At 37.0% G+C, this 72089-nt stretch overlaps 3 protein-coding genes and 1 long non-coding RNA gene across 6 annotated transcripts; 1 reads left to right on the forward strand and 3 right to left on the reverse strand.

Annotated features, from left to right (window-relative positions):
• The first annotated feature begins 7535 nt into the window (after window positions 1-7535).
• LOC140880416 (protein STRUBBELIG-RECEPTOR FAMILY 6-like) lies at window positions 7536-12263 on the forward strand. The gene is made up of 15 exons (XM_073284837.1): window positions 7536-7772; window positions 8556-8688; window positions 8792-8863; window positions 8947-9012; window positions 9086-9157; window positions 9256-9327; window positions 9507-9578; window positions 9654-9719; window positions 9840-9902; window positions 9992-10592; window positions 10728-10993; window positions 11065-11200; window positions 11409-11527; window positions 11646-11802; window positions 11896-12263. Exons 1-15 carry the CDS (start codon window positions 7664-7666, stop codon window positions 12025-12027), a joined length of 2136 nt encoding a protein of 711 aa, XP_073140938.1. The 5' UTR covers window positions 7536-7663; the 3' UTR covers window positions 12028-12263.
• Window positions 12264-25023: 12760 nt separating this feature from the next.
• On the reverse strand, window positions 25024-27496 carry LOC140885447 (O-fucosyltransferase 31-like). Of its 2 annotated transcripts, XM_073292405.1 has the most exons (7): window positions 27362-27496; window positions 26657-26719; window positions 26486-26570; window positions 26183-26253; window positions 25867-25913; window positions 25288-25383; window positions 25024-25169 (listed from the first exon to the last, which is right to left on the reverse strand). In XM_073292405.1, the coding sequence occupies exons 2-7, from the start codon at window positions 26696-26698 to the stop codon at window positions 25127-25129; spliced, it is 384 nt and encodes a 127-aa protein (XP_073148506.1). In that variant the 5' UTR covers window positions 26699-26719; window positions 27362-27496; the 3' UTR covers window positions 25024-25126. The 2 variants fall into 2 exon arrangements, 1 of the variants encoding a protein (XP_073148506.1); XR_012150946.1 differs by lacking the exons at window positions 25024-25169; window positions 25867-25913; window positions 27362-27496 and having other exon boundaries at window positions 25289-25383; window positions 26183-26325; window positions 26657-26721.
• Window positions 27497-27843: 347 nt separating this feature from the next.
• LOC140885375 (uncharacterized) lies at window positions 27844-30247 on the reverse strand. Of its 2 annotated transcripts, XR_012150897.1 has the most exons (4): window positions 29606-30247; window positions 29337-29505; window positions 28817-28962; window positions 27844-27921 (listed from the first exon to the last, which is right to left on the reverse strand). It is a non-coding gene; the product is annotated as an uncharacterized lncRNA (long non-coding RNA). The 2 variants fall into 2 exon arrangements; XR_012150896.1 differs by having other exon boundaries at window positions 29337-30247.
• A 3012-nt stretch (window positions 30248-33259) lies between these two features.
• Window positions 33260-37312, reverse strand: LOC140878766 (uncharacterized). Its single transcript, XM_073282384.1, has 6 exons — window positions 36214-37312; window positions 35660-36114; window positions 34558-34813; window positions 34082-34410; window positions 33513-33958; window positions 33260-33422 (listed from the first exon to the last, which is right to left on the reverse strand). Exons 1-6 carry the CDS (start codon window positions 37310-37312, stop codon window positions 33260-33262), a joined length of 2748 nt encoding a protein of 915 aa, XP_073138485.1.
• Window positions 37313-72089: the final 34777 nt, after the last annotated feature.

Here is a 72089-nt window from a genome sequence, read left to right on the forward strand (position 1 = left end):
TCCCAATAAGTTCCATGTTCTGAAAACCATCATTTTCCAGATATGTTTTCTCCTATTCAGCTTGGTCCACAACATTATCATATACCACCAGCTGCTGCAGTCCCTCATGCATCGAACTAACAACTCGATTTTTGCCATTATCCTGAAAATCCGAGTTTTCCACTTGGGATTCTTCTACCATTTCCAGAATTTCATCAGATATGAAGATACCATTCACCCATCACTACAAGAAAAAAGGAAAAAGACAACGGATAGGAGGGGTTAAAACCGTTATAATTGTTGGTGTTGTAAGAAACATGTCCAACAACAACAGTTTATATTTGTTGTCTTTGGAGACATATCACAACGGTTTTGCAACAGTTTATATCTGTTGTCTTTGAAGAATACGACAATGGTTTTGCAACAGTTTAAATCCGTTGTCTTTTGAGGCTTACGACAACAGTTTTGCAACAGGTTAAATCCGTTGTCGTTTCTCAAATAAAAAACAAAAAAAATTAATATACAAATTTTCAATATTATAAATCAATCAAAATTTAAAATTTTTAAAATAAAATTTAATATACAATTTTCCAGTATTACAAAACATCATATCAAAGCAACAAACTTTACAAGGGAATCCTGAAACTTCGCACGTCATTCTTTGCTAAACACAAGACACTTCACCTTAAAAGCATCGAAAAGATTTCTTAGGAATCTGCTTGGTTGCACGGTATGTATTATGGTAACACTTAGTCGTGTCGCGCCCAAATTAATCCAACTCAGATTAACTAAATAAACATGTAGTAGCGAGAGTAGGGATCGTTCCCACGAGGAAAGTGAAATTTATTTGTGTTCTTAAAAATACTGGAAATAAATAAAAGGGGATTTTTTGGATTTAAAAAACTACTAAGCAAGAATTAAAATAAGAAAGATCAATAAATAACGAGACTTGTTATCGGTCGACTACACCCTTGAAATCATTCACTCGATCATCGATTCTCTAAAAATAATTAATTCACATCGAATATTCATCATTGGAAATTTAATTCCTGTTTCACTTTAATTTTAGTTAACTAGACAACAACAGTCTAAGTTAACCCTTACCCCATAAACTAATCCAATACCAGCGATCAGATTTAAATCCACGGTAGCATTCAAACTAGTAAAACTGATAAAGCTAGACAACCCATACACAAGTGGATGAATTTAGCCTAGTCAATTATTATTCCTACGATTTAACAAATTCAACAGCAGAAAATATTAATCATAGTTACTTCGCAAATCAGAGGTTTCAAACAATTACGGATTTGAATTCTAATTTAGCATTCGACTGTATAATGAAATCCTAAGATGGCCAATCTAAAAATCTCATACACAAGTATATCAATCAATTCAGAATAATTCTTGATACTTGATAAAATTCAAACAATGAAAATCTGAATCTCACAAGATAAATAAATTCAAGGGTTCGTCTTCCTCAACCAAGAATAAAAACAAGAAGAATTAAAATCTAAGAACAAGAAAGATAAACCTAGCCGCCAGATGTTTTCTCTGTGTTCTTCAGCCGTCTCCCCTCTCTTCCCCCTCAATATCTCTCTAAAATTCGAGATATATCTTTTAATTAAGGCTAGAGTCCTTAATAATAAAAATTCCTAAATTACAGATTTTTTCCCGAACAGCATGTCTCGCTCGATCGGCAAGATGTTGCGGATCGAGCGAGCAACTTTTCCGAACCTACTGTTTTCAAATTTTTTTGGCCGCTCGATCCGCAAGATGTTGCGGATCGAGCGAGCAACTTTTCTCCCAGCGAGCAGCGATTTTGTAAAATTCATATCCCGGAGATCTAGCCGTCGGATTGAGCTGAAATTTGGACAGCTGCTTTAAAACATCTTGAACTTTATTCTGGACAGTGGAGATTGGATTTGGACTTCTATAAAATTAAATATGATTTTCTGATCATTGCTGCTCCGTAATTCATTCTCGCGCAATAGCTTTTCCATATTTTCCTCGACAAAACGCTACGTCCTATACAATAAACATGGGAGAATGTAATGTAGACACGATGTATGAAATATGAACACAATGCTTAATTAAAACACATAAACGCATGCAAAATAACAACACAATGATATTAAAATATGCAACACAAACATGCCCATCAAATACCCCCACACTTAATCCTTGCTCGCCCTCGAGCAAGTCATGCAAAAACAAAATGAAACAACAACAAACACATAAGTAAGGACGAATCACTCACATAATAACCTCAGAAAAAACCACTTTCATCTAAAAATAAGTTCATAGCGACTCTCAATCATCAATGATGAACCTTCAGTCGAATGCGAACGTGTGTGTGTGCCATGTTATCCCAGTTACATGCAACTTCAAAACAACAAAGTTTCAAGACTGTTCGCCGACCTATAACAATTCAGTGCAAGCTTCACCATCAAGAACTCTCCTCCCAACAATCCTTCAACACAACACAACTTCCTTGAGAATAATTACGCACATCCGGATTTTGCACCCGGTATTGCTTTAGCCCCAATAATTACCTGCATACTTAGCTATAACTAAGACAGGATTATAATTTCAATCCCCTCGTCTATAGCCCGGATGGAGCATCAACCCCATTTTATCCGCATACTTAGCCTTGAATTTGATCTTTTAGGATTAGGATTTCAATCCTTTTCAGGCCCGGATGGAGTTGTAAATTTTTTTTTTCTAGGTGCGCCCAAGATCGTTTATGCCATATCAAAGAAATCATCAAGATTCAAAAACTATCAAGTTCCACAAACACCTATTGTCGTGCAATGGTCCAACAGACATCCACAATATCTAATACATCGCTACACTTTACTGGTTAAATATGCGTGCTTAAGAATATTCAACAAACAACCTACGGTTTCTCAAATCTGATCAAGAGTTAAATTTTTTTTCAAAAATCATCATTTTTCAACTATCTCATCATAGGCTAACAATCATCATCCTACTCATGTAACACGACAAACACTAACAAACTAACAAATGATACGGAACGAACTATATGCATATACTCAACAAACGAATGCAAACAAAATGACAAACCATCGAATGAACTCCCCCCACACTTAACCAAAGCATTGCCCTCAATGCTCTAGTACTAACGACACAAACACAAATAACAAAATGATAACGAGATGCAAAATTAAAACAAAACTCCCCTGGTTCAAGTGTTGGCGTTGTCGTCCTCTTTGGCCTTAGGCTGAATAATGGGAGACTCATATTGAAAATTGGTCTGCAGATGGGGCGGCTAGGCTCCTGAAAACAAAGAAAATAAAACAAAAAAAAACAAAACAAAACAAAACAAAAACAAAAAAAATGAAATAAAGGAAAAAGACACTGGGTTGCCTCCCAGCCAGCGCCTGATTTTCAGTCATCGGCTTGACTCTTAGAAGCACTGCTCAAAGAGCGGCTGACGCCCAAAATAAGTGTCATATGACACTACAAATGGGTCTTGGTTCCATAAGCCTTCAAGCTTGGCCAGATATAAACAGTTAAAGCTCGTCACCGCAGCAACACTCCATAGCGGCTGGTAAACATGAGAAGAGAACACCTCTGTGGGCTCTTGGAAACCAAAATCTTTCGAAACTGGTACTCCATCATACATTGTTTCTTCCAGTACATCTTCCGGCTGATGTTCAACAAGAAGAGAAGACTCAAACACCTCTAAATCTTCAGTAGGAATTGATTCGCTCTCCCAATCCTGGTTCTCTGAATAATCATCATCAAACCAAATTGGGTTGGTCACTGCTTGAGTATCTTGCTTCACTTCCTGTTCTCCGTGTCCCTGGGGAATTGATCTCTTGAGATTCTCTATGTGCTCCGCAAGGTCGCATCTAGACTTTTTCAGATCTTCTATAGATTCCACAATCGATGCCACAAGCTTGCTCATGATATCCTCTAGCAGATGTAAGATCAACTGCAAACAACTTCCCTCCTCCTTTTGAAGCTCAAATGGTTGGTCTGTAAAATTCGGGTATTGAGAGTGTGAATACCAGTAATAGTCAAACTCGGCCATATCATCCAACAGGTGTCTCATGGTATCATCATCTCGGCAAAATATTGAAATACGGGCCGTGAAAGCTCCATCAATTACCCATCTTCTTGTCACTGCATCCAAACCATCAAAAAAATATGTAAGGAGAGAATATTTAGAAAAATCATGATACCGGAAGAGGGTTGCTAAATCCTTGAATCTCTTCCATGCTGCGTAGAAAGGCTCTCCGTGTTGCTGGGTAAAACTTGTGAATACTTGTAGATTTGACATCTCAAAGTATTACACCGCAAGAATCCTCCTTCGCCTATGCAAAATTCTTTCTATCTCTGAGTCGTATGGAAATTCTTCTAATTCCGAAGATTCACCTGCACGCACAAACAAACCAGAGTAGCACTAGGAGGAATAATAATAAAAAACAAAAAAACAAAAACAAAAACACAAATAAATTAAACGCCTTTCCCCGGCAACGGCGCCAAAATTTGGTAACACTTAGTCGTGTCGCGCCCAAATTAACCCAACTCAGATTAACTAAATAAATATGTAGTAGCGAGAGTAGGGATCGTTCCCACGAAAAAAGTGAAATTTATTTGTGTTCTTAAAAATACTGGAAATAAATAAAAGGGGATTTTTTGGATTTAAAAAACTACTAAGCAAGAATTAAAATAAGAAAGATCAATAAATAACGAGACTTGGTATCGGTCGACTACACCCTTGAAATCATTCACTCGATCATCGATTCTCTAAAAATAATTAATTCACATCGAATATTCATCATTGAAAATTTAATTCATGTTTCACCTTAATTTTAGTTAACTAGACAACAGTAGTCTAAGTTAACCCTTACCCCATAAACTAACCCAATACCAGCGATCAGATTTAAATCCACGGTAGCATTCAAATTAGTAAAACTGATAAAGCTAGACAACCCATACACAAGCGGATGAATTTAGCCTAGTCAATTATTATTCCTACGATTTAACAAATTCAACAGCAGAAAATATTAATCATAGTTACTTCGCAAATCAGAGGATTCAAACAATTACGGATTTGAATTCTAATTTAGCATTTGACTGTATAATGAAATCCTAAAATGGCCAATCTAAAAATCTCATACACAAGCATATCAATCAATTCAGAATAATTCTTGATACTTGATAAAAATCAAACAATAAAAATCTGAATCTCACAAGATAAATAAATTCAAGGGTTCGTCTTCCTCAACCAAGAATAAAAACAAGAAGAATTAAAATCTAAGAACAAGAAAGATAAAACCTAGCCGCCAGATGTTTTCTCTGTGTTCTTCAGCCATCTCCCCTCTCTTCCCCCTCAATATCTCTCTAAAATTCGAGATATATCTTTTAATTAAGGCTAGAGTCCTTAATAATAAAAATTCCTAAATTACAGATTTTTTCCCGAACAGCATGTCTCGCTCGATCGGCAAGATGTTGCGGATCGAGCGAGCAACTTTTCCGAACCTACTGTTTTCAAATTTTTTTGGCCGCTCGATCCGCAAGATGTTGCGGATCGAGCGAGCAACTTTTCTCCCAGCGAGCAGCGATTTTGTAAAATTCATATCCGGAGATCTAGCCGTCGGATTGAGATGAAATTTAGACAACTGCTTTAAAACATCTTGAACTTTATTCTGGACGGTGAAGATCGGATTTGGACTTCTAAAAAATTAAATATAATTTTCTGATCATTGCTGCTCCGTAATTCATTTTCGCGCAATAGCTTTTCCATATTTTCCTCGACAAAACGCTACGTCCTATACAATAAACATGGGAGAATGTAATGTAGACACGATGTATGAAATATGAACACAATTCTTAATTAAAACACATAAATGCATGCAAAATAACAACACAATGATATTAAAATATGCAACACAAACATGCCCATCATATTAGCCACATCCGTTTCCTTGAATATCTCATCTTTACGTGTAGCTTCAACCGTTGCTCTCTTCTCTTCTGCCTGTTTGTGTATTAGTGCCACCTTTTTTTTCACACTTTCTGCATAATATGACTTCTTCTCCAGTTTTTCTTGTAGATTACAAGCCTGGCTCAACATTTGATATTTATAACTTTCAAACTTTGTTCTGGATTTCATGTAAACCAAAAGTGATGATCATGAATATCTTTATAGCCAAAATATTTACCTTAGAACACACGAGAATTTGAAGATGCAAACAGGCAAATAGAAGTTGAGTGTTTTTACCTAAAGTTTTCTTAGTTGGGCGTCAAAAGATGCCTTCTTGGTGTTCTCCCATGAAGCTATATTTGCTACCTTCTTTTGAGCCATGTTCCATCACACTAAATTGTGATCACAATCTCAAACAATTCCAAGTTCATACAAAAAAAAAAAAATTACATAAATCTCTCAAATTCAAGAATTCGTCCCATCGAAATCCATTCTCCTCCACATTTCATAGCTGAAACACGAGTTCTTACAATTGTTCACAAGAAATTCAGAAGTGATATGCGCAAAAATCAAAGCCTTAATTGTTCTCCACTTTGCCTTTTTCATTTTCCTCCCAAGCCTTGATGTACGCCAACTTCTTGTCACCTTCGAGTTTCGCAAGAGCAATATCTGCAAAATATTTCAGACACGAGTCATTCCCATTTTCATCAACACAAATTCAATTGTTCCTTCAATAAATCAAATCATGTACACACCTCTATCAAGGGATTCTTTCGAGCTTTTCTTTGCAACAGGTTCTGGAACATCTGCACCCAAATTCGGACATAAAGTCCCACATTAAATCTAAACACAATCCATAAAATTTCACATATAACTTTTCAAATCATTCGTGTCAAACTCTAGTTTACAAACTCCGACTTTTTAGTTATGAGAAAGAACAAAGAAACAACAATATATTATTAGATAAATAATTAAAGTACTGCTGAAATATTGTGGGGTATGTTTTGGGGGTTGACCATGCTGCTCACTTCTTCAGGTTCCTGTTGCTCGTGCACATCCCTCGATTTAACTTTCGCATGAGCCAATAAACATCTGACTCATGTGAAATAGATTCCCTTCGGGATCAACCATTTTCTATAAATAATTAAAGTAGAGTAATTTGCGTTGTAGACTGATCTTTTACCATGATTCTTACTTAACTTTAGTTATTTTGAGTTAGAGATTATATACTTTCAAAAAAAAAGTTAGAGATTATAAAAATAAATTATCTATATCTGAAGAGAATATTGGATACTACAGTCTACTGTTACGACCTTGATTGATGGAAACCAAATATATAAAATAGTGAGAGAGAGAGGAACTCAATGACTTTGGATTCTTTCTCGTAATCGATCGTACAATTACAAGCTTTTCTTTAAGAAAAAATGGGTCCACAAAAGGATGGTTCTTACAAGCTATAATTTCTTAATATTATAGTATTAAAATATATATCATACTCCATATTTCATCATAAATAAATTCCACCTCCTCTACCATAAAAAATAATACCAATACCAATACTAATAATAATAATAATAATAATAATAATAATAAAGCTGTGAATGGTCTGTCTCTGTGACTTTTTTGAGAACTGATAAAGTTGAAATCTTTTTGTTCCAAAACTCGGACAGGCTTTTGGGTTTCCTTTCTTGAGGTGTGGAGTGAACTAAGAATCAAGAAAAGAGAGCGATGAGAAGAAGAAAGGTGGAGGAGGGGGCCATGGCGGCGGCGGCGCTGTTCATTGGCATTCTACTTTTTGGACTGAGCTGCTCCAATGCAGCTACAGATCCATACGATGGTCAGCACATTTTTTTGAAGCTTTTCATGTGTATGGGTTTGCATATTGCGTCGACATACATGAATCAAAGCATATGTTTTCACTTTCTGCGTGTGTATTTGTGTGTAAGTGTGGAGGATGTTGATGGTTTCTAGATATCTTGGAATGTCTCTTTTGTTCATGCTTGAGAGGTTATAGTTACTGGTTTCTTGATTTTTCTCCTTTCAATGATTTGTAATGATTAAGTATTTGTCTGATTTGATCTGATAATGAAACAAGCTAAATATTGTTGCTCTTTTGCTTTTCATGTTGTTCAAGATTTCGCCATTGATTTAGTTGTATATTAATCATGCCCAAATTTTTTTAATGCAAATATGTGTAGTTCAAAACTTGATTCTATTGGGTAAATGTATATCTCTATTTATATATGAACAACTTAAGAGACGGGCTTACGATGATGTCCTGCAAAAAATGATTGTCGGTGGCCTTAATTTATATTTATATAATAATTTTGAAGAAGCTAATATTTGATCATTCTCATTCTCATGCTGAATTCAGTTGATAATTTTTTTGAGGTTTTAAAGTGATTACCTTAGGTCGTGGTTATTTAACTTATTTTATAACTGTTTCTGTTATTGCCATTAACTAGCCAATGGTAACACTGCACTATATTGGCTGTGCAACAGTTAATTTTAAACTATTATATATTTTTAGACTTGATGTGAAAAAATCTCAGAAGTAATTCATGGTCTATTGCATAACTTGTTATGATTTGATGAATTGACTATATATGTATATGCACAGTCTCTGCTCTCAATACCATGTATGGTGGTTTGCGTTCACCGCAGCAACTCACGAAATGGAGCTTGAATGGAGGAGATCCTTGTGGAGATTCCTGGAATGGGGTTAAATGCTCCGGAACTAGAGTCACCGAAATGTGATTTTATTATTAGCCCCTAATTTTTGAAGGATTTTTTTTATTATTCTTTAAAATACTTGCCATTTCCTGATGCCCATTTTTGGTGTATGTATTTCATCAGAAAGTTATCAGGGCTTGGGCTATCTGGGGAACTGGGATACCAGTTACAAAGTTTGACATCAGTTACTATTTTGTAAGGCCGAGACTTTCTTGAGTTTGTTAAGTTATATTATTAATTTAGCTTTCTTGACAATAATTTCTGATGGCATTTTGTAGTGATGTCAGTAACAATAATCTCGGAAGCAGCTTTCCTTATTTTCTTCCTCCAAATGCGGAACAATTGTATGATCCATTCCAGTGTAATATATCGTTCTTGGTGTTGTGTTTCAATCTCATCTTGTTACTCATAATGCAGAAACCTCGCAGGCTGCCACCTAAACGGTCGTCTTTCGTATTATATCTCTCAAATGACTTCCCTAAAATACATGTTAGTCATGCCTAGATTTCAAAATTCTTCCTCAGAAAATTTGAAATGTCTCAACTTTTTGCATTCTGATTGATTATGAAGGTTCTGTGCAATTGCAGTGATGTAAGTCACAATCAACTCCAGCAGGAAGTGAGTGTAGACTTCAGCAAGCTTTCTGCTCTCTCCACATTGTAAGACCAATCACTTCGTTCCAAGAATTGTTTCTTTTCTCCCAATTTTTTAGCTGGCATATTTTGATTTTTGCCAAGTTATCTAATTTTATGGGTCATCTCAGTCTGTGAACTAGGATATGAGGGTTTTTTCCTTCTGTTGGCTGAATTCTATCTTATAAATAATGTCTATGCTTCAGGGATCTTTCTTTTAATGCCTTTACAGGCGATCTTCCTCAGAGTTTCCAAGCACTGACAAGCATCACTGATATGTATGTACAATGTGCATTGTCATATAGTTCTCTGTTTCTTTTTCAATATGAATCCTCATCAACGAACTTAAACAGGTATTTGCAAGACAATCAGTTTAATGGAACCATTGACGTCCTTTCAAATCTTCCACTTGAGAACTTGTGAGTTCTATTGGAGTTTACCATTTGTACACCCACAATTCTACTCGAATCATGGAGTCTTTTAGTGAACAATGAAAACAAGAGATTCAATGTCAAGTTTATTTATTTTTATCTGCTTAGGAATGTTGAAAATAATCATTTTAGTGGATGGATACCAGAGCAGTTGAAAGGCATAAACTTGCAGTAAGCATCTCATAATTCATATACTTTGATATGTATCATGTTCCTGTGAAGAGCGCGGTAATATGTGCTCTTTGTGCTTCATTTAACAGTTCAAAGGGTAACTCTTGGAACTCTGGCCCTGCACCTCCTCCTCCACCTGGTACTCCTCCAGCCAGCAGGCCCAATAGAAACCACAATTCTGGAGGCACTGGTGGGTCATCTGATGCTGGTAGCAAATCTGGTATAGGTGCTGGTGCCATTGCTGGAATTGTTGTATCGGTTTTGATTGTTGGAGCAATTGTAGCGTTCTTCATCATAAGAAGAAGGTCCAGAAGGTCATCCATGGACGTTGAGAAACTTGATCGCCCTTTCAGTCCCCTTGCTTCACAGGAAGCTCAAGGTACCACTACCGTCCAGTCGGCAGAGATGAAACCTGTCCAAACTTCATCCACAGTCAGCATGAAAATTTTTGAGACTCCTGTGGTGATAAACCTCAGACCTCCTCCTGCTGATCGTTCTAAATCATTTGATGAATCTGATGCCACGGCAAAGCCCATTGTTCCGACGAAGAAAGTCAGTACATCATCAATAAATTCTAAATTGTATTCAGTAGCTGACTTGCAAATAGCTACTGGCAGTTTCAGTGTGGAAAATCTTATTGGCGAGGGATCTGTTGGGCGTGTTTATCAAGCTCAATTGGATGATGAAAAGGTGCACCTCATTCTTTAATCTTTTTAACTTAGGCCTATCATGTGATTTTCATTTTTCATTTCGCGAGAACTCTGAATATATTCACATAGTACTATAGAGTTGATACAGAACTAATATGCGCATGGTTATAAACAGGTAGTTGCTGTGAAAAAAATAAATTCATCTGCTTTGCCCAATTCCAAAGATTTTCTGGAAATTGTGTTGGATATTTCGAGGTTGCATCATCCTAATGTAACTGAATTGGTGGGGTATTGCTCTGAACATGGACAACACCTCCTCGTTTACGAGTTTTATAGAAATGGTTCTCTACATGAATTTCTTCATCTTTCCGATGAATATGTTAAGCCATTATCATGGAACAATCGTGTCAAGATTTCGTTAGGGACTGCAAGAGCACTTGAGTAAGTTAAATAATCAGTTTTATAATGTCAACAACGTGTTTTATCGTGTCACTTACGAAGGTCCTCTGCAGGTACCTACATGAAGTTTGTTCACCATCGCTCGTTCATAAAAATTTCAAATCGTCAAACATATTACTTGATGCAGAGCTCAATCCTCACCTTTCAGATTGTGGATTAGCGGCAAACTTTATTTTTGAACCAGATCAGGTATATTTGATTTAGGCTTTGACAACACTCATCTATGATGCTATTCGAAGTAATCTGTGATCAATGATAAAGCCGCTTATAAGACTGTCTAGCAGGGCTCTACTCGAACTATGTTTTAGTAGTTCAGATACTGGATCATGAGCTTATAATGTATCTCATATTTTTAGCAAATATTAATTTTTTTTATCTTGAAACTTGGCATTTGCAGGCATCTGGTTACCTTGCCCCTGAGGTTTCCTTATCTGGTCAGTATACAATAAAGAGCGATGTATATAGTTTTGGGGTCGTGATGTTAGAACTTGTTACGGGACGCAAACCCTTTGATAGGTATGTCAAAACTCTCAAGTAACATGAGAACATAATGGTAGTGCGAGCCTCAACGCAGGCAGTGTTTCCAAAAATATGTCAATATATTATACATTGGTGTCTCTTTTTTCCGATGCAGCACGAGGCCGAGATCTGAGCAATCATTAGCTCGATGGGCAACACCCCTGCTCCATGATATTGATGCTCTCTCTAAGATGGTTGATCCGGCTTTGAAAGGGCTTTTCCCTGTCAAATCTCTCTCACGTTTTGCAGACGCAATTGCTCTCTGTGTCCAGGTACTTATTTATTGTATACATCCTTTCGAATTTCCGTGATCACTTGCAGTATTTTCCCAATTATTCTGATGTGTTAATTACTGTTGTGGGCAGCCTGAACCGGAGTTCAGGCCTCCAATGTCGGAAGTGGTTGAAGCGTTGGTTCGGCTAGTACAACGATCAAACATGAGCAAGAGAACTTTCGGAAACGAAGGGACCCCTCGCGGTGAAACTGAGGACAGTTGATTGATCTGCCATCTTTATTTTTCACCATGGCCTTCCACTTCATACATGTATCCTCCTGCACTGTCTTGTATTATATGGTTCATTCCCAAACTTTACGGCACCGCCAAAAACCACCCAGATTGTCTCTTGTTACAGTTAATGTGAAACTCTGTAGCCCATTTACACCCAACTTGATACCATGTCACCATTCATCATTCAAGTCAATCAATCTATATATATGTATTTATTTACATGCATACGTATAAAAAGTGTATTCTGGGTGGTGTTTTTTCCCCACAACACCAAAATGATTTTTCTTTTTTCTTTTTTCTTTTTTTTTTTCCCAGGTTCATATTCTTGCTTACGCGAGTTTTCAAGATTTAAATTTGGTTGTTTCAAAAAAAAAAAAAGATTTAAATTTGTTGTGTTGCGTTTTGTAATCCTTCTACTATTGTACGTTCGACAGGAAAAGAATTTACTAATTTCTATGTTCTAGTAAAAAGGTTTTTATGAGTGAATTTTCTATTTACATGTCGTTTGCACACAAAAAATGGCAAATGACGGAATGAGTATGTTGCGGGGTGTGCCAAGCACATTGAGTGTCAAAAACAATAAAATAAATCAATAAATCAAAGGTGAATTGGTATTCAGTTCCTAAATCAAAAATTAAATTAAGAATCAGTCCTTTGTCAGAAATAATTTGTTTGCACTCCCTAGGTTCACATTATTTTTTTCGGATAAAATTGAGTACAAAACATTAAAAATATGGTACAATTATATGATATTTGAGCACTAATTGTTCAAGATCAAGTACAAAAAATAAGATTTTGAATATAAAATCTAAACATCTTTATTAATGTAAACTTGCAACATATGTTTGAGTACTCAAAAATCATATATTTGTACCAGATCTAACACATTGGGTACTCAAATATCATATATGTGTACCATATTTTTAATGTTTTGTATCGATTTCTATCCAAATAAGATAAATGTTTTATTAATATCATTATTTTTTAGTATTCGAAAATCATATATTAGTACTAGATTTGAAACAGTTGATACTCAAATATCATGTACTTGTACCATATTTTTCATGTTTTGTACCGAATTTTATCCGAAACAAAACATGTGGGCCCAGGAGTTTAAACAAAGTTTTTTTCTGACAGGGACTGGTCATTAATTTTTGTTTAAGTTTGAGGACTGAATTATATAATTAACCGATAAATCAAAGTTCTAATTATGAGACTCGGTTCAATCTTCGGTTTCAGTCTCTCTGGTTAAGCACTGATGAATGATAAATTAACTACAGAAGCTGTTAGAAATAAAACTTGGACCTAACTCACCTCAAAAGCCCAACACACCCCTCTCCTCTCAGGAATGAAACGACTGGAGCGTGGAGATATTAACGGGTGGCCAACTATGGGACGGGTGAGGCCAACTATGGGCCGTCCAACACATAACGGGAATCCGAGCTTTGATACCATGTTAGAAATAAGACTTGGACCTAACTCAACTCAAAAGCTAGCTCAAGAGGTGAGGATTGCCCTTGTCTATATAAAAAGGGCCAGGTTATTTATCCAACCTATGTGGGACACAAATTAATACACCAACAGAAGCGTGAATATATGGAATTTAACGTTCATAACAGCAACCGAAATTAACTTTCTACCTAGGAAACAAATATGAATGAAATTTACAAATGAGAATGCGAAAATATATTAATGGAGACTTGAAGAAACTAAAAGAAAAACATAAAGCTAAGGACATGTACTGTAATCTGAAAAACGAAAATGAAAACAACTTGAAATTGCGAGAAAAGTGCGGTAAATTTGAGAGTCTGTGATTGATGATCCCTTTCTCTACCATAATCTTTGCAGTTGTTTCTCGCCGCTTTTCCAAGTTTCAGTGGCCACTCTTCTCCATTTTTCCCACGTTTTAGCCCATTAAGTGCTTCACCTTACTTCTTCATTGGGTTGCCTTCTTCTACTTTTACCATTTGGGCCGCGAGAATTGGACCAAACATTTGCCCCTGCAGATTGTTAGCCCAATGGTTTGACAAGTCTAGGTTTTCGTTTATTTGTGGGGTCTTAGTGTAAGGCCCGTATTAATTATATTTTATTTGAAATTAATTAGAGATAATTATTTTAATGAAAGAATTTAAAATAATTAAGTCAAATAGTTTAATCGCATGTTTAAAAATATGTATTAGAAAATATTTGATTTATGACGAGATTAAAATAAATATTTAAATTTAACATCACACGACTGTTGAAAATAAATCAGCTGGGTCGAATTTTAACACAAAATAGTAAAAGATGACACCAATAGCACAACACATACTATATTTGGAAAACAATTATCATCTTCATCACTATTTATCCCTCCTATCTCCCGATTTTTCTTCTCTCTCCCTGCTACTTCTCTTCTTACCATCACCACCGCTTCTTGGCTTCGTCAGCCTCCACCGGTCGTCGAAACTCAAAAATAAATATACGTTTGAAAAACTCTCAACGTAATATTTCTAATAGTACCACTTTTGCGAAGTTTCAGTGCAACCCCTGGCAAACCCGTTGTGCTTCGCCGCCGTACGTTGCCGAAAAACTGAATCGTGTGAGGGGTTTTGTTCTCCATGTCACAAGCTTCGTTTTGATATTAAATCTTGCAGAAAATTTGTGACCCTGACCGCTTAAAATTCGGTTTAAAAATAATACTAGCAAGCGTACTAGATCAAGTAATAGTAAGTGGACAGAGAGTCCAAGTGTCGAACCCACAGAGACTGAATTTTATGATTACTAAAATATAATTATTTGAACTTAATCTAGACTAAGCAATAAAAGTTGATTTAATAGATTTTACTAGTAATTTAATTATGAATAAAATAAATTAAAATAAGAACGTAGCAAGAACTCAGGTAATAAATTCAATAGAGAAAGATTCGATCAAGGCGCACGCAGGTACCGAACACATTATGCAAACAAGTAGTAAATCTATGATCCATATTTAATCTTAAATCATGGAGAATTCTCTTAATTTATTTAACAGTCTATTTCTAGAACAGTTAAACCTATTCAAATATTGACAGATTAATTATTTTTAATTAATTCTAATCAAATTCAAATGCATTGAGAATTGTGAAAATTCAGTTTTCACCTAAAGCCACACAATAAAATCGAATACTATTTCTAGTCGATTTAACTTTGTGTTAATTGTTGGAATGATAAAAAATAATTTCTAATCTTTCAACTTAGAATCAATTAACATGCAAGCAAATAATTGACCAGATTATTTACGAGAACAAAATATAAATCCAACAATCAATAATCTTCATAAAAATCTGAAAAATCCCAAATCAACATCCAAATATTCAACAACAATCTGTTCGGCCCAATCTCGCGGCCTCGATCGAAGAAAACGACTACTCAAAACTAAACATAATTCCCAACAAAAAGTACGAATCAAAAATAAAAATTCAAAGAAAGGAAGAAGATGGGAGAATCTTCACTCCAAACGTGTTGTAGCCACCCTCTCTGTGTTTCTGGAACTCCGAACCCTTAATTTGATGGAAGATTTTCTATTTATATGCCCAAGATCTTCAAATAATAAGTTTCCTTCCCGCACAAAGAGTCTTTCCAGAATAGAACTCCGTACGCGTTTGCGCTCGCGCACTAAGAAGTGAAATGCACACACATGCAATAAATCATGAATAAAACTTATAAAACAATATAAATGCATGCAAAATAAATATAAAAACAAAACCAAAACATGCACACAAAATGTCGTTAGCAATTCCCCCATACTTGAGTCTTTCTCGCCCTCGAGCAAGACAGACAATGCAACAAACACACAATGAACAACAAAAGTAGGAAAAATTCATGGGAAGTAACAGCCTCAGAGAAGTTCATGCACAACCACAATCATTAATGCTCTCAACTTTTCATAATACACCCTCGGTTTAGCGTGAACGTATGTGTGTGCGATGTCATTCCAGTTACATGCAACTAATTAGAAAGAATACTTTTCAAGATTGCTTAGCGTCCTATGACATATCAGTGCAAGTTTCACTCTTAAGTGTCTATTTCTCTCAACTACCTCTAACAAAAGACAACTCCCTTGAGATAATCAATTACACGCCTCCGGATTTTACATCTGATTTTGATTTAGCCCCAATAATTACCTGCATCTTAGCTATAACTTTTATAGGATCAGGATTTCAATTCTCTCGTCTATAGCCCGGATGGAGCATCAACCCATATCATCCGCAAAATTAGCCATGGATTGGTGATTAGGATTTCAATCCCTTTCCAAGCCCGGATGAAGTTGAATTTTTCAAAAAAAAAAATGTATCAATTTTTTTTAAAAAAAACTTTTGGTGTGCCCAAGATCATAAATGCAATATTAGAGGATCATCATAATTCACAGGACACAATTAAGATCCACAAAACACCTACTGTTTTGCAATGATCAAACAGGCAGAAACAATTCACTGGTCTAACATAAGTGCTTAAAAATATTCACGGGTCAACCTACAAATTCTCATGTCAAGTCAAGAGCAACATTTTCACAAAATTCAAATTTCAACTTCAACATCATCATCGGCTCCCATTCATCATCCTAATCAACACCAATGCAAGATAAAACTAAAACACCAGAATGCAAAAACTAAAACAACAAAATGCAAGCACGAGAATAAGCAACACAAAATGCAATGAATTAAAAGCTAGACTACCCCCCCCCCCCCTACTTAACCCAAATCATGGCCCTCAATGCACAAAATAACAACACAATGATAACATAAACATGCTACGAAACTAAATGCAATACGAAAAAGGAAAAACGAAAGTCCCCTGGGTTACTCCTCCTCTTCCTCGGCCTCTGGTGGGGCGGCACACTACAACAAAAAATGTCAATGACAACGCTTTTTCCGCTTTGTCTATGTGGCTGAAAAAGCGTTGTTAAATCCAGTGTTGTAAAAAAAAAACCCGCTCAACGACAACGCTTTTTCCGCGTTGTCTTTTTAGAAAAGACAACGTTTTTTTCTCAACGGCAACGCTTTTTCCGGGGATAATTCCTAAATATATCCTTATAGTTTCGTTATCGAGCCAATTATATCCCTTTTGTTTTTTGTATCCTAAAAATATCCCTTATTAATTAAAAAGTGTCTCAAACATGTCCTTGAAACTAAATAATACCTATTCTGCTTTTTATTTACCAATTTATTAATAATAAGCTTTAGCCCATCATGCTTCCGTAAGTAAATTAAAGCGAATTACCTCTTTGACCACACTGTTGCCGGGTTATGTCCACCGGGTTTTACAGGTTGCTCCTCACAACCGAACCACGCGATCGCAACCGATGGTTCCTGACATAGACTCCTTCAGCAGCAGCTAGCACAACCTTATTTTGTTTCCTACCTTAAGGCGTATAGTAAAAACTTAATTTTTAAATAAAAATAACATGATAGGGAAGAGATTCGGAAATTTATTCAGACAACATATTATTACATAAATCAACCTCCTTTGAAGAGGAGGAGATAACTATTTTAGCTACTCTTTTATTTGTAAGAAAACTGAAGGAAATGATCGATGTCTTCAGCTTCCTCAACTGCCTGTATGTATAGCTGAAGTTCCATTCGTTTCACCGAGAAACTTCAGGGAATCTTACAGCTGTCTTGAATTATTTATGCCATTATTTATTGCAGTTGTCTTGAATTATTTATGTCATTATTGATGACATCTTTTACTCGTTCAGGAGTCACATGTCTGCCACTTTTTTTTGGCTTTATTATCCTCACATGCCTTTTTTAATTTTGTCGGGGCATCTTTTGCTTTTGAAGTGGGCCCCTGTGAAAGCGCGTCTTCAGTGGTCCTTGTCCAATTTTGCTAGTCTCGGAAAAATCCCTCCGATCCGTTCGGGGTTTGAAGGTTTTTCCAAATTCTGGCTCCTTTTGGTTTGGACATTCAGGGCAAATATTTTCTGACCATATCCCGATATGAGCCATATTGCAAAATTTTTGGCGAGTTTCTTTACTCCCCGATAGCTTGTTGTTCCACAAAAGGTTTCTCTTCTTTTCGAAGAGTTCTTCCGCAAAAGTCATAGTTTTTCCTGTCATTGTATTTAGCAGGAATGATCCATTCACCGAATTTTGATAAAATTTGAACGGAAACTTGACCTTGTCCATCTCAGTGAGACAGACCCAGATATCCCATGCCCACCTGGTTGAGATTTCATTCTCTCCGAAAGTGGACACCAATGGTATTTCTTCAGATATAGGATCCTTGATAAATCTTTGATTATTCATATCAGGTCTCCTTATCTTGATGAAAAGAAAGGACTCGTGTGATCCTTTCCCTGTTGGTTCTGGAGCTGCACTAAAGAAGTATAACTCGAGCACATCTCCTCTGGACAAATAGTCATTATTTTCCCATGTTTCTTGGACTGCTTTCTGAATCCATTTTGGTAGCTGTGATATCTCCTGGAAGCCTGGTGAAGTTGTATAAACTGAGTCTAGAGCCCCAATTTCATACTATAGCTTTACATCCTTAGGGTTGACATTAATATTTAGCCAAACCCTTGATATATCCCTACAACATCAACCCTGTAAGTGTTCGGGTTAATTTCACCCCTTGTACTTAATTTCTCCCACCTTTGTTGATAAACCTGAAATGGAAAAATAACAGCTGGGTTAGTATCAATCTTAGATTTGCCCTTATCTGTGTTGGGCCTAAGATTGATCTATTCATCTTTTACCCCAGAGGCGGAGGGTTGACTTGATGAGTTATCCTCATCAATTGTTGGTTTATCTAGATCATCAAAAGCTGATGATAGATTAGCACTTGTTTCTTGAGTTTTGGAATCCTCAACATCTTATTTCACAACCGATGGCTGTATTTATTGTTCTTGTAAAACCAATGGTATTAGCATTTTTTGTTTATGAGAAACCAATGGTTTCTCTATAGCCCTCACAATTGGCCCTTGAATAGCAGCTCATAGTTGAGTTTGAGCTTGAATACATCCTGTAATTTGATTAGATACTTTGATCGATCAGCTTGTTGTAACCTGCTGGCCATTTCAGCATTAATGGCTAACTGGTTGGACTCGGTTTGAAGCAACCCAAGGTGTTCCCTGAGATGCCTCTGCATTTTCATGATGAAATCCACGTCACCACCTTCCATCTCTTGTTAAAAAATATGCAAGAATATTTTCATGAGATTTAATAATAACAATATCAAAAATATAATTTTGACATAAAGCTTGCAATCTTAATAATCTAGCTTTCTCTGGTTTAGATTCAATTTTATTTTTTAAGAAAGTTTTTACCTGGGAATTATCAACTTTTAAAGTAAATTTTTTAGCAAGTAAAAATAAAGGCCATTTCTCAAAAGCCTTTTTAACTGCGTAAAATTTCTTTTCGTTGATATGTCATTTGATACCCTCAGATTCTGTAAAAAGGCCGCCACAGTATCTGCATGGTACCTCCCCATCTGGAGTGAGATTAGTAAGGACTGCAGCCCACCAATCATCGCTGACATCTGTAAATAACACCAAATCATCTTCATCTACGGGTATAGCCATTTTCGGGAGTTTCTTACATATCTCATTTAGTTGGTTTACCCCTTTAATATGTTCATCGGTCCATATACTAGAATCCTTTTTAATAAAGGACTGAACACCTTCCTGTACATCGCTAGGCTGTTTATGAACATTCCTGCAAAATTAACTACTCCAAGAAAACTTTGGAGTTGTTTTACGTTTTTGAGTTTATCTGGAAAATTCTGTACCTTTTCCACAATATGGGGTTGTAGAATTATTCCAGATTCATCAATCTCAATGCCAAGGAATTTAATTTTCCTTGTTACTATGACTGCTTTCTTTTCAGATAAAACTAGTCCTTCTTGTTTACAAATTTTAGAGAAAATCTCTAAATGTTTAACATGTTCATCTATGTTTTTTGATGCTATAAGAATGTCATCAATATAAGCAAACATGAAGTTGAAATAATCTTTAAACAGATTATCCATCTTTCTTTGAAATATTTGGGGCGCATTAGCCAATCACATAGGCATAACTTCCCAAATATAATGTCCTTGTGGTGTAGAGAAGACTGTGAATTTCTTACTGCCTTCTTCCATCCGAATCTGGTAAAATCCAGATTTACAATCAAATTTTGAGAACATTCTAGCATTTCCTACACAACTAATTAGATGTTCTCTACTGGGTATGAAATACCCATCAAACTCCAGGATTTTATTAATTCCTTGGTAGTTAATAACTAACCTGGGTTTGCCAAGCCTTTTTTTATTTCACCATGATTTCTGACCAGAAAACCCAAACTGCTATATGGTGACACTCCTTTTTTTATTAGACCAAGGTCTAAATGTTCCTTCATAAGCATTCTCATATCCCTTTGATCTGTTACGTTTATCGGGATAGACTTATATCTAACGAACTCATATTCTTTGCCTTCCTTTAAAGTAAGGCTAGCTTTGAGTTGATTTCTATCTCACCATGCCAAAGAATGCTCATCATAACTTTCTTTGAGCCTATTTTTTACATTTTCAAGGGATACATTGTTCTTCAACTCTATATCCCTGTGGGTTAGAGTTACCTTGAGAAGATACATATCTTCTATTTGAAGTTCTTGTTCTCTTGTTATTTTTAACATGGTTTCTCCAAATTTCCTAGAATCTTTCATCTTTGGGTGAAAAAGTTGACCTCTATCACCACGCTGGCTGCGGAACATTATCGGCATTTGTCGATAAAAGGCCATTTTGAGTCGTTGAACGATAATCTTATGTTCACAAATGGTAGTAAACATAAGTCGTCTTAACTCGTTATCTTGTGTATACTTTTTAAACATTTGTAAACAAATATTTCCAACAAGATATCGGCTCCTGTATCATGGAAATATATTGGTGGTGTCTTTACCTTGTACCAAGGAGTCTAACCTGTGCCTCCCATAAGGAGTTCTTCTTGTTTTATTTCTCTACAGAGAATAAGAATTCTTTTCGAGAAATCTCGTCCAGCAATTTTTGGCAATTCTTCTTCACAATCTGTAGGGAAGACTCCTCTTTTTGCTGTACAAATTCCTACTCCTGAATCAATATAGGCTGCAAAGTATTCAGCCTTATATTGTTCATAGAACATCCCTATCGGAATGTATATAGAGAAAGGACTTCTTGTCATTTTTTAAAGGAATTACTAAATGGCCCCGCCATCTTTAACAGGTTGTGTTGTAACTCAGTAATTCGATTAAGACTATTCACCCTTAGTTTTTCTAAGGCCTCAGAAGGTAGAGTATGGTTACTTCTTTATACTTCTTCAATGAGTTCTAGTAAATCATGTTCATGATTTACTAACTTCAAGATTTTTTTCTTTCTCTGTTTGTGAACATAGTTTTCAAATCTGGTTAGGGGATTATCCCTTACCCAATTTTCTAGATTAGCCATCTTGTAGAATTTTATTGAATTCCAAGTTTTTCCTTTTGTCATAAACTCTATTCCTTTTTCAAAGCGTTTCCAGGATTTATGGTCCTCAAGAAACTCTAGGCCAAGAATGAGCTGATCTACTTCTTTTCCTGGAATTCCACTAACTTGAACTTCCAATTCTCCAACATTTATCACTCCTTGGTAAGTTCCTTTTTCCCATTTTTCTAAATAGTAAATCGAGTTACAAGGGAATTGGTTCCGATGAATTGTAATATCGAACACTATTTTCACTTCTTTCCATCATTCTGGAGATCTAAATTTTCCTATTATAGAAAACTTCTTTTTATTCTGGTAGCATTTTTTGAATAGGAGATTTTTCCCACCTTCGACTTGTCATTCGGTCTCCTTGGAAAGATAACCTTCGGGGTTCTATTTTAAGGTCTCTGTATAGAACCGGCTTATCTTGAATTTGAATGTATGTTTCCTATATTAAAGGAAACTCGATTCTTTCCGGGTATATTGCTTGAGCAACTTTCCCAAAAATCTCTGGGATTTCAATAAACTCATTTCTAATAAATAATTCAGAATGGTGAGTATTAGAAAGAGCATATGAAATTTGATATGTAATAGAATATGGCGTATTACCTTCCTTCATTAATATTTTTTCCTTGAAGTTTTGATGCAACGTCAAGGCTCGACTAAAGTCTCTGTCAGCTAAATTGTAGGCTATTCTCGAATAAATAACTCCTACAATTTTTCCTGCACATAGATTTCCTGAGATAGTACCCAGAACAGCATCTTGAATATTCTCAATTCTTTTATCGCATACTACGATATCTATAGGTGAATATATTCCTTCTTTAAAATTTGCCTTGATCATTATTTGGATTGCTCCAATATGAATATAAGACATCGTCCTTGCTACCTCACTTTTCAGCTTTTGCAATTCCTCTCTTATTTCTTCAAAAGAAATTAACTGCATCTCTATTTGATTACTCGTCAACTCCATAGGGATTGCCATTTCCCTTCTGGATACTTTGTAAATCAAATGATGTCTCCTTTGTCTAAGCCCTAGGTTTCCTAAGACTCTTTTTACTTGTCATGCCGAAAATCATTGGTACTTCTGTAATGTTGGATTTTCTCTCATAATCCTTTAGACCATATTATGAGATATCATGGTTTGACTAAAAAACCCAGTCAAACTCTCATGTGATTCATGTCAAAACACTCCTTCCTTATTCTGATTCTGATTCAGATTCATCCTCATATCCTTCTTGGCTAAATAATATCTCTTCTTCGTATATACTTTCATCTGAGGGGATATCCTCAGATTGATATACTTGGAGTAGATCTTGAAAGAAGACCGCATCATCCATATCCGGTGTTGCTTCAAAGAGTTTAACTCCTTTTTTTTTCTCTTTTTCTGGATAGTTTGTAGATATATGTCCTCTTGCTCCACATGTCCAGCAGTTGCAATCCTTGAAACTTTCACTTGCTCTTATATGAGTTCTCTGAAAGTTCTTCTAGATGGTGTTCTTCCCCTGCTTTGTGATGAGCTTGTTGCTGGGGATGTTCTTGTAGGTCCACTTCTTTTTTCCGATCTATAGGATCTGGCCTTTTGTTTGGACCAAAATGTTCTTTGTTTCCAAGAACTTCTCATTTTTTTATTGTAGGGATTATTTCTGAATCTCCTCCTCTTAAATCCGTGTGATCTACCCCCAATAACCGTAGGGAGATCATTTTCTCTACAACATAGAGGAGTATGCTTATTAACACCCCTTATCTTTTTGCCAATGTATCTGGATTACCTGAAACGTGTTATTTTATCAACATTTCTCTCCAGAAACTTGGCATCTTTGCAAAAAATAGCTGAATAGCTATATTTTCCTCGACTCCCGAATTTCATCTGTATTTAGTGAATTACATAATGTATTCATTAACTAAACAAATATCGTGCAATTCGATACTATATAGAGTTTGAGTATATCTTCTTTTCTTCTCTGTATCTTGATTATTATAATAATCCACTCCTATAAATTGTGCCTTGAATAGGGTGGCCATTCTTCCTCCATTTTTTCTTAGAGATTCTCCTGCTAAGACTGATTCTTTAGTCTCTGGTATGGTCATTTCCCAAGCTATCTTAACAGATCCCATTAGAATCATTTCCAGAAGTTTGATAAATACTTCTTTATTGAGATCTAAAGTTCCTGCTGCTATGCTTATAGCTGATGTCCAATCATCTATGAGATCTTCTCTGTTTTTTGAAGTCCAGAACATCAAGGTTTAACATAACCCCTTAAGGATGTATCGGATCTAAAACAGTTTTTCCATAAGAAGTTTGATGTAGTGGTATCTTACTCCTTCTTGACCTGGTTCCTACTGAATGTGAATTTTCCCCAACATGGAACTCACTATGTGGTTCTTTTGTTTTAACCACATATCTTGGAGGATTCCCTATGAGTTGTTCACCCTCAGGGGAATTCATTTTTAGATCTACTACTTTGAGATTCGCAAATGAATATGCAAGATCTTGTAGATCATCGAGATTTAATCTTTCTAAAGTAGTCATCAGATAGTTTTTTTCTCTGATACTGCTTTTATAAGATTAATCATTATTTCTTCATCAGTTAAAGGTTTTGTACCATTTTGGTTTTACCTTTCTGATGTAGCAAATGTTCGGTACCAAACGAGAGTGGTAACCTTCCTCGTGTATTTCTTTTTCTAGAACCAGAGGTGTGTTCTAGATTTATGATTTTTGTTTGAAGATTTTTAGATTTCCAAAAATTTCTTCTTGTTTCTCTAAGAAATACTGTAATACTGTACCGTCTTTTGAATTTCTCTAAGATCTCCGGAGATTTTAGAGGAATCTGGTGTAATTTCTAAAAAATTGAGAATTAGAAATCATATTTTTTAATCTCTTCAGAGCGTATAAAAGACCCAAGTATTTTTAACTTTTGTTGTAAAGAATCTATTTTAAATAGATTCACTTTTTTATGGGATTTCATGTAAATGAAATCCTTCTGGTTCAAACTCTCGTTTGAATCTATGGTTTGTTGAAAATCTCTTCATCAACAAAGAAAAGTATGATTTAATGAATAATATAAAATCTGAATAAAATTACCTAGGCTTTGATACCATAATTTTGAGACATAAGGAAAATTTAATACAAAATATCAATATAAGGGTAGTATAGGAAATTTTTAGTTTGGAGGACATATCAGGGAAACTTTTTATTAAAAGAGGGACGTAATTGGGAACGAAAAAAGTGTTAGTATATTTTTGAAAAAGTTAGAAAACTTTAGGGACGTATTCATTAATTATCCCCTTTTTCCGCGTTGTCGTTTTGAGAAAAAACAACGTGGAAAAAGCGTTGTCGTTGAGCGGGCTTTTTTACAACACTAGCTTTAACAACGCTTTTTCAGCCACGTAGACAACGCGAAAAAAGCTTTGTCCTTTTTCGAATAAAAAACAAAAAAAATTAAAATTTAATTCACAAATTTTCAATATTATAAATCACTCAAAAATAAAAAATTTGTAAAATAAAATTTAATATACAATCGTCCAATTTTATAATCATTCGAATATAAAAAATAATAGAATTCTAATTCAATAAACACTAGTAAAAAACTATGAATTAGTCTCGAGAAACTTTGAATATTCCCTTCAGCACATGTTAGCGTCTCGAGCTTTCATCAAAACCCCAAAATATATTTTTCTTTAATTTGTATCTCCATACTGTAAATTATTAAAAATAAGAACAAACAAACATAAAACAAATATGAATAGATAAAAATGAAAAATAAACTTAAATATTTAAACTTCATTACAATTCACAGAGAAGAGAGAATGAGACCTGGCTATATTTACCCCAAGGTTGACCATAATCATGCCTATATATCTCAACTTCAGAGTACTCCACTCCATACCTTTCTCAAATCTCCCTATAAATCTAGATCGAAACAATAGATTTCAGTAAAATATGGAACTTAAATCCAGAACAGAGCAAGGAGGCACAAAGTCCACTCAAATACATAAATATAAATTTGTACAATGCTAAAAGGAATTAAGGAAAGAAGATTGAGTATGAAAAATTTATTCATACAACGCAACGCAAGCATGAATTGGACTAAATTTTGGCTATATTAGTCCTCATATTGCGTTCACTTGAGAAACTATGTTTAAGTATGGGGCAACTATGACCCCAAAACAAACAAAATAGTTAAGGAAGCCAAAAAATATGATGTATTATGTGTGAAACTATCTTCGTAAAGGTTTCAGCAATCATGTATCACCATACCCTTAATCATATAATTTTAGCATATAGTTTCACCAAACATACCGTCATGTCCCAAGTTTCTCAACAGCCTGAACTAGGGCTTCCATTTCAAAAACAGTGAAAGGTCTGCGGATACGACGCTATACAGAATCAGACCTCTTAAATTTCCTCAAAGGAACCTCTTTGTACAGAAGAATATGTACCTAACAAAACACGATAAATCCATGTCACCATACATTAGATTCGAAAATGAAACAAGTAAAAAATAAAAACTAGCAACACTATTTCGTGGGACAATTTCCAGCTCAATAAAATGAATATTTTAGCAACAACGACAACATAAAAAATATTTGAAGAAAGAAAGAATAAAAAGAAGAAGAAGAAGAAATAAAACTACCCACTTCGATATGAAACTGTATTTAGTCCTCATACTTACTAAAAAATACAGAGAATTAGGTAAGAATTTGCATACCCCCATTCTCTGTTGATTCAGTCCTCCGTCGAGAAACACCTGAATATAACCCCTGGATCTTTTCGGCAGATCTTAGGTACGACGAAAGGATTTCACACGAAATTTAGATATCTAAACCATCAGCGTGAAATTTTAAACTCGTGCTGGAATTTCAAAGAAGAGGACTGGAATTACAAGATTATAAATGCTTCTTATCGAATTAATTTTTTAAGGAAAAAAATGTAAGAAAATCTAAAACAGAGATCTTTGATCCTAGTATTGGTGGCATAACGTTCCAACACAATAATTTAATGAAGCACGTACTCTGAGACTTGAAGAAGTCCTGACATGGATTCAATCCTTGATCAGGAAAAGGAGACCACACCACCCTCGATCTATAATCGTCAGACTGTTCCCAAAAAAAGAATTGCATTAGATCAATAATTATCCACTCAAATTAAACGGAAAATACGTAAAGAGGAAAACAAGGCGCACAATCACTCCTTGCATAGCACCATTCAGTAAATTCAAGTGCATGGGCTTCAGAGCATTCCATTCCTGAAAAAGAAAAAAAATGAATGAAAAATTCAGAGTTAAAAAATAATGCAAATGAAACTAAAAGTGAGAAATTGAAGAATTGCATACAGAGAGGAGTGAAGGAAACGCACGGGACAAGGGAGAGAAGAGGGAAGGGAAAAAGTTCGGAAGGAGAATGAAAAAGAGGGGGCAAAGTGCAAATATCATGTTCTTCATCTTTGTCTCGTCGCACTCTCCATTAAAAAACCTAGACAATTAAATATTTACTAGTAGAGCGGAACATAAAATATATAACACAAATGTCAAAATTACTTTTAAAATTTTCTTTTAATAAACAAAATCAAGGAGGTTTATTTTATTTTATATATGAATGTTATGTCAAAAAGATATTAACCAACAAGTAATGCAAGAAAAAAAAAATCAGATCTAGCCTTGCACCAGTCGCTCCCATTTGGGGAACCAACAAACTTGGAATTAAGACAGTATCAAGCATGTCAAAAAGGAATCAAGAACAGTACTCCAGCAAATTCTTTGAGTATACAGTTACACATTAGCATGCATGGTTTAATCTCAGCAAAACTAGAATAACAGTTTTCACGAATCAATAGAGGCGCAATTTTGCAAAAAGAATTCAATCTTTATAATTTAGGGACTGAAATCAACCTTAAAATTCCTTGAATAAGAAACTAATCGAGCAGGTACCAAATAAAAATGGTTTCACTGCAGAGAACAGAGGTTTCACAGCTGAACAATTCTAGTCACAGATGGAAAACGAGCTTTGCTTTGTCAATATTCTACCTAAGCTCGATTACAACCTCTTAATCAGCTGAAATCAACAAGATTGCTTGTAAATAGCCAAAAAAACTCTTCAAATTCAAAGATCGAGTAAAAAGAAAAGGAAAAAAAAAAAAATTTAGCCCATGAAAAGTCTCATACCTTGGGGCCCTGAGAGTGGAAAGATGCACGTTCGCTGGATGATAAAGTCGGAGTTTTTCTTGGCCTCGGACTCAGCTGCTGCTCCACTTCCTCTGGTTTATTTCTGCAAACGAAATCAAGATAAATTGTACAATTAAACTCATGGAACAAAAGCTAGAACAAGAAGTTTAGGAAAAAGAATCAAGTGCCCACCGCAACTCGAAAACCAAGTTGGGAGGTGATGTGTCGGTGATGCTCTGATCTGAAAGCAAAACACTTTGCTGCGGAAAATTTCCTACTCTTTTTTGCTGCAGCAACGAATCGCCATCTAATTCAGTTTATCATGAGAAACAAATATGTAAACATCGAAATCAAATCGCGATATATACATTTATAAAAATAAAATCAAGTAGACATGACTAAACTGCTGGATCAGCTCCAAATAGTAAAAGTTGTTAACAGAGTTAATGATATCATTTGAAGGAACACAAAGAATCAAATTCAAATAATCACTTGAATCTCTTCCTTTTCGGCGAATCACCATCACTGTACACTCGTTAGTTTGTTTAACCTCATAAATCTCACACATATAATACTACACTACAAAACATAACCCGTGTTGAAGATACAATGGCTCTTGACCAAGTAACAGTGGGGAGTTTGGCAAATGTATGTCCTCTCATGTTCATAATCAAACACCCAAGTAGCTGCTGGGATTTATCGTTCAAAAGTTTTAATAATGACAGTTATCGAGCACTTACTTTATTCTCAGGTAACGAGAAGTGATATGAGGCAAGGGTGCATCTCCATCCGTGAAGATGCAATTCAAAAGCTATACGACACAAACTTGGAATTCAAATAACAACTACTCCATATAAATGAATGTAAATTAACCAAAAAAAAGAAAAGAGAAACGTTAAAAAAGAAACTCCTTGCACTAAATCATGAAACAGAAAGTAGAATCATTGCTGTAAAACATGAATAGAGACAAAACCAAGCAACATTATTTGTTAAAGTACCTCCAGAAACTCAACGTGAAATCAACTCTATTTTAGATCACAATATATTACCATACTGCCGAATGTATATATTCACAATATCAATTAGAATAATAATATTTTAAAAAAATTCACAAGAAAGTGTGATAAAATTCACGTAATCGGATTTCTCTCATTACGAATAACCGAATGAACCAGGAGACACCTTCGACTTGGTGATGTTTGAGCGTAGCCTTTATCTCCAGCTTGGAGATGTCGACTCGTGCATCTACGGAGGAGTGAGAGTCTCCGGCGTAGACGTACTTGGCCCCCTTGATCAGTCTACAATGCTAATGTGAACTTTCTCACAAGCTGCGAATATAGAACATTGATTTCCATCAAAATAAGCATAATCGGAACCAATATTTTTCTCTTAGGGAGGATCATAAACAGATCAGTAAAGGAATTATTTAAAAAAACATTCTCATAAGCACGATTTCATTTTAAAATATACCAAAATATCATAAAATTTCAACTGGTACATCTAATGGCTCAGATCTTGAATAGACAAAAGGCATCGGGAGCAACAACTTGGATGCTGAAGTTGAAATACATCTAAGGTCGAAAATAGCATTCGCAGTTCAGGAACCACAATGTACAATATGAAAAACGTTAAAGGATTTAGCAGAAATCAGATTTCATCTAAAGAGAATCTACAGGAGCTCCATGCAAAGGAAGAATCTTACCCAGCGTCGAACCAACTATGCAATTGGTAGTTTTTCGGTGGCTAATTTCAGACAGAGCAATGCAGAGTAGGGGAGATGATCAATTGAGTGAAAGGGAGAGACGATCGATTGAGAGAAGCTGGAAAACCAAGAGACGACCAAAAATAGCACAGTCACAAAGAACAAGAACCTGCGCAGCTCCAATCGCGAACGAGACGTGATGGTTTGAGCTTTGGCCCGAGATTCCTCAACATTTTGGTATTAAATTGAAGCCAAGTACGATATCTTACCTTTTCTAGCTTCAACCGGTAGCTTTCCAGAGGCTATGGAGGCAAATCGACGACATGGAGAGGCTGCTAGGGTTCGGGGAGAAAGGGGATCGCGGGAATGGCTTTTGGAAGGAGAGAGAAAGAGACTAATTATATGTGTATGTATCCATTCAATGTATATATTTGTGTATCCATGTATATGTATATATTTCTGAAAACACGCTCATCCACGACGTTTATAATAATCGTTGTTGTAGACATTTTAAACAACACAATTAACAACGTTTTTATTAAAAGTGTTGTCGTTGAGACGAAAATGGCGCTCATAGACAACGCTTTTAATTAAAAGCGTTGTTAAAGGTCAACAAAAAACATTTAACAATACTTTCATGATCAAAGCGTTGTTATATCTATGTTGTTGTTTCCATATTTTCTTGTAGTGGCAGTACTCTGAAATGCACGAGAAGGGGCAGCATATTGAAAATGGAACGGTGGCGGATACGACTGAGTTCCAGGGAAAGCGGATGCATCAAGACCAAGTTGAGTGGTAATCCCACGGATCATGGCCTCCACAGATTAGAGGTGAGCAGTAGTCGCGACCATGTACTCATTTTGATAATGAGAAAAAGCGGTCAAATCTTTGATATAATCAGGGAGGGAGCGACGATGGGGTTGAGGTGGTAGTGCGACGGCAGCACTAGAGCTAGCTCCACCTCCCTGAGGAAATCTGTAACGCCCTCAACCGATGAAGATGTTACCAAACTAACATGACCATAAAACACTGTGCGGAAAAGAAAATTTTTGAAAGATGTATGCATACATCAAACCTTACTTAAAAACATTTCAAAATAGTTTACAAACCAAATCATAACAATTTGAAACAATTAAAGCGTATTTTCTTCAATTAACCTAACAACATTTAGTTCATTAACTTGACACAAACATACTCAGTACGTAACACACTCATCACATAACACACTCATGCATCGCCCGCCGGTCCGACTCCTTGCTCTTCTTCATGTCCGGCATTGAACTCGTCGACATATGCATAAATGTCTTCCTCATTACCTGCACCATTCAAGTATAGTGAGTCTAAAGACTCAGCAAGAGTATGCAGTAAAAATCATGAGATTTCAATTATCAATTAAACGTAACATAACATAACATAACATAACATAACATAACATAACATAACATAATATAAACTTATCATTTGGTGACGAATTATGCGAAATTGTGGCAACCGTCATAATGGGCACATTCATCTTTTCTTGTTGATCAACAATCATATGGCATTACGCCTCGTAACATTCTTTCATTTTCGGAGGCCCCTCCGGAGCTCATCCCGGAGGACCTAACCCGTACATTGAGCCATATTTGGAAAGGTCCCTCCGGAGCCCAAACTGGAGTACCAGTCCCGTATTGCCACCACAAAAACACATAAAACATCAAAATATTTTTATGCATCAACATATCATATCTTCATGCTTCATCATAAAATTATTCATTCATGATTCATCATCTTTCATTTCATCATCATATCATTATAACATATCATTTTCTTATGAAGCATCATCATATCATCGTAATTTCTGTCATAACTTTCTTTTCATTAACATTAAACTTTACTCGATAACTTCATGCACGTCATAAGTGATAAAAATCATACTTTCATATTGAACATAGGTTTCATGAATGAAACATAGACATGTACATGCGTCACATAACGTAATCAATCCACGTAAGTTGTTCTTGACTTAAAACTTGAAACTTTTTGCATAAGAATTCTTAAATATACTTTATAAGCCTTTAAAGATCATAACCATGAATTTAGGACCCCAAAATAACATAAATAAAGCTTCAAATCAGAAGGCCATGCGCGGGGGCGCTACTTTTTGGGCGCGGGCGCGCATACCCTGCTGATGGGTCTGCTTGTTCATTCTTAAACTCTATTTTGCAGTCGGAATTCGGAAAAGTGGTAAACATGAAAGTTTTAGCCCTTGATCTTGGATTTCTAATGCAGAAAACTTCACCTTAATTGGAATTTTCAGTAAAACGTTATGCTCATTCTTCCCAGATGTGTCACTGCCGGGAAATCAAAACACTCGACACACTTTGGGATGCTTTTGACCAATCTTCCAAAATGATTTTGACAAAACTCAAAACATAAAAGTTGTAGATAAATAAGTTGTTTTTCAAATTCAATTGGCCTCATATAATTTGGATCACTACACTAATTTTGATCTTCAAAATAGTAACAAGTGCCGCTAATCCGGAACAATCCAACATAAGTAACATTTCAAAACTTTCACTCAAACTAATTCAATAATTCAAAATATGATATTTTCTACTCCTCCAGCTATATCCTTTAAATAAAACATCCCTTGAAACTTCAAGAACACATAAAAACTTAGATGAAACATGTAGCTCTTGAATCAAATTCAAGAACATGACAAGAACGACGTATACTTCACGATTTCATACTATCACATAACATGCTCTTCAAACCCTTAAAATCTAAACTTCATGCTCTTGAAATTCTTGAAAATCATGCATACATATCTCAACATACATATTTTCATATAAAAATAATTATAATCTTGAATGGGTTTCAAAACCTTAAAATACTAGTTGAAAAACTTGCCTTGAAATGAAGATGGAGTTGATCCGGATTTTTGGCAACAAGCTAACCACGGCACGAACGAGATTTGGAACTTGGATGGTGAAGATCTTGAAGAAATCGATTGATGAACCAAGAAGAAGAAGGAAGCAGAAAGTGATGAAGGAAACGTGAAGTGAAGGAATGAATAAGTCAAGAAGACATGCAATTGATGATGGGGTAAGTGGTGGTTGAGTGCAATAATCAAAATTCAATACGTAATGTGTGTCGGCTACTAAAACGCAGTCAGCCCAACACGTCTCGACTCGGGCTGATAATATTTCCTTTCTTGGTTCGTACATTATAAACATATGAATATTATACTTGAAATTCTCGTAATAATATTTCTTACGATCTCGTGCATAGGTTAGTCTCGTTCCATGAATCCAGAATCAAACTCGCCCTGAAATCATAAACTTAATTGAAAGCGTTAAACATAAAATAATTATATCATTAAACCATAATCATTAAATCATAACTTAAATAATTTATGGTATAAAATCATAAAAATTATTTAAAAATCATCTAAGTGAGTTTAGTGGATTTGGACCTTACAACTCTACCCTCCTTAAAAGAATTTTGTCCTCGAAATTCGACTCACCAAATAATTTTGGGTATCGGCTACGCATATCTTGTTCAGTCTCCCAAGTAGCCTCTTCCACTAAGTGATTGCGCCATAAGACCTTTACCATCTTGATCTCTTTGTTTCTCAACTTTCGGACTTGTGTATCCAAAATTTGGATAGGTACCTCTTCATATGACAAGTCTGGCGTCCACTGAACTGGTTCATGACGAATGACATGGGAAGGATTTGAGATATACTTCCTCAACATCGAGACATGGAAGACGTCGTGTACTCCTTCTAGATTTGGAGGCAATGCTAATCGATAAGCTCTTGCTCCAACCTTGTCTAGGATCTCGAAAGGTCCTATATATCTCGGGCTCAGCTTTCCTTTCTTCCCAAATCTCAAAACTCCTTTCCAAGGTGACACTTTCAAGAACACATGATCACCTACCTAAAACTCCAAGTCTCTACGCCTCTTATCGGCGTAGCTTTTCTGTCGACTCTGTGCTGTCAACATTCTGTCCTTGACTTTTGCTATCAAGTTGATTGTCTGTTGCACTATTTCTGGCCCCAATATAGCTCTTTCTCCAACTTCATCCCAATGCAATGGAGTCCTGCACTTTCTCCCATACAAAGCCTCATAAGGAGCCATTCCAATAGTAGCTTGATAACTATTGTTATATGTGAACTCCACTAAAGGAAACTTCGATTCCCAATTTCCTCCGAAGTCAATCATGCAAGCCCTAAGTAAATCCTCCAGTATCTGAATCACTCGCTCAGATTGTCCATCTGTTTGTGGATGAAAAGCTGTACTGAAGGCTAACTTTGTCCCCAATCCATGATGTAGACTCTTCCAAAAGTTCGATGTGAACTTGGGATCCCTGTCAGAGACTATCCTTGCTGGAACTCCATGCAATCTAACTACCTCTCGAATATACAACTCTGCATATTGATTCATCGAGAAGTTGTTTCTAACTGGTAAAAAGTGAGCTGACTTCGTCAACCTGTCAACTATTATCCATATTGAATTCATTCTTCGTTCTGTAATTGGAAGTCCAATCACAAAGTCCATGGTGACATCTTCCCATTTCCAAGTGGGAATGTGTAATGGTTTCAGAAGTCCTGCTGGCCTTTGATGTTCAACTTTGACCTGTTGACATGTCAAACATTCGCTAACAAACTTAACGATGTCTTTCTTCATACCTGGCCACCAGTATAGCATCTGTAAATCCTTGAACATCTTTGTACTCCCTGGATGAATAGAATATGGTACAGTGTGAGCCTCAGTCATCACATCTTCCCTCAGTGAATCTACTGCTGGTACCCACTTTCGCCCTTTGTGATGCACGATCCCATCCTTCACTGTATACAATGCACCCCCTTTAGCTTCATCTTTAAGTTTCCAAGTTAATAATTGCTGGTCTGAAGCCTGACCTGTTCGAATCTTGTCGAGCAAACTTGGAACCATTGTTAAGGCTGATAGGGCACAAACTTCCATCGGCTCAACTACTTCCAATCTGAGTCGTTCAAAATCTGCAATCAACTCTTGTTGAGTTGTCATTCTGTTCAAGGTTGCAGATTTACGACTCAAAGCATCTGCGACTACATTAGCTTTACCCGGGTGGTAGCTAATATCACAGTCATAATCTTTCACCAATTCGATCCATCTTATCTGCCTCATGTTCAACTCCTTCTGGGTGAAGAAGTACTTCAAACTTTTATGATCAGTGAAAATCTGACACTTCTCACCATAAAGGTAATGTCTCCACAGTTTGAGTGCGAAGACAACTGCTGCCAATTCAAGGTCATGGGTAGGGTAATTCTTTTCATGAATCTTCAACTGTCGTGAAGCATATGCTATCACCTTTCCATCTTGCATCAAGACAGCCCCTAATCCACTCTTGGAAGCATCTGTATAAATTATGAATCGACCTGTTCCTTCTGGTATGGCTAGTACTGGTGCTGTCATCAACTTTTTTTTTAACACTAAAAAGCTTTTCTCACACTGATTAGACCATTCAAACTTCACACTTTTGCGAGTTAATGACGTTAGTGGTAGCGCTATCTTGGAGAAATCCTGAATGAATCTCCTATAGTAACCCGCTAATCCCAAGAAACTCCGTATCTCTGTAGCATTCTTTGGAGTAACCCAATTTTTAATTGCTTCTATCTTTGCTGGATCAACCTCTATTCCCTTAGCCAAAACTATGTGACCCAAAAATGCAATCTGTTCCAGCCAAAATTCACACTTACTGAACTTAGCAAACAATTGTTTTTCTTTCAGAATTTGCAAGACTGTAGTTAGATGCTGACGATGCTCATCTGAACTACGAGAGTAAATCAGTATGTCATCTATGAATACTATGACAAACTGATCTAAGAAAGGCTGAAACACTCTGTTCATAAGATCCATGAATACTGCCGGTGCATTGGTAACTCCAAATGGCATGACTAAAAACTCGTAGTGGCCATAACGAGTCCTGAAAGCCGTCTTATGAATATCTTCATCTTTCACCTTCAATTGGTGATAACCTGATCTCAAATCGATCTTGGAGAATACTACTGCCCCTTGTAACTGATCAAAAAAATCATCAATCCTTGGCAGTGGATATTTGTTCTTCACTGTTACTCGATTCAGCTCTCTATAATCGATGCACAGTCTCATAGACCCATCTTTCTTCTTGACAAACAATATCGGTGCACCCCAAGGCGATATACTCGATCTAATAAAGCCTTTATTGAGTAGCTCTTGTAGTTGCTCCTTCAATTCTTTCATTTCAGTCGGTGCTAATCTGTATGGTGCTTTGGAAGCTGGTTGGGTTCCGGGCATTAATTCAATCCCAAATTCTACCTCCCTAGCTGGAGGTAATCCTGCAATATCATCAGGAAATACTTCTGGGAAATCTCTCACTACCTTGACGTCTTCAAGTTTCGATCGAGGTAATTCTTGGTCGCAAGTGACACTTGCGAGGAAACCTGCACATCCTTTATTTAACACTTGCCATGCCTTACCTACTGAAATTAAAAGAGATGAATTATTTTTCGGTGTGGCATGGAATAGAAACGTTTCTCCATCCTTAGTTTTCAAGGAAACCGTCCTCCGTTTACAGTCTATGGTAGCCTCGTAACAAGACAACCAATCCATACCAAATATCACGTCAAAGTCCGACATTTTGAGGATAATAAGATCAGCATACAACTCATGACCTTGCATCTGTATACTGCATCCTCTGATTATCAAATCACTACTCAATTCTTCCCCTAAAGGCAAGGATATACTAAATCTCGATGTTGACTTATCAGGTACTAAACCCGATTTATTAACAAATTCAACAGATATGAATGAATGTGTAGCTCCAGTATCAATTAAGACATGAGTGGGATTACTGGAAACATTAATCATACCTGTAACTATAGCTGTATTCGGATCCACTTGATCATGTGCCATTGCAAAAACTCGTCCTCTTACTGGTTCTTTGGATTGAGGGCAATCTTTTCGATAGTGCACTGGCTTTTTGCAAAGTAAACATACTCCAGTCCCTGCCATGCATTGACCTGAGTGAAGTTTTCCACATTTTTGACAAGCTGTTGGTGCAATCGCCGGTTTTGGTGCTGGTAGAGCCAATTGTTTCTGCCCCTGAGGTCGATGTTGTTGCTGTTGGTATGGTCGGTGTTGGGGTGGAGCTTGGTACGGTCTCTTTCTGTTAGCATTTCCTTGTTGGTCCCAATTCTGATAACTAGATCTTTTTGCTTGTGACTCTCTGATAATGTCGTTTCTGTCCTTTTCGGACAGCATGGCCTGATCCACCGCATCTTTGTAATTTTTCGCTCCACTTAGTCTAACATCCTTTCTGATGAAGGCATTCAATCCTTCTGTGAAATGTTTCAACTCTTCAGCAGGATCACCATTAATCATCGGTACAAAGTATCTCCCCCTTTCAAACTTCTTTACATACTCCGCAATTGACATGTTTCCTTGACGAATCTCCAAAAACTCTCTAGCCAACCTGTTTCGGTTGCTCACCGTGAAATATTTGCCGTAGAACACATCATTGAATCCATTCCAAGTAAGGGTGGTTAGGTTCAACGCTGCTTTGGCTCCATTCCACCAAACACGAGCGTCATCACAGAACATATAGGTAGCACATCTCAATCTATCCACATCCGTGATCTGCATGAATTCAAAAGCAGTCTCCATAGCTTGGAACCATTGTTCCGCAATCAAAGGATCAGTCTCTCCTTTGAACTCAGGTGGTCCCAACTCTAAGAACCTTTTGTAGATAGGGTTTTGATTAGCCGCAGGATGGTTATTTCCAGCATTAGCTGTCTGGGCTTGAAGCAACTGTTGGATTTGAGCTCCCTGAGCACGGCTTTGCTCTTGAAGCAGAGCAGTTAATCCCGTCAAAAACTGGTTGTTTTGATTGTTCTCACTATCTGGCCCGCAATCATTATGGTTGTTGTTAGCGGCATTGGCGTTGGTGTTATTTCCCCTACGTGATGCCATAATCCTAAAGTCCAATATTATCCACACCGCTTAGTCACAATTCAATACGTAAATATACTTTAACATGTAACATGCATACATTATCTCATCGCATTATCATACACATGATCGAATAAACATCATAACTTACAGAGATGAAGACAGAGCGTTGGAGTCGTGGCGAGTATGCATGAGTGTTTTAAGAAAACCCAGAGCGAACTGCTCTGATACCAAACTGTAACGCCCTCAACCGATGAAGATGTTACCAAACTAACATGACCATAAAACACTGTGCGGAAAAGAAAATTTTTGAAAGATGTATGCATACATCAAACCTTACTTAAAAACATTTCAAAATAGTTTACAAACCAAATCATAACAATTTGAAACAATTAAAGCGTATTTTCTTCAATCAACCTAACAACATTTAGTTCATTAACTTGACACAAACATACTCAGTACGTAACACACTCATCACATAACACACTCATGCATCACCCGCCGGTCCGACTCCTTGCTCTTCTTCATGTCCGGCATTGAACTCGTCGACATATGCATAAATGTCTTCCTCATTACCTGCACCATTCAAGTATAGTGAGTCTAAAGACTCAGCAAGAGTATGCAGTAAAAATCATGAGATTTCAATTATCAAATAAACGTAATATAACATAACATAACATAACATAACATAACATAACATAATATAAACTTATCATTTGGTGACGAATTATGCGAAATTGTGGCAACCGTCATAATGGGCACATTCATCTTTTCTTGTTGATCAACAATCATATGGCATTACGCCTCGTAACATTCTTTCATTTTCGGAGGCCCCTCCGGAGCTCATCCCGGAGGACCTAACCCGTACATTAAGCCATATTTGGAAAGGTCCCTCCGGAGCCCAAACTGGAGTACCAGTCCCGTATTTCCACCACAAAAACACATAAAACATCAAAATATTTTTATGCATCAACATATCATATCTTCATGCTTCATCATAAAATTATTCATTCATGATTCATCATCTTTCATTTCATCATCATATCATTATAACATATCATTTTCTTATGAAGCATCATCATATCATCGTAATTTCTGTCATAACTTTCTTTTCATTAACATTAAACTTTACTCGATAACTTCATGCACGTCATAAGTGATAAAAATCATACTTTCATATTGAACATAGGTTTCATGAATGAAACATAGACATGTATATGCGTCACATAACGTAATCAATCCACGTAAGTTGTTCTTGACTTAAAACTTGAAACTTTTTGCATAAGAATTCTTAAATATACTTTATAAGCCTTTAAAGATCATAACCATGAATTTAGGACCCCAAAATAACATAAATAAAGCTTCAAATCAGAAGGCCATGCGCGGGGGCGCTACTTTTCGGGCGCGGGCGCGCATACCCTACTGATGGGTCTGCTTGTTCATTCTTAAACTCTATTTTGCAGTCGGAATTCGGAAAAGTGGTAAACATGAAAGTTTTAGCCCTTGCTCTTGGATTTCTAATGCAGAAAACTTCACCTTAATTGGAATTTTCAGTAAAACGTTATGCTCATTCTTCCCAGATGTGTCACTGCCGGGAAATCAAAACACTCGACACACTTTGGGATGAATTTGACCAATCTTCCAAAATGATTTTGACAAAACTCAAAACATAAAAGTTGTAGATAAATAATTGTTTTTCAAATTCAATTGGCCTCATATAATTTGGATCACTACACTAATTTTGATCTTTAAAATAGTAACAAGTGCCGCTAATTCGGAACAATCCAACATAAGTAACATTTCAAAACTTTCACTCAAACTAATTCAATAATTCAAAATATGATATTTTCTACTCCTCCAGCTATATCCTTTAAATAAAACATCCCTTGAAACTTCAAGAACACATAAAAACTTAGATGAAACATGTAGCTCTTGAATCAAATTCAAGAACATGACAAGAACGACGTATACTTCACGATTTCATACTATCACATAACATGCTCTTCAAACCCTTAAAATCTAAACTTCATGCTCTTGAAATTCTTGAAAATCATGCATACATATCTCAACATACATATTTTCATATAAAAATAATTATAATCTTGAATGGGTTTCAAAACCTTAAAATACTAGTTGAAAAACTTGCCTTGAAATGAAGATGGAGTTGATCCGGATTTTTGGCAACAAGCTAACCACGGCACGAACGAGATTTGGAACTTGGATGGTGAAGATCTTGAAGAAATCGATTGATGAACCAAGAAGAAGAAGGAAGCGGAAAGTGATGAAGGAAACGTGAAGTGAAGGAATGAATAAGTCAAGAAGACATGCAATTGATGATGGGGTAAGTGGTGGTTGAGTGCAATAATCAAAATTCAATACGTAATGTATGTCGGCTACTAAAACGCAGTCAGCCCAACACGTCTCGACTCGGGCTGATAATATTTCCTTTCTTGGTTCGTACATTATAAACATATGAATATTATACTTGAAATTCTCGTAATAATATTTCTTACGATCTCGTGCATAGGTTAGTCTCGTTCCATGAATCCAGAATCAAACTCGCCCTGAAATCATAAACTTAATTGAAAGCGTTAAACATAAAATAATTATATCATTAAACCATAATCATTAAATCATAACTTAAATAATTTATGGCATAAAATCATAAAAATTATTTAAAAATCATCGTAAGTGAGTTTAGTGGATTTGGACCTTACAACTCTACCCTCCTTAAAAGAATTTTGTCCTCAAAATTCGACTCACCAAATAATTTTGGGTATCGGCTACGCATATCTTGTTCAGTCTCCCAAGTAGCCTCTTCCACTAAGTGATTGCGCCATAAGACCTTTACCATCTTGATCTCTTTGTTTCTCAACTTTTGGACTTGTGTATCCAAAATTTGGATAGGTACCTCTTCATATGACAAGTCTGGCGTCCACTGAACTGGTTCATGACGAATGACATGGGAAGGATTTGAGATATACTTCCTCAACATCGAGACATGGAAGACGTCGTGTACTCCTTCTAGATTTGGAGGCAATGCTAATCGATAAGCTCTTGCTCCAACCTTGTCTAGGATCTCGAAAGGTCCTATATATCTCGGGCTCAACTTTCCTTTCTTCCCAAATCTCAAAACTCCTTTCCAAGGTGACACTTTCAAGAACACATGATCACCTACCTGAAACTCCAAGTCTCTACGCCTCTTATCGGCGTAGCTTTTCTGTCGACTCTGTGCTGTCAACATTCTGTCCTTGACTTTTGCTATCAAGTTGATTGTCTGTTGCACTATTTCTGGCCCCAATATAGCTCTTTCTCCAACTTCATCCCAATGCAATGGAGTCCTGCACTTTCTCCCATACAAATCCTCATAAGAAGCCATTCCAATAGTAGCTTGATAACTATTGTTATATGTGAACTCCACTAAAGGCAACTTCGATTCCCAATTTCCTCCGAAGTCAATCATGCAAGCCCTAAGTAAATCCTCCAGTATCTGAATCACTCGCTCAGATTGTCCATCTGTTTGTGGATGAAAAGCTGTACTGAAGGCTAACTTTGTCCCCAATCCATGATGTAGACTCTTCCAAAAGTTCGATGTGAACTTGGGATCCCTGTCAGAGACTATCCTTGCTGGAACTCCATGCAATCTAACTACCTCTCGAATATACAACTCTGCATATTGATTCATCGAGAAGTTGTTTCTAACTGGTAAAAAGTGAGCTGACTTCGTCAACCTGTCAACTATTATCCATATTGAATTCATTCTTCGTTCTGTAATTGGCAGTCCAATCACAAAGTCCATGGTGACATCTTCCCATTTCCAAGTAGGAATGTGTAATGGTTTCAGAAGTCCTGCTGGCCTTTGATGTTCAACTTTGACCTGTTGACATGTCAAACATTCGCTAACAAACTTAACGATGTCTTTCTTCATACCTAGCCACCAGTATAGCATCTGTAAATCCTTGAACATCTTTGTACTCCCTGGATGAATAGAATATGGTACAGTGTGAGCCTCAGTCATCACATCTTCCCTCAGTGAATCTACTGCTGGTACCCACTTTCGCCCTTTGTGATGCACGATCCCATCCTTCACTGTATACAATGCACCCCCTTTAGCTTCATCTTTAAGTTTCCAAGTTAATAATTGCTGGTCTGAAGCCTGACCTGTTCGAATCTTGTCGAGCAAACTTGGAACCATTGTTAAGGCTGATAGGGCACAAACTTCCATCGGCTCAACTACTTCCAATCTGAGTCGTTCAAAATCTGCAATCAACTCTTGTTGAGTTGTCATTCTGTTCAAGGTTGCAGATTTACGACTCAAAGCATCTGCTACTACATTAGCTTTTCCCGGATGGTAGCTAATATCACAGTCATAATCTTTCATCAATTCGAGCCATCTTCTCTGCCTCATGTTCAACTCCTTCTGGGTGAAGAAGTACTTCAAACTCTTATGATCAGTGAAAATCTGACACTTCTCACCATAAAGGTAATGTCTCCACAGTTTGAGTGCGAAGACAACTGCTGCCAATTCAAGGTCATGGGTAGGGTAATTCTTTTCATGAATCTTCAACTGTCGTGAATCATATGCTATCACCTTTCCATCTTGCATCAAGACAGCCCCTAATCCACTCTTGGAAGCATCTGTATAAATTATGAATCGACCTGTTCCTTCTGGTATGGCTAGTACTGGTGCTGTCATCAACTTTTTCTTTAACACTAAAAAGCTTTTCTCACACTGATTAGACCATTCAAACTTCACACTTTTGCGAGTTAATGACGTTAGTGGCAGCGCTATCTTGGAGAAATCCTGAATGAATCTCCTATAGTAACCCGCTAATCCCAAGAAACTCCGTATCTCTGTAGCATTCTTTGGAGTAACCCAATTTTTAATTGCTTCTATCTTTGCTGGATCAACCTCTATTCCCTTAGCCAAAACTATGTGACCCAAAAATGCAATCTGTTCCAGCCAAAATTCACACTTACTGAACTTAGCAAACAATTGTTTTTCTTTCAGAATCTGCAAGACTGTAGTTAGATGCTGACGATGCTCATCTGAACTACGAGAGTAAATCAGTATGTCATCTATGAATACTATGACAAACTGATCTAAGAAAGGCTGAAACACTCTGTTCATAAGATCCATGAATACTGCCGGTGCATTGGTAACTCCAAATGGCATGACTAAAAACTCGTAGTGGCCATAACGAGTCCTGAAAGCCGTCTTATGAATATCTTCATCTTTCACCTTCAATTGGTGATAACCTGATCTCAAATCGATCTTGGAGAATACTACTGCCCCTTGTAACTGATCAAACAAATCATCAATCCTTGGCAGTGGATATTTGTTCTTCACTGTTACTCGATTCAGCTCTCTCTAATCAATGCACAGTCTCATAGACCATCTTTCTTCTTGACAAACAATACCGGTGCACCCCAAGGCGATATACTCGGTCTAATAAAGCCTTTATTGAGTAGCTCTTGTAGTTTCTCCTTCAATTCTTTCATTTCAGTCGGTGCTAATCTGTATGGTGCTTTGGAAGTTGGTTGGGTTCCGGGCATTAATTCAATCCCAAATTCTACCTCCCTAGCTGGAGGTAATCCTGCAATATCATCAGGAAATACTTCTGGGAAATCTCTCACTACCTCGACGTCTTCAAGTTTCGATCGAGGTAATTCTTGGTCGCAAGTGACACTTGCGAGGAAACTTGCACATCCTTTATTCAACAGTTGCCATGCCTTACCTACTGAAATTAAAAGAGATGAATTATTTTTCGGTGTGGCATGGAATAGAAACGTTTCTCCATCCTTAGTTTTCAAGGAAACCGTCCTCCGTTTACAGTCTATGGTAGCCTCGTAACAAGACAACCAATCCATACCAAATATCACGTCAAAGTCCGACATTTTGAGGATAATAAGATCAGCATACAACTCATGACCTTGCATCTGTATACTGCATCCTCTGATGATCAAATAACTACTCAATTCCCTGAAGGCAAGGATATACTAAATCTCGATGTTGACTTATCCGGTACTAAACCCGATTTATTAACAAATTCAACAGATATGAATGAATGTGTAGCTCCAGTATCAATTAAGACATGAGCGGGATTACTGGAAACATTAATCATACCTGTAACTATAGCTGTATTCGGATCCACTTGATCATGTGCCATTGCAAAAACTCGTCCTCTTACTGGTTCTTTGGATTGAGCGCAATCTTTTCGATAGTGCCCTGGCTTTTTGCAAAGTAAACATACTCCAGTCCCTGCCATGCATTGACCTGAGTGAAGTTTTCCACATTTTTGACAAGCTGTTGGTGCAATCGCCGGTTTTGGTGCTGGTAGAGCCAATTGTTTCTGCCCCTGAGGTCGATGCTGTTGCTGTTGGTATGGTCGGTGTTGGGGTGGAGCTTGGTACGGTCTCTTTCTGTTAGCATTTCCTTGTTGGTCTCGATTCTGATAACTAGATCTTTTTGCTTGTGACTCTCTGATAATGTCGTTTCTGTCCTTTTCGAACAGCATGGCCTGATCCACCGCATCTTTGTAATTTTTCGCTCCACTTAGTCTAACATCCTTTCTGATGAAGGCATTAAATCCTTCTGTGAAATGTTTCAACTCTTCAGCAGGATCACCAGAAATCATCGGTACAAAGTATCATGGAAGCCATCAGGTCCCATAGATTTCCACAGGGCTAACCCAAAAGAGCTATATGAACATCATCTAGAGTGAATGGAGCATCCAACTAGTACCGCATTTGAGAGGATATTCGTGCTTCCATACCCAAAAGGGTGTTACCAATTGAAAGAGATAAAGGGCCTGTGGTTTGAAAAAGATGTGTAAAATGATTCAAAAAATAGAAGCAATATCATTCACATCAGTAATCCATCATTGTTTCTCTGAGAGAATGCCCTGAATTCTATTGTTGCGGCGACTTGTAAAATCTTTTTGATGGAAAAATTTTGTATTGCGATCACCTCCTTGAAGTCAATCTGCGCGAGATTTTTGTTTCTAATAGGATTCCTCTACGGCAAGTAACTAATCAAGTTTTGTCTCCATGATAGGAATGTAGTCTCTATTCCTCGAATCAATTGGTTTGGGAATGTGATTGAGAAATTTGTGTCTATAGATGGTTTATTTTCTTTGGTCGATGACCAAAATTCCTAAAACCTATTCTTTTAAATGTTGACCACATAATAATAATTTCTGGATGAGATTGGTTGGATTGGTTATATCGGAGTGATCATGTATAGACCAGCAATCCTCCAATATTTATTTGAAATTTGCATCAGAGTACCAAAAGCGTTAAAAGCGGAAATATGATAGTGATCCAGAAAAAGGTGTTGTAGCATTTTGATATGAATCTTGATGAGTAAGATTATCAAACACGACTATAAATTAAATCGCATCCTCTAACCAATAAACAAAAGATCCAAAGAGTTTTTCCCAATCTTTGAAACAAGTAAAATTGATAGAATTTGGATTTCCACCTTTAATCGAAGCAACGATTAACAACAGAAATCATGACAATCGAAACCAAAAAAAACCTTCAGATAACTTGTATCTGATAATCTTCAGTGAAAAATCAATTGACAAACGTTTTCAAGTAATTAAACTGTGAAAAGTTTGATTTGAAAAGCCAAAGAAAAGCTTTGAATAAAATTCTAGAGAGAATTTCAATAATTTTTGTATAAACTGAATCTGAATTGTTATTAATGAAAATAAACAAAGTATTTATAGTTTACAATAAAAAATAAAATATAATGCAAAATAATATCAAAGATATCAAAAAATATCAACTAAAAGTTTTCTAGTAGGCTTAAAAGTCTGAAAATAGGAAAAATAAGGCCAAAATATTAGGATTCCAAAACACACACACAAACACCTTCGGTGTGTGAAAAACTCAGTAGCGCGGGCGCGCGATAGTCACGCATATTCCAACTATCCGCTTCAGGATGCAGCGCGGGCGCGCGTCTTTCATAGGATGCGCGGGCGCGTATATGTTGCGCACCATCTTCGTACAATCAACACTTGTCGGCGCGGGCGCACGTTACTCTCGCAAATCAAAGCGCGGGCGCGCCGCAGCTTCGAACTTGGTCTTCAATTTCTTCACTTTATTGACCTCCTTTGACCTCAATAAGATTATAACATCTTCCAAATTGAATATCAAGTATTCCAATGCCCTCTTGTGAATTTATCATCAATGATTGAAGTGCTTCCTTAAATTTATTGCCTCGACCTCTCGTAATTGGTCCACGTGGCATTTCCAATGGGTCCTTAGCTTCCTCAGCAACACAGGAGCCAACCATGATCGCATCATCCTACCCTTCTTGAAAATGATTTGTCCTCAAATCTTTATCATCACCTACATCAAACGGAGGCAAGTCAGAAACATTAAAATTTGTACTCACATTGTACTCACCTGGCAAGTCTAATTTGTAGGCGTTGTCATTAATCCGCTCCAAGACTTGGAAAGGTCCATCACCCCTAGGTATAAGCTTTGAACGTCTCTTTTCTGGGAAACGCTCCTTCCACAAATGCAACCACACCCAATCACCGGGCTCAAACAAAACTTTCTTTTTACCTTTGTTTGCTTGCTTTGTGTATTGCAAGTTCTTATTTTCAATGTTCGCCTTAATTTTCTCATGCAAATTTCTCACAAATTCAGCCTTTTTCTTTCCATCCATGTTAACCATTTCACTCATAGGCAAAGACATCAAATCCAATGGAGTTAAAGGATTAAAACCATACACAATTTCAAAAGGTGAAAAATTCGTAGTAGAATGCACAATACGATTATATGCAAACTCAACAAATGACAAACATTCCTCCCGATTCTTCAAATTCTTTTTGATTATGGCACGCAACAAATTTCCTAACGTTCTATTAACAACTTCAGTTTGACCATCCGTTTGAGGATGACATGTAGTCAAAAACAATAATTTAGTACCAAGTTTGCACCATAATGTTTTCCAAAATTAGCTCAAGAAACGAGTATCTCTATCAGACACAATACTCCTAGACATGCCATGCAATCTCACAATTTCATTAAAGAATAAATCCGCAACATGAGAATCATCATCAGATTTTTTACACGTAATGAAATGAGCCATTTTCGAAAATCTATCAACCACAACATAAATAGAGTCCCTACCCTTCTTAGATCTCGGTAGTCCTAGAACAAAATCCATAGAAATATCTACCCACGGTTCACTAGGAATAGGAAGTGGAGTATACAATCCATGTGGTTGTGTCTTAGACTTAGCCTTCTTACAAGTCACACACCTCTCACAAATATTCTCAACATCATGCTTCATATGTGGCCAATAAAAGTGTTCATGCAAAGTTTCATAAGTTTCAGCCACACCAAAATGTCCCATCAAACCACCCTCACGGGATTCCCTAATAAGTAACTCACGAATGGATGATTTAGGCACACATAACTTATCTTCCCTAAACAAGTAACCATCATGCATGAAAAATTTATCCTTTGGACCATGCAAACATGACGCATAAATATCCCCAAAATTAGGATCATTAGCATACAACTCTTTCACATACTCAAATCCTAAAAACTTAGAATCTAAAGTAGATAAAAGCGCGTAACTTTGTGATAGAGCATCCTCTACCACGTTTTCCTTCCTTTTCTTGTACTTGATAATGTAGGAAAAAGTCTCCACAAACGCTACCCACTTGACATGTCTCTTTTTCAGCTTTTGTTGTCCTTTAAGATGCTTCAAGGATTCATGATCCATATGAATCACAAACTCCTTTTGCCTCAAGTAATGTTGCCATGTCTCGAGTACCCTCATCAACGCATATAACTCCTTGTCGTAGGTAGGATAATTCAAAGACGCCCCACTAAGCTTCTCACTAAAATATGCAACTGGCCTTCCTCCTTGCATTAAAACACCTCCAATCCCTACAGCTGACGCATCACATTCAATTTCATAAGTATTAAAAAAATCAGACAATACAAGTAAAGGCGCATTAATTAATTTTTGCTTGATAATATTAATGGACTTCTCTTGCTCCTCGCCCCAATGTAATGAAACGTTCTTCTTGATAACCGCAATCATGGGCGCCGCCAATGTACTAAAATCCTTCACGAACCTCCTGGAAAAACTCGCAAGTCCATGAAAACTTTGAATTTGACCAATGGACGTAGGCGTTGGCCAATCCCGAATGGCACTCACCTTTTCTTCATCAACTTTCACACCTTGTGCACTCACAGCAAAACCAAGAAATACAAGCTCGCTTGTACAAAACACACATTTCTTCAGGTTAGCATATAAATGTTCAGCACGTAACGTGACTAGTACAACCCTTAATTGTTCCACATGGTCATCCAGGTTCTTGCTATACACCAAGATATCATCAAAATAGACAACAACAAACTTTCCAATATATGCACGCAAAACATGATTCATGAGACGCATAAAAAAGTACTCGGTGCATTAGTTAAGCCAAAAGAACCATCCATTCATACAACCCATACTTTGTTTTAAATGCATTTTTCCACTCGTCTCCCTCTCTCATCCGAATCTGATGATAACCACTCTTAAGATCAATTTTGCTAAATATGCTAGCACCATGCAGTTCATCTAACATAGCATCTAGTCTAGGAATAGGATGCCTATACTTGATGGTAATGCTATTTATAGCCCTACAATCAACGCACATACGCCACGGACCATCTTTCTTAGGTACTAACAACACAGGTACAACACATGGTGACATCGACTCATGCACAAAACCTTTATCTAGGAGTTCACTTACCTATCGTTGCAACTCCTTAGTTTCCTCCGGATTGCTTCTATAGGCTGGACGATTCGGCAATGCACTCCCGGGTACCAAGTCGATTTGGTGCCTAATCCCCCTCAATGGTGCTAATACTTGAGGTAGCTCCACCAGAAATAAATCATCGAACTTATGCAAGAGAGAAACAACAATGCTCGAAAGATCTCCGGCTATATCACTTGTGTTAAGGAGTATCTCCTTATAAAACATCAACACAAATGGAACATGAGAATTCATAACATCTCTCAACTCACTCTTTTGGGCCATATATATCTTTTTTTCTGCCTCTTTTCGCTCAATGTTTTTTTCATCTCTTTTATTATAATTATTTTTTCTAAGGTCATCTCACTTTTGTGTTCACTCTGTTTTTCGGCCTCATCTCTCTTTTTCTTTTTCATTTGATTCTTCAACACTAGTTTTGGAGTCATAGGCAACAATACAATAGGTTCTTTTTTCATTACAAAATAATATCTATTTTTAAACCCATCATGCACCACTCTCCTATAAAACTGTCACGGTCTTTCCAATAAAATATGACACGCTTGCATAGGGACCACATCACACAAAACCTCATCATCATACTTGCCAAAAGAAAATGGCACCACAACTCTCCTATTAACTCCCACCTACGCGCAGTCATTAAACCATTGCAACCTATATGGTTGAGGATGCTTTAAAATAGACAACCCCAATTTTTCCACAAGTTCGCAACTCGCTATATTCGTACAACTACTCCCATCAATGATAAGACTGCACACCTTCCCATTCACAAAACAACGAGTATAAAAAAGATTTTCCCTCTGGCTCACTTCCTCCTCCTTATGTTGTGTATTTAAATTCTCCGAGTCACCAATAATTCACCAACAACAGCCCCAAACCCATCCTCATAATCAGGATCTACTAACGCAGGCATATCATCATAATTTTCCCCATCACTTTCAGACTCCACATCACCACAAGCATTAATAATCATCAACTTCTTATTTGGACATTTGCTAGAAATATGGCCAATACCTTGACGTCTAAAACATTTAATATCTCTAGATCGAGCATTAGAATTTTCAGATGTACCTTTTTCTACTTTCTTTGGTGCCTCCAATTTGGTGTCAGATTTTGGTTTGTACACCGGATTGTTATCCTCCCGTTTTTCAACGTTCAAACGCCAAGACGTCGACGATCCTCCACCGGAAGGTAATCGACCAGCTCCTCTTTGCTTGAGTTGTTGTTCCACCTTCATGGCCATCTGCACCATCTCATCCAAATCAATACACCGACAAAGGTCCACTTGATCTTGGATTTATCTATTCAAACCACACAAAAATCGAGCCATTGTAGCTTCATTATCTTCCTCAATGTTGGTCCGGATCATTGTGGTCTCCTCCTCCTTGTAATAATCCTCCACGCTCCTTGGACCCTTCCTCAAAGTCTGTAGACGCCTGTACATATCACGATAATAATGGTTAGATACAAAACGCTTCTTCATGACACGCTTCATCTCTTCCCACATCTCAATAGGCAGCTCTCCACACCTTCTTCTAGTGGTCACTAATTGATCCCAACAGATTAATGCATAATCTACAAACTCAACCACTGCCAACCTAAAATTTCTTAAGATCAGAATAGTGATGACAATAAAACACAAACTCCACACGCTTCTCCCATTCCAGATACGCCTTCGGATCAGATTTCCCATGGAACGCTGAAATTTTCATCTTAATGCTACTAATATTCCTAACCTCCTAACTGCCCTCCGTATATTTTTCACGTACCACTTCTCGCCTATGTCTACCCCCATGTACTCTTCTTTTCCCATCCCAATTTTCATCATAACTCTTCTCATCATCCTCATAATCATTCCCCTTCCTAATTTTATTTTTTTCCACTACCACTACTCTCCTCCAATCTACTCATCCGCTCATGAAGAGGCTCCAACTCAAACCTCATCACTTTAGTAAATTTACCCATCAATGCCTCCATTTGAACCTTGGAAATTCCTTGGTTCACACTTTCACTAACATCTTTATTATGATTCATGGTACCTGCAAGAAAATCATTAGTAATAAATTTCCTCACACAAGTTCTCACAGTTCACTCCAAACAAATCGCTCAATCACTCCTTTTTTTCACTCAAATTTGTGGTAAGACTTTGCTTTGTAGAGCAAATGATCAAACCTTCGATTTCAAAACTTTTAGACGCTTGAAAATTGACTCACAAAGATTGCACAAACACAAGTAAGGAATTTTATGGACAATTAACTTTGACTCTCACCCAAGGATGAACAAAGACAACGGAATTGGCCACAAGTTACTTGCTTCTTTTATTTATTTATTTTTTGAAGCTTTTCGGTCTTTTTTTTTGACCGATTTTTTTGATTTTTTTTAATAGCACAAGACATGAGACAAGTTTGAAGAAACTACACATAAATTTGATACATAATAAATTTATATGAAGAACAAAAGATGAAGAACGAAAAACACGAAGAACATATATGGGTGAAGATAAGATACTTACTAGATTCAAAAACCTTGGCTTTGATACCAAATGATATGAATCTTGATGAGTAATATTAGCAAACACGACTATAAATTAAATCGCACCCTCTAACCAATAAACAAAAGATCCAAAGAGTTTTTCCCAATCTTTCAAACAAGTAAAATTAATAGAATTTGGATTTCCACCTTTAATCGACAGAACTATTAATAACAGAAATCACGACAATCGAAACCAAAGAAAACCTTCAGATAACTTTTATCTGACAATCTTCAGTGAGAAATCAATTGGCAAACGTTTCCAAGTAATTAAACTGTGAAAAGTTTGATTTGAAAAGCCAAAGCAAAGCTTTGAATAAAATTCTTGAGAGAATTTCAATAATATTTGTATAAACTGAATTTGAATTATTATTAATAAAAATAAACAAAGTATTTATAGTTTACAATAAAAAATAAAAGATAATGCAAAATAATATCAAAGATATCAAAAGATATTAACTAAAAGTTTCCTAGTAGACATAAAAGTCTCAAAATAGGAAAAATAAGGCCAAAATAGGATTCCCGAACACACACACAAACACCTTTGGTGTGTGAAAAACTCAGTAGCGCGGGCGCTCAAGCAAGCAGCGCGGGCGCGCGATATTCACGCATATTCCAACTATCCGCTTCACGATGCAGCGCGGGCGCGCATATGCTTTGCACCGTCTTCGTACAATCAACCCTCGTCGGCGTAGGGGCGCGCTCTTCAAGGCATGGGCGCGCGTTACTCTTGCAAATCAAAGCACGGGCGTGCCGCAGCTTCGAACTTGGTCTTCAATTTTTTCACTTTCTTGACCTCCTTTGACCTCAATAAGATTATAACATCCTCCAAATTGAATATCAAGTATTCCAACACCCTCTTGTGAATTTATTAACAATGATTGAAGTGCTTCTTAAATTTCTTGCCTCGAACTCTCGTAATTGGTCCACATGGCATTTTCAATGGGTCCTTAGCTTCCTCAGCAACACGCGAGCCAACCATGATCGCATCATATTTTTAGGTGACCGCAAATATAGCTGTATCATCCGATGATCCGATCCATAGTATTCCAAGCGTTTCACGTTAGCATCCAGAAATAAAGTCTTCCAATCCAGTTTTGCCAAAAATCGATCCAAACGTTCATGTAGATGATTTTGGTTGTTGCTCCAAGTAAAAGATGGCCCCATGTATCCAAGATCCATAATAGCACATTGAGATATAGCATCTTGAAATTCTGTCATAGAGGAATGAAAACAATCCACACCTCCTAGCTTTTTCGAGATATGCATTATTTCATTGAATTCGTCACCAAGTACCTAGAGGAGACGGTATAAGGAATGCAGTCGCCTTATAAGTTTTTGGGTACCAATAAGCATATAATGATCAAAACTTCAAATTATGATGAATGATAATAAGAAGAAAAAAAAGCTTTCGGATATTTGAATAATTTCCAAAAGAAAACTGAATGGTTTTATGATGGGTGTACAACAATAATGCACAAGGAAGGAATTATAGGAAAGTAGGACTTCATTGCATTCAATCAATCTTTTTATAGGCAATTTGTTGTACATGGAATTATATTTAAGTCCAACACATGCAAGGCATTTAATGTGTCGTGTCCAATTTGAGTACTATAGCCTATAATATTGAATGACATATCATGACAAATTTGACATTATTGGCATGAGAATGTTGAAAAAATTCATGCATGACAAATTATATTATTTTACACCCCTTATTAGTTTGTAATGCATATGCGATTATTGAAGTGTTTCAATTTTTTGTAAGACACTGGTTTTGTGAATGGATTTGCTATTTGCTCTTGCGTGTTAACAAAAGTGAACTGAATTTCTCCGTCATTGACGAGATTCAGGATGAAATGGTGACGAAGTTCTTTGCGTTTTGATCTGGCATGAAAAATTGGATTTTTCGTCATAGCAATAGCAGACATGTTGTCACAAAATATTCTCGTAGGACTTTTTGGCTCTTTTTGTAAATTTTTCAAAACTCTTCGTAGCCAGATTGCTTCACAAGAAGCATCAGTAGCATCAATATATTCTGATACGACAGATGAAAGTGAAACTGTCTTTTGATTTTTAGAAGACCAAGAAATTGGTTTTGTACCAATATAGAATACATATTCAGACATGCTTTGATCCAGCCCAGTCGTTGTCAGTGTAGCCAATTAGGCTATTGTCATCATACCATGATTTTTGTTCCTTGGAAATATCGTAGTATTATTTTGGCAGCAGAAAAATGAATTTGATTTGGGTCGCTCATGAATCTGGATATCATGTTCACATATTGAACAATATCTGGTCTGATGTTAGTGAGGTATATTAATGAAACCACTAAACTTCGATAAATTGTTGGATTGGCCCTTTTTGATTCATCATTTTGCTGCAATTTTTTATTTAAGGTCATTGGAGTTGTGAGGGGATTACACATTTACATATAGAATTTTTTCAAGAAATCTTCTGTATATTTTTCTTAAGAATAAATATTTCTCCTTTCTTCTGTTGCACTTGAATCGCAAGAAAATATTTCATAAGGCCCAGATCTTTCATCTTGTATTCTTTCATCATGGCCTTTTTGAATTCATCTAGTTTCACAGGGTTAGTGCCAATATATATCAAATCATCAACATAAAGGCACACGATAAAAAATTCATTTGTACCTCCTTTTTTGACATAAAGTGACGGCTAACTTGGGATTCGATGGAATCCATTCTTGATGAAGTAACTGTCGATTTTACTATTCCACGCCCGAGATACCTGTTTCAAGCCATAAAGTGCTTTGTGGAGGCGATAAATCATGTTTTCCTTGCCTTTCACTATGTAGTCTTGTGGTTGTTCTACATAGAATTCTTCATGCAATTCTCTATTTAGAAAAGATTATTTTACACAAGTTGATAGACTGGTAGTTCCTCAGCAACACAAAGTACAATGAGAATTGTTTCCATTCTTGCAATCGATGCAAATGTTTAATTAAATTCAATCCCAGTTTTTTGTAAGTAGCCTTTTGCAACAAGTCGAGCTTTATGTTTTTGGACTGATCCATCTTCATTGAATTTGGTTTTGTAGATCCACTTTAATACGACCACAACTTTATTTTTTGGAAGATCAACCAAACTCCAAGTTTGGTTTTTTCAGAATAGTGGTCATTTCATCATTCATGGATTTTTTTTCTAGACTTTTTTTTTTCTCACAGCCTCTTCAAAATTCTGTGGTTGACAAGAGAAAAATGAAACATTTGATAAATCATAAATTTCTCTTAGTGAATGTACCTTTCTCACATGGGATTCTGTATCAGAATCCGAGTCAACTATATTTTGGCCACATACTAGATCCATTGTAGAACTTGCACAAAAATCTTCTGTTTTATTTATTCAATGGAATTTTTATTTTCCCAGTCCCATGCTTTCATTTCTTCAAAATGTACATCTCTTGAAATTATTAACTCATTTGTTTTTGGATTAAACAGACGATTTCTTGTTTGTGCTCGTGCAAAGCTTCGTGATGAGTTTTATTTGGATTGGCCTCTGTGGGTGATTTGTTGAGAATTTACACTGCAGAATTGAAAAATTCAGCCCAAAAGGTATTGGGAAGACCTTTTTATTTCAACATACTTCTGGTGATTTCGACAATGTTTTGATTTTTTCTTTCAGCTACACCGTTTTGTTGAGGTGTGTAGAGAGCTGTCAACTGCCTCTGGATTCCTTCTTGACTGCAATAATTTGAGAATTCTTTAGACAAGAATTCCCCACCACTATCAGTTCTGAGTGTTTTGAGCTGGAAATTGCTCTTCCTTTCAACCATCTTCAGAAACCGGACAAATACTGCATAAGCTTCTGATTTTTGTTCCAAGAAGTACACCCATATCATCCTGCTAAAATCATCAACAAAAATAAGAAATTTTTTTTTCGTTTTGAAACAATGATGTCCTTGTCGGTCCACAAATGTCCGCATGTATCAGTTCAAGTGGTTGTCTTGCTCTCCAAGAAGTCTTAGTAAAAGGTCATCGATGCATTTTACCATAGATACATCCTTCACATGTTTGATCCAAAAGTTCAATATAGGGGAGTTCAATCACTATGTTTTTCTGTTGCAACAATCTCAGTCCATGGTAGTTCAAATGTCCATATCTCAAATGCCACAAAAGTGATTCTTCAAAATTTTCAACATTTAATGAGATATTATGAAACATCTACTACTAATAAATGCGAAAAAACTTTATTTTTTTTAAAAAAAAAATATACTATACATATATGCCCATATATATATATGTATAAACATTAAAAATAATACTAACAAATAAATTTTTTTAATGATAACTTAAATAAATAAAAAAACTTGAAACACGCAATATTAATAAAAATCTGTAACCCAAAAATTCAAACTCATGCATGCGAAAAAAAACATAAATAAAACTTTGAAATATGTTTTAAAAACCCTAATAAAGTATCTCAATATAATAATAACTCTTCCATGCGACGGTCACGGGGCCACTTCCATGCTTGCTCATACATCCTCTCCACCGGTAGGAGCTACAAATGAATTATCGTACTCACCTGCACCATATAAGCATAGTGAGCCTAGGGGCTCAACATGTCTAAACCTTTGTAACAAGGGTTAAAATAATGCATCACATAATCATACTAGTACATATAATCATCATGAGTATGCATGCATGCTCGTAAAATAATGCACCATGAATTCTTGCTAGCCATAATTATGATCATCATACATACATCATAACTAATCATACATAGCATAAATTGAGCATGTCATAATCATAAAAACTGTGTAGGTCATATCCATGAGTGTGGCTCGTAATCATGAGCGACTGATCAGTCTAAGAACCATCGTACGTGGCGGTGGATAAATCCACCTCTATGCTGGTAGTAAACTACCTCTGTGCCAGTGATAAAACCACTTATATGCCGATAGTAGAACTACCTCTGTGCCGGTGGTAAACCACCTCTGTGCTGCCACATCACTTCAATTTCCATAAAAATATTTTTCATGCTCAATTCTTAATCATAAACACATCATAAAATATTTCATGTATGCATGCACTTAAAATATGTCCGTAATATATATTTAATTAATTTTAATAATAAATATACTTATACTTAAAATAAACTTCATGCATAAAAAAAGAATTAAATATATATTTCGGACTTAGTTAATTTTTACGGGTTGGTCAGACTGCTGGCCCCTTAGACTTAAACCCATAAATTCTAAGACTGGCCCAATAATTCAACTTAAGCCCATTAACTTACATTTAAGCCCAAATAATTTATTCAAGCCCAATATGACATACCTGGCCCAATAACAAAACCCAAGTCCATTAATTACTTAGTCTGGTCCAATGACCCAAAAACATAAAGACTGACCCAATAATTTCCATGGGCCCCAAGGCACATAAAAATTAATAGACTCACTTAAATAATTACTAAAGCCCAATAACTTAATTCACATGTGGCCCAATTAATTAATTGAACTAGCCTTGGCCCATTTACAGCCCAACTTAATAATTAACTTAAAAATAAAAAATACTCGAGCCCAACTAATATAACCCAGACCCGGACCCGACTAACATGATCTGTGACCCAACGGACCCGACCCATACCCAAAACACCAAGCCCAGCCCGCCTAAAGCCTAGACACAACCTTAGCCTTTCTTTCCTTAATCCTAACTCACGGCAGCCCTGAGCGACTTTGGAAAAACTGACCGTGCCACGTACTCCGGCAACCTTTGGCCGTGAAACCACTGCTCATACTTAGCCAACATCCAGAAGGTTCTAACCCAACAAATTTTACCTACAACGGAGCTCTGTAGAAGGAGAACAAACCAAAACAATCTACCCCTAGTTTCTGCTCACGCGCATAACGCGACCAGAAACTTCAGGCCGTTCGGCCGTGCATTCCGGGCAACCACCGGCCGGAGAACCACCTGTAATATCTTTCCCAAGGTCTTGGGGTTCTAACCCCACTGGAATCAACCTAAAAAATGCCCTGTGGACCGAGAACGAGCCAATATCCCAACGCTGCGCAATCTGCGCGATCTGCTGCACCCAATTTCTTTGGCTTCGGTTCCGGCACTTCTTGGCACAAACCCCCTGCCTCACTCAATCCTACAGAACCTAGGACACGATCCTAACCACAGCCAACAGCCTGGACCCGAGCCACATGAGAAAAACGTGATCAAACCTTGAAGAAAACAAGAAAACTCATGCACGTAAAAGAATCTATGAGATTTTTCAGAAGAAGTTTAGTAAATATCATGTCAAATCCATATAGTCTGATAAAAAATGTGAGTAGTAGCTTATATGGTGGTAAAGGAAAGGAATTAAACATGCCTTGTTAATTATAACGAAGATTTATGCGTATACGGGGCTTCGGGACGACGAACGGGCCAAAAACTTGAATAATCCTTGAAGAACTCGGCTAAGGAGGCTGCTATCTGCTGAAAAACGTGAGGGAGGAGGTGGAGGAGATGGGGTTGGCGGTTGATGGGGTTTGAGCGTAGGGTAGGGAGAGATTTTGGGTGTAATGTTGGGTAGATTAGGATAATAACTAATATAATTTATTTAGAAAGATAATATACCATAAACTTAAAATTTTAAACTCTTAAAATACCTACCAATCTGATAAATAGACCAAAATCCCGAAATAAATAAATAGCCAATTTTTAAAAATTAATAAAAGTCATTAAAATGACTTATTTTGGCTAAAAATCAACCCTTAAATAAATATATAATTAAATACTAAAATTTTCTTGACAAAATACCTTAAAATATTATTTTAAGGCTCATAAAACTCATAAAATATTTTTGGCTAAGAATTTTGGTATCTCGTCCGTCCACGGTCCCGTCTACGCGATCAAAAATAATAAATTCCTTAAAAATCTAGAATTTCCATAATTATGGGTTAAATGCTAAAATAAATTAAATCATGCATATAAATCACATAATATCACATAAATACATTTAACCCTTAATTAAAAATTAATTTCTCCTAATTATGCATGCGGATTTATGTTTTAAAATTTCCGGGTGTTACAATTCTCCCCCCCTTAAATTGAATTTCGTACTCGAAATTCGACTGATCAAATTCTAATAACAAAGTCCCTCAAAATTCTAGTTTACTAACTCCACGATTACTTATCTAGTTCTCAAGTTTCAGTATCCCAAAGTCACGTAATCGCAATGCTTAAGTATTTTAACACTTTGCTAACATAAAGTCTTAAGTCATAACATATGCTCCTGATAAATCATAATAAAACATTTAAAACTTACAGACCGGTAGTGGGATTTCTGAGCTTCACGTGGCAGATGGACACCCTCCAAGGACCGTGCTTTGATACCAATTGAAACATCTACTACTAATAAATGCGGAAAAACTTTATTTTTTTTATAAAAAAATATACTATACATATATGCCCATACATATATGTATAGACATTAAAAATAATACTAACAAATAAATTCTTTTAATGATAACTTAAATAAATAAAAATCTTGAAACACGCAATATTAATAAAAATCCATAACCCAAAAATTCAAACTCATGCATGCGAAAATAAACATAAATAAAACTTTGAAATATGTTTTAAAAACCCTAATAAAGTATCTCAATATAATAATAACTCTTCCATGCGACGGTCACGGGGCCACTGTCATGCTTGCTCATACATCCTCGCCACCGGTAGGAGCTACAAATGAATTATCGTACTCACCTGCACCATATAAGCATAGTGAGCCTAGGGGCTCAACATGTCTAAACCTTTGTAACAAGGGTTAAAATAATGCATCACATAATCATACTAGTACATATAATCATCATGATTATGCATGCATGCTCGTAAAATAATGCACCATGAATTCTTGCTAGCCATAATTATGATCATCATACATACATCATAACTAATCATACATAGCATAAATTGAGCATGTCATAATCATAAAAATTGTGTAGGTCATATCCATGAGTGTGGCTCGTAATCATGAGCGACTGATCAGTCTAAGAACCATCTTATGTGGTGGTGGATAAATCCACCTCTATGCTGGTAGTAAACTACCTCTGTGCCAGTGATAAAACCACTTCTATGCCGGTAGTAGAACTACCTCTGTGCCGGTGGTAAACCACCTCTGTGCTGCCACATCACTTCAATTTCCATAAAAATATTTTTCATGCTCAATTCTTAATCATAAACACATCATAAAATATTTCATGTATGCATGCACTTAAAATATGTCCGTAATATATATTTAATTAATTTTAATAATAAATATACTTATACTTAAAATAAACTTCATGCATAAAAAAAAAATTAAATATATATTCCGGACATAGTTAATTTTTACGGGTTGGTCAGACTGCTGGCCCCTTAGATTTAAACCCATAAATTCTAAGACCGACCCAATAATTCAACTTAAGCCCATTAACTTAAATTTAAGCCCAAATAATTTATTCAAGCCCAATATGACATACCTGGCCCAATAACAAAACCCAAGTCCATTAATTACTTAGTCTGTCCAATGACCCAAAAATCTAAAGACTGACCCAATAATTTCCATGGGCCCCATGGCACATAAAAATTAATAGACTCACTTAAATAATTACTAAAGCCCAATAACTTAATTCACATGTGACCCAATTAATTAATTGAACTAGTCTTGGCCCATTTACAGCCCAACTTAATAATTAACTTAAAAATAAAAAAATACTCGAGCCCAACTAATATAACCCAGACCCGGACCCGACTAACATGTCCCATGACCCAACGGACCCGTCCCGTACCCAAAACACCATGCCCGGCCCGCCTAAAGCCTAGACACAACCTTAGCCTTTCTTTCCTTAATCCCAACTCACGGCAGCCCTGAGCGACTTTGGTAAAACTGACCGTGCCGCCTACTCCGGCAACCTTTGGCCGTGAAACCACTGCCCATACTTAGCCAACATCCAGGCGGTTCTAACCCAACAAATGTTACCTCAAACGGAGCTCCGTAGAAGGAGAACGAACCAAAACAATCTACCCCTAGTTTCTGCTCACGCGCAGAATGCGACCAGAAACTTCAGGCCGTTCGGCCGCCCATATCCGGCAACCACCTGCCGTATCACCACCTATAATATCTTCCCCAAGGTCTTGGGGTTCTAACCCTACTGGAATCAACCTAAAACATGCCCTGTGGACCGAGAACGAGCCAATCTCCCAACGCTGCGCAATCTGCGCGATCTGCTGCACCCAACTTCTTTGGCTTCGGTTCCGGACCTTCTTGGCACAAACCCCCTGCCTCACTCAATCCTACAGAACCTAGGACACGATCCTAACCACAACCAACAGCCTGGACCCGAGCCACATGAGAAAAACGTGATCAAACCTTGAAGAAAACAAGAAAACTCATGCACGTGAAGGAGTCTATGAGATTTTTCAGAAGAAGTTCAGTAAATATCATGTCAAATCCATAGTCTGATGAAAAACGTGAGTAGTATCTTATATGGTGGTAAAGGAAAGGAATTAAACATGCCTTGTTAATTATAACGAAGATTTATGCGTATACGGGGCTCCGGGATGACGAACGGGCCAAAAACTTGAATAATCCTTGAAGAACTCGGCTAAGGAGGCTGCTATCTGCTGAAAAACGTGAGGGAGGAGGTGGAGGAGATGGGGTTGGCGGCTGATGGGGTTTGAGCGTAGGGTAGAGAGAGATTTTAGGTGTAATGTTGGGTAGATTAGGATAATAACTAATATAATTTATTTAGAAAGATAATATACCATAAACTTAAAATTTTAAACTCTTAAAATACCTACCAATCTGATAAATAGACCAAAATCCCGAAATAAATAAATAGCCAATTTTTAAAAATTAATAAAAGTCATTAAAATGACTTATTTTGGCTAAAAATCAACCCTTAAATAAATATATAATTAAATACTAAAATTTTCTTGACAAAATACCTTAAAATATTATTTTAAGGCTCATAAACTCATAAAATATTTTTGGCTAAGAATTTTGGTATCTCGTCCGTCCACGGTCCCGTCTACGCGATCAATAATAATAAATTCCTTAAAAATCTAGAATTTCCATAATTATGGGTTAAATGCTAAAATAAATTAAATCATGCATATAAATCACATAATATCACATAAATACATTTAACCCTTAATTAAAAATTAATTTCTCCTAATTATGCATGCGGATTTATGTTTTAAAATTTCCGGGTGTTACAATTCTCCCCCCCTTAAATTGAATTTCGTCCTCGAAATTCGACTGATCAAATTCTAATAACAAAGTCCCTCAAAATTCTAGTTTACTAACTCCACGATTACTTATCTAGTTCTCAAGTTTCAGTATCCCAAAGTCACGTAATCGCAATGCTTAAGTATTTTAAAACTTTGCTAACATAAAGTCTTAAGTCATAACATATGCTCCTGATAAATCATAATAAAACATTTAAAACTTACAGACCGGTAGTGGGATTTCTGAGCTTCACGTGGCAGATGGACACCCTCCAAGGACCGTGCTTTGATACCAATTGAAACATCTACTACTAATAAATGCGGAAAAACTCTATTTTTTTTTAAAAATATATACTATACATATATGCCCATACATATATGTATAAACATTAAAAATAATACTAACAAATAAATTCTTTTAATGATAACTTAAATAAATAAAAATCTTGAAACACGCAATATTAATAAAAATCCATAACCCAAAAATTCAAACTCATGCATGCGAAAATAAACATAAATAAAACTTTGAAATATGTTTTAAAAACCCTAATAAAGTATCTCAATATAATAATAACTCTTCCATGCGACGGTCACGGGGCCACTGTCATGCTTGCTCATACATCCTCGCCACCGGTAGGAGCTACAAATGAATTATCGTACTCACCTGCACCATATAAGCATAGTGAGCCTAGGGGCTCAACATGTCTAAACCTTTGTAACAAGGGTTAAAATAATGTATCACATAATCATACTAGTACATATAATCATCATGAGTATGCATGCATGCTCGTAAAATAATGCACCATGAATTCTTGCTAGCCATAATTATGATCATCATACATACATCATAACTAATCATACATAGCATAAATTGAGCATGTCATAATCATAAAAACTGTGTAGGTCATATCCATGAGTGTGGCTCATAATCATGAGCGACTGATCAGTCTAAGAACCATCTTATGTGGCGGTGGATAAATCCATCTCTATGCTGGTAGTAAATTACCTCTGTGCCAGTGATAAAACCACTTCTATGCCGGTAGTAGAACTACCTCTGTGCCGGTGGTAAACCACCTCTGTGCTGCCACATCACTTCAATTTCCATAAAAATATTTTTCATGCTCAATTCTTAATCATAAACACATCATAAAATATTTCATGTATGCATGCACTTAAAATATGTCCGTAATATATATTTAATTAATTTTAATAATAAATATACTTATACTTAAAATAAACTTCATGCATAAAAAAAAAATTAAATATATATTCCGGACATAGTTAATTTTTACGGGTTGGTCAGACTGCTGGCCCCTTAGATTTAAACCCATAAATTCTAAGACTGACCCAATAATTCAACTTAAGCCCATTAACTTACATTTAAGCCCAAATAATTTATTCAAGCCCAATATGACATACCTGGCCCAATAACAAAACTCAAGTCCATTAATTACTTAGTCTGTCCAATGACCCAAAAACCTAAAGACTGACCCAATAATTTCCATGGGCCCCATGGCACATAAAAATTAATAGACTCACTTAAATAATTACTAAAGCCCAATAACTTAATTCACATGTGGCCCAATTAATTAATTGAACTAGCCTTGGCCCATTTACAGCCCAACTTAATAATTAACTTAAAAATAAAAAAATACTCGAGCCCAACTAATATAACCCAGACCCAGACCCGACTAACATGACCCGTGACCCAACGGATCCGACCCGTATCCAAAACACCAAGCCCGGCCCGCCTAAAGCCTTGACACAACCTTAGCCTTTCTTTCCTTAATCCTAACTCACGGCAGCCCTGAGCGACTTTGGAAAAACTAACCGTGCTGCCTACTCCGGCAACCTTTGGCCTTGAAACCACTGCTCATACTTAGCCAACATCCAGACGGTTTTAACCCAACAAATTTTACCTTAAACGGAGCTCTGTAGAAGGAGAACGAACCAAAACAATCTACCCCTAGTTTCTGCTCACGCGCAAACGCGACCAAAAACTTCAGGCCGTTCGGCCGCCCATCTCCGGCAACCACCGGCCGGAGCACCACCTGTAATATCTTTCCCAAGGTCTTGGGGTTCTAACCCCACTGGAATCAACCTAAAACACGCCCTGTGGACCGAGAACGAGCCAATCTCCCAACGCTGCGCAATCTGCGCGATCTGCTGCACCCAACTTCTTTGTCTTCGGTTCCGGCACTTCTTGGCACAAACCCCCTGCCTCACTCAATCATACAGAACCTAGGACACGATCCTAACCATAGCCAACAGCCTGGACCCGAGCCACATGAGAAAAACGTGATCAAACCTTGAAGAAAACAAGAAAACTCATGCATGTGAAGGAGTCTATGAGATTTTTCAGAAGAAGTTCAGTAAATATCATGTCTAATCCATATAGTCTGATGAAAAACATGAGTAGTAGCTTATATGGTGGTAAAGTAAAGGAATTAAACATGTCTTGTTAATTATAACGAAGATTTATGCGTATACGGGGCTCTGGGACGACGAACGGGCCAAAAACTTGAATAATCCTTGAAGAACTCGGCTAAGGAGCTGCTATCTGCTGAAAAACGTGAGGGAGGAGGTGGAGGAGATGGGGTTGGCGGCTGATGGGGTTTGAGCGTAGGGTAGGGAGAGATTTTGGGTGTAATGTTGGGTAGATTAGGATAATAACTAATATAATTTATTTAGAAAGATAATATATCATAACTTAAAATTTTAAACTCTTAAAATACCTACCAATCTGATAAATAGACCAAAATCCCGAAATAAATAAATAGCCTATTTTTAAAAATTAATAAAAGTCATTAAAATGACTTATTTTGGCTAAAAATCAACCCTTAAATAAATATATAATTAAATACTAAAATTTTCTTGATAAAACACCTTAAAATATTATTTTAAGGCTCATAAAACTCATAAAATGTTTTTGGCTAAGAATTTTGGTATCTCGTCCGTCCACGGTCCCGTCTACGCGATCAAAAATAATAAATTCCTTAAAAATCTATAATTTCCATAATTATGGGTTAAATGCTAAAATAAATTAAATCATGCATATAAATCACATAATATCACATAAATACATTTAACCCTTAATTAAGAATTAATTTCTCCTAATTATGCATGCGGATTTATGTTTTAAAATTTTTGGGTGTTACATATTATTATCCCGTGGCATTGTCAACAGAAATACTTTGTCCGGAGTCATTTTAATTTCTGCGATCAGTTTCTTATCTTTGTCCTTAATTTTACATTCACTTTTTTTCAAAATTAACTGAGAAACCATTTTGAATTAATTTTCCAACACTCTGTAAATTTAAAGTAAGATCAGGGACATATAGGAGTATATTTTCAATAAATTTTGTGTTACCTCCCTTTGTTCTCATGGCTACAGTTCTTTTGCCTTGAACAAGTTGCAATTTTCCGTCTCCCATCTTGACTTTTGATGAGAAACTTTCATCAAATTTGATGAAGTAATCCTTGTGTCCTATCATGTGATTACTGCAACCACTATCCAAGTAACACATATTCAAAGAATTATTGGTCAAGTTCAAACATTAATAAAACATGATTTTTGATTGTTCTCCTCCGTGAAGTTGACTTCGTTTCCTTTTTTTTTTTTTTTATGTGCCAACAGTCTTTATAAGAGTGGTTTGTAATTTTACATGTTTTGCATTTATCCCAACAATTTTTTGATTCATGACTTGGTTTCTTGCAAATGAAACACGATGAGTTAGAATTGATATTACCACTACCTCTTTGATTGTTGTTGAAGCGTGAGTTTTCCTATTCTTCTTCCTCTTCCTCTTCCTCGTCCATGGTATCGATATTTTTTGTATCCTACTTTTTGTTGAAATTGTTGGGATGTGCTTGTTTCTCCACCTTCATATTTTTTCTTCTCTGCTATTTTGAGCTTTGACTCAAAAGCTTGCTCAATGGAAGGTCCAACGAATTTACTCATCCTTTTTTCATGTGCTTCTAAAGAAGCCATCAACTCCACCATTGTGAGTTTTGACAAATCTTTTGATTCTTCAATTGCAGCCACAATATGTTCAAATTTTGTGGCAAACTCCATAGGACTTTTTCAACTATTTTTTTTTCTTCAATGGTATCTCCAAAACTTTTTATTTGATTGATTATTTCAACTACACGTAAAATAAATGTGTGGATATCTTCATTATTTTTCATGGCTAAATTATCAAAATCTCGTCATAAAGATTGAAGCTTGATGGAGATTACTTTCTCGTACCCTTGAAACTCCAATTTTAGAATATCCCAAACTTTTTTTCAATTTTCGGAACCCAATGATTCTGTAAAAAAAATGGAACGATTTACACCTTGTTGAATGAACAATAAAGCTTTGGCATCTCTCCTGATATTTTCCCGGTACTTTTTTTCTTTGCTTGAGTCCACGTGGCCAAGGTTTTGACATCTGCTGGTTCTGGAATACATTCTCTACTATCTCCCAAAGATCTTGAGAAATAAATAGAGTTTTCATCTGTGTAACACCCCGTTTTTATCTTAATTGAGCATATTTGAGATAATCGGAGATTGCAGAGTTCACGAGCCGACTTGATTTTGATCAGGGTATATTTTGCAAATTTTGGAAATTTCAGGGACTAAAACGCAAATAGTGGATTTGTTATATTATCTACAATTAGAAAGGATTTTACTTAGTCTCCTTTGCTCTATCTTCATCTCCTCCATCGGTTCCCCACCATTGAAGACGCCCCACCACTTCTCCAAGCCTTGTGATTCCAGTCCAAGCTCGATCCGGCCGTTGAAAATTATTTCTGAAGGCAGTTTATCGATCACTGCAGCAAGAGCTCCGTTATATCGTAAGTTTTTTTACGATCGGATACATTCTAGTTTTTGGATGTTGTTAGAATCGTTCGAGATTCGAGTATATTGTTCTTGACAGAGTTCTGATCGTTTATTATCTGTCAATTTTGAGTTAGAGCGACGTTCGGATTTGTTATGATTTTTGGAAGCCATTTTCAAAAAATGTGATTTTGAGATTTGTTGGAATTGCCTTGTTTTTGTTGTATTGGCTTTGAAGTGAGTTGATATCGATATTGAACTGCTGTCTGCGTTTTTGGTTTGTTCAGTTATAGCCGTTATGCCGTCGGTTTGAGTTTTTGGAGATTTGAACCGTTTTTGAGTTATTGAACTTTGGCTGTGAGTGATCGTTGTTGTTGATCATCTCTTGTCTTCGTACAGATTCGTTGGAGGTTGTCAAGCCCTGTGTTAGCAGCATTTGGTCGTCGATAGTTGGACGAGGAACGGTAAAGAGATTTCCTTGAGCCGTGGTTGTTGTTTAGGTTGTATAGTTTTTAATACAATCTTTTGTTGTAGCTTTGCCAGAGTTGGAACTACTGCATTGAAAGGTAAAAGCAGTCATCGTTAGCGGAATAGCATACTCGGGACTGTTGGTTCTCGAGTTTTCCCCTTCAAATCACATATTGCATCAATACTTGTTCTAGCATGTGGAACTTTTATTTTGTTGATTGATTGAGTTTTATTATATGGCTTAATGTTTATGTTTTGTTATGCATTCATCTTGAGCCTACTTTGAGTTCAGCAGGCAGAACCGCCCTTTTTGTTTAGACGTTTGAGAACTATGATTGAGTGGCCTAGGTCGTAGTCCTTTCGCCTAGTGCTAGCATACTCATTATGGTTGCTCAAAGTCTAGAGGAGTGGGATACGTGGCACCACCTCAATTGGGAGAGTAGGTGAGTCATTACGTGATCTCATCCTCGGGATCCCAAAAGCACAGCAGCAATTCCTCGTTTATCAGAATTGATATCCCTATTTAAAGACATGCATTTCATTACGTTGACATTGATTATGTGTTGCCTTGAAAGCATGTTTACTGATTTCATTGCTTGTTATGTTGCTTTTACTGGGAGTATCTTTCTCACCGGTTTATCTGGCTGTTGCTTTGTTTTATATGTGTACTTGGCAACAAGTGGGGCATGATCAAGTCATCGAAGGCCTGGTTAGCAACAAGAGGGAGAGCGAGTAGTAGGACTCGGTTTAGAAGTCGTGTCAGCATGTCTATCTAGTTTATGTTAGAACATGTTTAGAACTCGAACTTCGTTATTATGTTGTATTGATTATGCGAGCTTTTGTTTAAAGGTTGTCATTGCATATTCTATACTTTTGAGCGGTTGATCAACCCTAGAACTTTATATATTAATTGGAGAAAGTTTGATTGCAATGCTTGGTTATGAATTGAATGTTTAGGGTTGAGTTTCAGCTAGAATTCTGCTGTTTTTCTTCTCTGTTCTGTCACCGCTCGATCGGCAAGATGTTACCGATCGAGCGATGGCATTTCTTGCCTTTCTCTGTTTTTGCTTTTTGTTGGCCACTCGATCGGTAAGATCTTACCGATCGAGCGGAGCTGGTTTTACCCGGACAGAGAATGAAAATTTTTTGGCTCGCTCGATCGGTAAGATCTTACCGATCGAGCGAAGCACTGTTCATTTCAAAAAAAAAAAATTTTTTTTTTTACTTTTAATTTTGGTTATAGTTTGTCTAAATTGTTGTTTAATCCCGAGATTAGATGTTTAGAACCGAGGTCTCACATTAAGTGGTATCAGAGAATTAAGATTCTTAGTTGAACTAGAGTGAGCGGGGTAGTTCGAGTCCGCATGTATTGGATCCTCGTATGTGTTTGAATTATTTAACTGTTTATTTAATTCCATGCGAGCATGCTTTATTGTTGAGAATTAATTGAATTACATGGTTTTGTGATTTAATTTGTAAAGCATGAACTACTTGAGATATAACTGTTCCTGTTATCGACTGGTATCCGGTATTCCAAGCGGTTGTAAGGGCACCGATTGTAGCAATTGAGATATATCGTGTCCTAACCTTTGATTATCAGATGGGTCCTCGTCGAGTGATAAACAAAAACACACCGCCAGTTATTCCTACGACTGAGCAAGCAAGTACTGAAATGGTTGAGATGGATGCTACAGCGACGCCTATGGAAACCTTGCTGAAGAGGTTTCAGTCGTTTAATCCGCCTTTTTTGATCGGTACAGAAAATCCAGTTGACTGTGAGAGTTGGTTGGATGATATTGATCGGTTGTTCGATTCCATCGACTACACCGATGACCGCCGAATAAGGTTAGTCATTCATCAGCTTCGTGGGGTTGCTAAGAGCTGGTGGATCATGACGAAGAAAGCAATGGAGAGTAGAGGTACGGAAGTTATTTGGACTCTTTTTAAATCTGAGTTTTATAAGCGGTTTTTCCCTATCTCGTACCGTAAAGATAAGGGAGCAGAGTTTGCCAATTTGAGGCAAGGGAATCTGAACATTGAAGAGTATGTAGCCAAGTTTGATAGTCTGTTGCATTTTGCACCGCTAATTGCCGGCGATGAAGAAGCAAAGGCCGATCAGTTCATCAATGGTTTGAACCCCGACGTCTTCACGTTGGTAAACACCAAAAGGCCTAACAACTTTGCGGATGCCATGAATCACGCAAAGGGAGCAGAAGCAGGCTTGTGGAGGCAGAGAGGTAATCAGGTGGCACCTCAGTAGCAGAGGCAGTATTAGAACCAACCATCTCAGTATCAGAATCAGCCACCTCAGCATCAGAACCAGCAGCAGAGGTATGAAGGTGGAAGCAGCGGGGGAAACAGAAAGGATCAGTATAAAGCAAGAGGGAAACAGTTCAAGAGGCAGGGGAACATTTCTTCTAGTTCCAGTGGTTCCAAGCAGTTCGGTTCAGGACAGAGTTCTGGATCATCATCCTTGTATTGCAGCAAGTGTGGAGGTAGGCACTCACCGGATCAGTGTGTGGGAGTCTTCGGAAACTGCAACACCTGTCAGCAACCGGGACACTTTTCGAAGGTGTGCCCTCAGCGTAACAGAGATAGAGCTCAGAGTGGGAGTTCGTCTCGACCTACAGCTCAGCCTGAGAGGCAGTCTTCTGCAGTGCACTCTTTCCAGCCCCAGCAGCAAAACAGACAAGGAGGTAACTCTAGTGCGAACCAGCCTCCGAGACAGCAAGCACGTGTCTTTGCTCTAACAGAGGATCAGGCTCAGGCAGCCCCAGACGATGTTATAGCAGGTAACTGTTTGATTTTTGGTTATTTTGCCCATGTTTTGATAAATACAGGTGCTTCCCATTCCTTTATCTCTGAGAAATTTGTGTTATTGCATGCTTTGCCAACTGAATTGTTGCCTACAGTAGTAGCTGTTACTTCACCTTTGGGTGGAGGAATTGTTTCTGTCAAATTAGTCAAGAACTATGAACTGTGTTTTGAGAGAAATTTTGTTAAAATTCGACTGTATTGTACTTGGGCTGTCAGATTTTGATTGTATTGTCGGTATAGATGCTTTAACCAAGTACAGGGCAACCGTCTATTGTTTTTTGAAAGTTGTCAGATTCAAAGCTGAAATGGCAGACGAGTGGAAATTCTTTGGTAAGGGTTCTCGATCTAGAATTCCTTTGATTTCAGTATTATCTATTACTCGTTTGTTACAGAGAGGTGCAGAAGGATTTTTGGTTTATGCAATTGATGTACTGAAATCTAGCCCAGCATTGGTGGATGTACCAGTGGTTAGAGATTTTGCGGATGTGTTTCCGGAAGATGTTCCTGGATTGCCGCCTGTTCGAGAAATCGAATTCAGTATTGACTTAGTGTCAGGTACTCAACCTATTTCAAAAGCTCCTTATCGTATGACACTTATTGAATTGAGAGAGTTGAAGGAGCAGCTTGAGGATTTGATTGCCAAGGGATACATCAGACCTAGTGTATCGCCTTGGGGTGCTCCTGTTCTTTTTGTTCGGAAGAAGGATGGTTCTATGCGGCTTTGTATTGACTACCGCCAACTGAATCAGGCTACAGTCAAGAACAGGTATCCTTTACCCCGAATAGATGACCTTTTTGATCAGCTGCAGGGTTCTTCTATCTATTCAAATATTTATCTGAGGTCAGGTTATCACCAGTTGAGAGTGCGAGAGGAAGACGTTCCTAAGACCGCATTCAGAACAAGGTATAGTCACTTTGAGTTTATAGTCATGCCGTTCGGTTTGACTAATGCTCCAGCGGTTTTTATGGGTTTGATGAACCGTATCTTTCAGCGCTATCTAGATGAGTTTGTCATTATCTTTATTGATGATATTCTTATCTACTCGAAGAACCGTACTGACCATGCAGAGCACTTGAGAATCATCTTGCAGATTTTACGAGTTGAGCAGTTGTTTGCCAAGCTGTCAAAATGTGAATTCTGGTTAGATCGAGTTGTCTTTCGGTCATATTATTTCTGAAGATGGGATTTCTGTCGATCCCAGCAAGATTGAAGCGGTTATTAATTGGCCTAGACCGACATCAGTACCTGAATCCGAAGCTTCATGGGTTTAGCTGGTTATTATCGCCGATTAATCAAGGGTTTCTCGTTTATTGCCAAGCCTATTACCCAGCTGACTCAGAAGAATGCGCCTTTTGTCTGGAATGCAGATTGTGAGGCTAGCTTTGTTGATTTGAAGAGGATACTGACCAGTGCTATGATTCTTTCTATTCCGAAGGGTACTGGAGGGTTCACAGTCTTTTGTGATGCATCTAACCGAGGCTTGGGTTGTGTTCTTATGCAGCATAAGCATGTGATAGCGTATGCATCGAGGCAGCTAAAACCGCACGAGACTCGTTATCCGGTTCATGATCTTGAACTAGCAGCGATTGTTTTTGCTCTGAAGATCTGGCGTCACTATCTGTATGGTGAGTCTTTCGAGATCTTTTCTGACCATAAAAGCCTTAAGTATTTATTTTCACAGGCAGAACTGAATATGAGACAGAGACGATGGTTAGATCTGTTGAAGGATTTCGACTGTGAAATCAAGTATTATCCGGGAAAGTCGAATGCAGTTGCAGATGCCTTGAGCCAAAAGCTATGTTCTTTATCTCTTTCTACTATTGGTGTTTCTCAGTTGATCGATGATTGTTGCACTTCTGGTTTAGAATTTGAAACAAATAGGAAGACTATCAGAGTATTTGCTATTCAAGCCAAGCCGGAGTTGTTTGTTGCGATCAGAGAAGCACAGAAGTCTGAGCCGAGTATTCAGGTTTCAGTAGAGAAAGTCAGATCTGGGCATCAGTCTGAATTCCAGGTTAGAGATGACGTTTTGTTTGTGAATAACCATATTGTTGTGCCGGATATTTCGGAGTTGAGGCAGCGTATTCTCCTAGAGGCTCATTGCAGTCGGTTCAGTGTTCATCCTGGAGGCCGTAAGATGTACAACGATCTGAAGAACCAGCTCTGGTGGAAGAAAATGAAGAGCGACGTTGCGAGGTTTGTATCTCGGTGTTTGAACTATCAGCAAGTGAAAGCAGAGCGGAAGCGACCAGATGGTCTATTGCACAGTCTATCTATTCCTGAATGGAAATGGGATCACATTTCTATGGATTTCATCACAAAGCTACCACGATCCGTTCGAGGATGCGATGCTATTTGGGTAGTGATCGACCGATTAACGAAGTCTGCGTGTTTTATTCCGTACAGGATGACGTATCGTCATGATCAGATGACTGAGTTATATGTTAACAATTTTGTGAGATTGCATGGAGTGCCGAAGTCGATCATTTCAGACAGAGACCCTAGATTCACTTCGCACTTTTGGCATAGTCTACAAGAGGCACTTGGTACTCGATTGCATTTAAGTACAGCTTATTATCCTCAGACTGATGGACAGTCAGATTGGACTATCCAGACGTTAGAGGATATGCTGCGAGCGATAGTGCTAGACTTTGGCACTAGTTGGCAGGATTCCTTGCCTCTTGTCGAGTTTTCTTACAACAATAGCTTCCAAGCGAGTATCGGTATGGCACCTTTTGAGGCTTTATACGGTAAGAAATTCCGATCTCCGCTGTTTTGGGACGATTTGTCCGAGTCACTTGATTTGGGGCCGGATATGCTTCAACATATGGTAGAGCAAGTTAAGATCATTCAGACCAGAATGAAGTCAGCTCAAGATAGACAGGCAAAGTATGCAAATGTCAGACGTAGACCTCTGAGTTTCGAGCAGGGAGACCGAGTATTCCTTAAGATTTCTCCTTTCAGAGGTACTGTCAGATTTGGTAAGAGAGGGAATTTATCTCCGAGATTCATCGGGCCGTACGAAATTCTCGAGAAGATAGGCGATCTTGCCTACAGACTTGTACTTCCTCCGTCTTTATCTAGTATTCACGACGTTTTTCACGTCTCTATGCTACGAAAGTATCAACCAGATCTTTCTCA

Source organism: Henckelia pumila, chromosome 2 (assembly GCF_033568475.1).
Source record: "Henckelia pumila isolate YLH828 chromosome 2, ASM3356847v2, whole genome shotgun sequence".
Taxonomy (NCBI): Eukaryota; Viridiplantae; Streptophyta; class Magnoliopsida; order Lamiales; family Gesneriaceae; genus Henckelia; species Henckelia pumila.

Coding starts and splice junctions, on each gene's coding strand:
- LOC140885447 (XM_073292405.1), bottom strand. CDS start 26,698: ATGCACTTGAATTTACTGAATGGTGCTATGCAAGGAGTGATT. Junction 25,914..26,182: donor TGAATCAACAGAGAATGGGG/GTATGCAAATTC, acceptor GTGTTTTGTTAG/GTACATATTCTTCTGTACAA. Junction 25,384..25,866: donor CCTTTGAGGAAATTTAAGAG/GTCTGATTCTGT, acceptor GTTTCGATCTAG/ATTTATAGGGAGATTTGAGA.
- LOC140878766 (XM_073282384.1), bottom strand. CDS start 37,312: ATGGCATCACGTAGGGGAAATAACACCAACGCCAATGCCGCTAACAAC. Junction 33,959..34,081: donor TGATGACTGAGGCTCACACT/GTACCATATTCT, acceptor ACATGTCAACAG/GTCAAAGTTGAACATCAAAG. Junction 33,423..33,512: donor GGAGGAAATTGGGAATCGAA/GTTTCCTTTAGT, acceptor GAGAAAGTGCAG/GACTCCATTGCATTGGGATG.
- LOC140880416 (XM_073284837.1), top strand. CDS start 7,664: ATGAGAAGAAGAAAGGTGGAGGAGGGGGCCATGGCGGCGGCGGCGCTG. Junction 7,773..8,555: donor AGCTACAGATCCATACGATG/GTCAGCACATTT, acceptor GTATATGCACAG/TCTCTGCTCTCAATACCATG. Junction 8,689..8,791: donor GGAACTAGAGTCACCGAAAT/GTGATTTTATTA, acceptor GTATTTCATCAG/AAAGTTATCAGGGCTTGGGC.